The sequence below is a fragment of the Gossypium arboreum genome, chromosome 6 (genome assembly GCF_025698485.1).
Source record: "Gossypium arboreum isolate Shixiya-1 chromosome 6, ASM2569848v2, whole genome shotgun sequence".
Lineage (NCBI taxonomy): Eukaryota > Viridiplantae > Streptophyta > Magnoliopsida > Malvales > Malvaceae > Gossypium > Gossypium arboreum.
The window spans coordinates 97,235,260-97,307,348 of NC_069075.1; the positions used below are offsets into that span (position 1 = coordinate 97,235,260).

At 35.8% G+C, this 72,089-nt stretch overlaps 4 non-coding genes across 4 annotated transcripts; 2 read left to right on the forward strand and 2 right to left on the reverse strand.

Moving 5' to 3' along the window:
• Positions 1-6,303: 6,303 nt before the first annotated feature.
• LOC128294538 (small nucleolar RNA R71) lies at positions 6,304-6,410 on the forward strand. The gene has a single exon (XR_008284847.1). It is a non-coding gene; the product is annotated as a small nucleolar RNA R71 (small nucleolar RNA).
• A 15,272-nt stretch (positions 6,411-21,682) lies between these two features.
• On the forward strand, positions 21,683-21,789 carry LOC128294440 (small nucleolar RNA R71). The gene has a single exon (XR_008284751.1). It is a non-coding gene; the product is annotated as a small nucleolar RNA R71 (small nucleolar RNA).
• Positions 21,790-25,309: 3,520 nt separating this feature from the next.
• Positions 25,310-25,415, reverse strand: LOC128294300 (small nucleolar RNA R71). The gene has a single exon (XR_008284613.1). It is a non-coding gene; the product is annotated as a small nucleolar RNA R71 (small nucleolar RNA).
• A 23,246-nt stretch (positions 25,416-48,661) lies between these two features.
• LOC128294696 (small nucleolar RNA R71) lies at positions 48,662-48,768 on the reverse strand. Its single transcript, XR_008285003.1, has one exon. It is a non-coding gene; the product is annotated as a small nucleolar RNA R71 (small nucleolar RNA).
• Between the last annotated feature and the right edge of the window lie 23,321 nt (positions 48,769-72,089).

Sequence of the window (72,089 nt, forward strand, 5' to 3'; positions counted from 1 at the left end):
ATTCATGCTTGTTTTGGTTGCTAACTTGATGTGCATGTTAGCCATGGTTCAAATCCTTGTTATGCCATGAAAATGGTGTTTGGCCAAGGTTGATATTGTGTTAAAGCCATTGCATGCTAAATGTGAAGCTTGTTGATGATGCATGCAATGATGGATTGACTACTCTTGAAATCTCTTTGTAGCAATCTTGAGTAAGACATTGAGTTCTTTGTTTAACCATGATCGAAGTTCAATGGGGTATGATTGTGATGTATTCGGCCATGATGCATTCATGAGCATGATTTATGCTTGTTACTTGATTGGTAAAATTTGTGTTTTAGATGGTTATGAACACCTTGAGATTCGCCATGCACCTATATGTATATATATGTTTGCACATGATGTGTTGGTATGACATATATACTATCTCAAAGTATGTATTTTCTTGTGATTATGTTTTGGTTATGAGGTAAATGATAAATGTGTATTGAGCCACAATATGTAAAGCATTAGCTAGTAAAATGTGTGCCATTCATGTGTGGTATTAAACATGTAATTGGCCTCAACATCAACATGCATAATCGGCCCATGAATGAGTACCTAAGAGGTTGTGTTGTTCGCCATGAGTAAGCATGTTGAAGGCTTTGTGTGTTGAGTTTGATTCATGAATTCCGTGACGCATGTGACTATAATGTCTAGTGAATATATGTGGGCTAAGTGCCATGAGTTCCTCTTTTCGATATTCAAAACGATTAAATCAATTTATTTGTTAACATTAAGCTCAAGAGCAAAGGGAACCAAATCCGATAAAGGAAAAGAAAAGGTGATTGAATAGCCGTTGGAATCGCCGATAATCTCCAAGGTAAGTTTTCGAGTATCGAAACTTAGATTTTGATTCGATTGAATGAAGTAATAAGCAATCGAAATTGTGCCCTTGTATATGGCCATTGAGCGAAATGATATTTTGATTAAGTAAAATGTGCATAAAAGTTTGTTATGAAATTGAAACAAAGATGTGAATGAATGTGCGAATTGTGATATCTCGGCTAAGCCGAAGGCAATTGTGCGATTGTGATATCCGGGCTAAGCCCGAAGGCAATTGTGCGAGCTATGATATCCGGGCTAAGCCCGAAGGCAATTGTGCGAGTTGTGATATCCGAGTTAAGTCCCGAAGGCATTTGTGCGGGTTACCATAACCGGGCTATGTCCCGAAGGTGTTTTGAACGAGTAGCTATATCCGGATAAACTCCGAAGGTATGTGATTTGAAATTTATAAGCTGCTGGAAAATTTTCAGTTAATGCACTTGTGAAATTCCCAACAACAAGGTATGTTTTGTGTGTGCTTTGCACACTATGAGTAAGTGCGTATGAATATTCGCTCTAATAATAAATGAGCTATCGGCATTAACTAGGCCGATATTTGTGTATGAATATAAGAGTTGGGATTGTGAAGTAAGCATGTCTTTGAGAAATTGTGCATATGAATTATTGTTTAGCTACTTGAATGTTATGCTTTGGTTGTGTGTAAATTATTGCTCGAAACTTACTAAGCATAAATTGCTTACTCCGTTCCTTTGTTTCTCTATTTTAGATTTTGCTCGTTAACGATCGGATTCGGGATCATTGAAGTGACGTCATCCACACTATCAAACCCCCTTTTGGTACTCTTTTGGTTGAACTTTGGATATGGCATGTATAGGACTACCCTCGGTTGTTTTTAAGTACTTTGTGATGTATATGTGTGCGGCCATGCGAAAATGGTTCATAAAAGTGGAGTATGGAATTTGACCACATGTGGTTTGTAATTATATTTGGTTTCATGATGTGATTATGGTTTGGAATGAGAGAGTTGGTCACATGATCAGCCATTGGAATGGCTAAATATGATCATATGTTGGACCTAAGTATGACTAGACTATAGTTGGTCCATGGGAACTACAATATAGGTAAAGCCTACCTTAAAAACAGATGCTTCCAGCTGCAGTGACGTGGATGTGGAAAATCACCAAAATTTTTAGGAATGGTGTTAAATAGTGAATAAATTATGCGATCGAACCTTGATGAGTCTATTTTCATATGAAAGTAACGAAACTATCATATGAACAGTATACCGAGAGATATTAAAGTTCTCGTGAGACAGGGCCAGAACGGTTTTGGGTCCCCTGTTGCGACTTTGAAAATTTACCATAAATTATCCAGAATGAATTAGAAGTCATGCCTTATATGTGAAGATTCATTTTTGAGTCTAGTTTCATTAGAAACAAACGGCATCAGTATTGAAACCCTGTACAGAGAGATATTCAAGTTGTAACACGCGAAGGTCAGTGTAGTCGACCCCTGTAACTTGGGTGACTTTAACTAATAAACTGTACCAATTGGCCCAACCAAAAATTCTAGAAATAAATCCATGGATGGATATATGAGTCTAAATTCAGGTAAAATTTACGGAATCAGTTTTCGAGTTGTGAAACTCGAGATATGCTTTTTAAGGCGACAGCGATGCAGTTTTCCAGATTGTCTGGGAATGTCAAATTGGTCGGTGCCATAAGTGGTTTTGGCTTGTTAACCCCTCGTGTCCGACACCGGCAACGGTCTCGGGTTCGGGGTGTTACATCCGAAGTGTCCCTCATTCGGAGGTGAGTGACAATGGTATAAAATCTTATGTACTTTATCTTCTACCACGCATCTCCTGATCATTTGATCTGCACACTTTTTAAACAAGTATGGTTCTTCCCAAAAATAGTACTTCACATCATGAAGAAACTTTTTTTCTTGGATGATAAGTCTTATTAATCGACATCAAACCACAAGATAAATAGTTAGAAATATCAGCAAACCAAGGGGTATTATGGACATGATTTACCTTTGGTATGTGTTCATCTAGAAATGATTTACCAATCTGGACAACTGATCTGCTACTTGGTTTTGTACTCCCTTTCGATCTTGAATTTCTAAATGAAACTCTTAAAGTAGAAGTACCCATCGGATCAATCTCGGCTTAGCGTCTTTCTTGGCAGAAAAATACTTAATCATCGAGTGGTCCGTATAGACAGTCACCTTGGTACCTATAAGATAAGATCAAAACTTGTCAAAAGCAAACACAAGAGTAAGTACCTTTTTCTATATTACCGTATAATTCAGTTGAGCTCCTGTCAAAGTTCAACTTGCGTAGTAGATGGGATGAAAAACTTTGTTCCTTTGCTTGCCCATGACAGCTTCGATCATGAAGCCACTTGCATCACACATCAATTCAAATGGCAAATCCCAGTCTGGAATGACGATTATGGATGCTAAAACTAATCGATTCTTCAAATCATTGAAAGCTTTTAAGCTCTCTTTATCAAATTTAAACGCCATGTCCTTCTCCAATAATTTTCATAAGGGTTTAGCAATTTTAGAGAAGTCTTTGATAAATCTTCGATAGAAACTGACGTGGCCCAAAAAGCTCCTAACACCCTTTATAGATGTCGAAGGTGGGAGTTTTTTAATAACATCTACCTTTGCTTTATCTACCTCGATTCCATGTCTCATTATACAATGCCCTAGAACAATACCTTCTCATACCATGAAATGGCACTTTTCCTAGTTGAGTACAAGGTTTGTTTCTTTGCATTGCCTTAATACCTTGGCTAGATTGGCTAGGCAATCATCATATGCATCTCCAAATACTGAAAAATCATCCATAAAGACTTCCAAATATTTCTCAACCATGTCAGTAAAAATAGACATCATACATATTTGAAATGTAGTCGGTGCATTACATAAACCAAATGGCATGCATCTAAATGTAAATGTACTGTACGGGCAGGTGAATGTTGTCTTGTGTTGATCTTCCGATGCTACTGTAATCTGATTATACCCTGAGTATCCATAGAGAAAAAAATAATAATCTCACCTTGTGAGTCTATCTAGCATCTGGTCTAAAAAATGGCAAAGAAAAGTGATTTTTCCTAATCGCCTTGTTCAGCTTCCAGTAATCAATGCAAATTCTCCAACCCGTAACCTTTTTAGTTGGTATCAACTCATTATTCTTGTTCTTAATGACCATGATACCTCATTTCTTTGGCACGCATTGGACCGGACTTACCCATGAACTATCTGACATGGGGTAAATTATACCTGCATTTAACCACTTGATGATTTCTTTCTTAACTACGTCCTTCATAATGGAGTTCAATCTTCATTGTCCATCAATCATCCCTTTTTCGTCATCTTCAAGGATAATCTTGTGCATGCATACAGATATACTAATTCCACAAATATCGATTATGGTCCATCCGATATCCTTCTTGAATTGTTTCAAGACCAGAATGAGTTTCTCTTCTTGCTTAGTAGTTAATTCTGCTAAAACAATCACAGGAATAGTAAAAGAGTTACCTAAATAAACATATTTTAAATATGAGGGAAGTACCTTCAGTTCTAATTTAGGTGGCTCCTCGTTTGATGCTTTTGGTTGGGCATAATCCCTTTTCTCTAATTCCAAAGATTCCAAACGGGATTGCAAATTAAATCCCCTTTGATTAGCTTCTAACAAAGTTAAGTATTCACCCTCCTCTTCATCATTTGGAGGATCTGATGTCAACATTCGTTCCAATGGATCCTCAACATAGTTGAGTTCCTTTTCCATGATTAACTCCTTTATATTAGGCACTGCAGAATGATCATCAATTGTGTCAAGAAATCGCATAGACTTAAAAACGTTAAACCTTACCTGATCATCCTGAACACGCATAGTAAGCTCGCCCTTCTACACATTAATAAGAGTCCTTCCGGTTGCTAAGAATGGTCTTCCTAGGATGATTGACACCTCTTTGTCTGCTTCAAAGTCTAGAATCACAAAGTCAACAGGAAAGATAAATTTGTCTACACGTATCAATACGTCCTCAATTTTTCCTTTTGGGTGTGCTAAGGATCGATCTGCTAATTGAAGTGTAACGTAGTAGGTCTAACTTCACCTATCCCCAACTTTCTAAATATTGACATGGGCATCAAGTTGATACTTGCACCTAAGTCACATAGTGCCTTACCACAATATGTTGATCCAATGTTGCAAGGTATGTTAAAACATCTAGGATCCTTCAACTTTAGGGGTAATTTATCTTGAAGATGTGCGCTGCATTCCTTTGTTAGGGCTACCATCTCAAATTCTCCAAGCCTTCATTTTTTAGATAGGATATCCTTCATAAATTTGATGTAGTTCAGCATTTGTTCAAGTGCTTCAACCAACAGGATATTGATATGAAGTTGCTTGAGTACGTCTAGGAACTACTTGAATTGAATTTCCTACTTCTGCTTCTAAAGTCTTTGAGGGGTTTCTTTACTGGAATTGGTTGATTCATCTTCTGTGGTAATTTTGCATCTAACAAGTTGCTAGTTGATCAAATTTAGCTGGTTCCAAAGTCACCTTATCAGATTTTGTAGATTTCGATTCTTGTGAAACTGGAATTTCAACACTCGGTTGAACTTCCTTTGAGTCTTGAGCATTAGCTGGCTCCTTTTGAACTTCGACGATGTTGGGCTCTAATGTCTTTCCACTCCTTAGTGTCAATGCTTTACAATGATCCTTCCTTGGATTCCTCGGGTTCTCCATATCACTAGTTAAAGAATTTTGTGGTTGGTTTCTAAGTTCAGTAGCAAGCTAGCCCATTTGGTTTTTCAGGTTTTTCAATATAGCTACTTGGCTTTGAATTAAGGCATCATTCTTCACCATGTATGCCTTTAACAAATTTTCTAAGCCATTGGATGGTTCAGCTTAGGTTGGTTTCTAAACTTGTTGGGGAAAACTAGGTCGCTGGCTCGCTCTAGGTTGGGTGTAAGTCTTACTGGTTCCAGCCCCTTGGTTACTCCAAGAAATTTAGGCAGTTTCGCCATGATGGGTTATAGAAATTGGATTGTAGTCCTTGCCTTCCTCGATTTTGGTTCTGGTTACCCATGTAATATATGAATTCTGGGTCTGATAGACATTCATAAAAAAAAATGCCCTTCCCCACAATAGACATAGGCTATACTTTCAAATTGATTTGGTGGCTGTGCTGCAAAACTATTAGGCCCATTAGTAGTAAGGTTTTTAACATTGAGGATATTGATGATACTTGAGACGCGAGTGAAGTAAGAGAGTTTACTTCATGTATTCCAGAAACTCGTCTTCCTGACGCTGCTCGATTGGTTGGCCATTGGTAATTGTTGTTGGCAATCCTCTCAATGATTTCATAAGCCTCATTATAAGACTTAGAAAGGAGAGCACCATTAGCAGAAGTGTCCACTACCATCCTTGTGTGAGCATTGAGACCATTATAAAATGTCTCAAGTTGGATGCAATGGGGGATTCCGTGATGTGAGCACTTCCTTAATAATTCTTTGTACCTTTTTCATGCCTCGTACAAGGACTCATCATCCATTTGTTGGAAGGCAATGATCTCATTCCTCAACTTAGCATTCTTGCTAGGCTAGAAATACTTCATAAGGAATCTTTCTGCTAACTCTTGCCATGTGGAAATTGAATTTGATTGTACTGAGTTCAACCAGGCTGAAGCTCTTTCCCTTAGTGAATATGGGAACAGTTTCAATTGTAATGCATCTTTAGGAACTTCAACTAACTTGAAAGAATTGCTCACCTTCGTAAGTAGTCTTAAGTGTTGGTGAGGATCTTCGGTAGGCATTCCACTGAATTGGCCCACTATCTGAAGCATCTGGAACATGACTAGCTTCAGCTCGAACTGTTGTGCTTGGATTTGGGTCTCCTAATACCGGATTAAGATCATGAAATATTGGCACGACATACTATTATAAAGTTCTATCCCTATCATCAGCAATATGGATAGGATTTTCGTAGGGTTTGCTCTGTTTCCTTGATTCAAATTTTTGAAGTTCATTTATTCGGTCATTCTCTGACTTGCTTGTCTTCTTCGCTGTCGGAAAGTTTGTTCACTCTCAGGGTCTACAGGGAGTAAATCAATGATTCGGTTCATACTCGTAAACACCTGAAATAATCACAGAAAAATTAATTAAGTTAAAATTTGAACAGAAAAATAAACCAAAATGCAAAACTAACAAATTCACAAATAATGACTTTTTAAAACAGTCCCCAGCAACGACGCCAAAAACTTGGAACGACAGAAATGTGCAAGTGTACACAATCACAATGAGTTATCGTACCCACAAGGACTGTGAAAAGAATTATTTATGAATTCTATTTAAAACTTTTTGGTGAAGAAAAAAATATTTTGTTTGAATAGGGTGATTAAAAACTAAGATTTTAAACTAAGTAAACTAAATAAATAAATCTCAAATGCACGATTTCAAAATACGATTTTAATCAAGATGATATAATTGTGTTAGATTAATTACATTTCTTGTCTTAGAATTTTAAACTCATGTTTATGTTGTTACAAAAAATTCATGACAACTCGGTAATTTGCTAACTTATGAACATACTCACTTACCAAAGTCCATTCATCTCTTGGACATATCTCTATGTCAATTCAATCGATTAAACAAATCTTAATAGGCAAATATGTTATAGCACATACATACTTATTAAATTGAAATAATCTTAAACGTATCCCTATGTCAATTCAAACAATTCACTCGATTTAATAAGCACATAAAAGACTATGTGAGGTAACAAAGTATCCTTACCTTGAAACAGTTTAATCACAATAATCTTGCAAGTTATGCAAGGCAAATGAATCGTCAGATACCGTTTCTAATTTAAATCTCAACTACCTTAGATGATTAAATATGCACTGATTAAGTACTGTGCCTATTAATTACAATTTCAATAGTTTAAACAATTAATTCATTAGTTACGTAACAATTGTAATGCACAAATAACTTAGTCATGATTTTACTTAATCAAGCATCTTACCGAGGCCTATAACAACATAAACACAATTTTATCAATTTAAGAAGACAAAATGCAATCAACCTAACACGAATTAAATTCAAGATAAATTGATGAACTTAACCATTCCAACAACATAAATATTCATAGATATGTTCATCATAACAACAAAAATTAAAGAGATAGGGAACAAGAATCAAATCCGGTGTTTTTCTGTGGCTTGACTAGCTTGCTTCATTCTTCATTCTCTATTGTCCTCATTGATCAAAGCTGCTACAAAAACTTCAATGTTGCTCCAAAATGGCTGATGAACACCCCTTTTCCAAGGGAGGAAATCGGCAAGAGAGCAAGAGAATTTAGATTGGCAAATAAGAGAGAAAAGATGTGAATGATTTGAAGTGTGTCAAATGATCAGCCAAGGGGGTTTTTATAGCTGAAGGTGGCTGCTAAAATTAGCTAAAAATAGCAGCAAAAGAGCAATCCCTTGGCAGGCTACACATGTGGCAAGGTTGATGGTTTCAACCTTGCTAAAATTGGCTTGGGGCAAATCTACAAAGCCAACAATTGTAGAGGGGTTTGAATGCAACTTGAACAAGTCTTCAAGGACCTCTTTGCAAGCTTAAATAATTAGCTAATAAGCTGATTTGGGTTAACTCTTGGGACGGTTTTGGGCTGTCCATTTCTTGGGCTATTCGGTTCACTTGGTTTGGTTCAACTGGACCACTTTTTCATAATTAATTAATCATAATTTATTAACCCAAATTAAATTGGATATAAATTAAAATTAATTATATTATGAATTAATAAATATAATTTTAGACCGTCTTAGGCTGAAATTTAGTTCGCCTCGATACTTCAAATTACTTCTCAATTTTGTGCTTCTAGCAGTATCTGCCGAGTCATTTTTCGTCGTTTGTGCAAATCTGTCAAAAATAACCAAAATTCATCAAAATTAATTATAAAATTAACTAAAATTCAAAATGTTCATATTTTAAGTGCACTTTTATTATTTTTCCACAAGAATTTTATCGAAACTGTATGATTTTAAGTTAAAAAGGGTATTTAAAAATGCGTAAATTTCTGTGTTTCCATATGCATGTGTGAAAATTTCGTGAAATAATTTTATCATTTGAATGCTTAATTCGGTAAAAAGGACTTAATCGCATAAAATGCAAAATTAGTGTTTTATTTGTAAAAGATGTCAATTGACTTTGGTTTTTAAATATGGTAGCCTTAAGAGATAATTAAACCATTTAAAACATTAGTGGACTTATATGGATACATTTTAGGTGTATTAAATGCTTTATTATTAAAGGTTAATTATGTAATTTGATTATTAAACATGAAATAAATAAAACAAAGTTAATTAAAGGTCCCCATTATCATCTTCTAACTAAAATTAAAGAAGAACAAGAAGAAAAATAGGGTTCTTCATTCGTCTATGCAAAATTTAAGCAATTAGGTATGTATTTTGATCCCTTTTTAATGATTTTTATGTTTTTGAGATCGTTGTTTCGTATTCTAGCTAGCACATACCTTAATTTTTGAAATTGTTAAAGATTTATCATGTTGCCATTATTGAATGCTTGAGTAATTTGATGTTGGTGATAGATTATGAAAGTTTATTGATAGATTAATAGTTTTTGTAAAGTGATTTTTGACAAAAATGTCAAAAAGGGATTAATTTGAGAAAATGTAAAATTATGTGGGTAAAAGTGTGAATAAATAAAGATATGGGCTCCTAGGGACTCCATTAAAATTCAGCTAAGCATGGGTTGTACTAAATTGCATGAATTCACAATTTTATGTAATAATGACTAACTTGTAATAGTGTGAAACATTAAGGGAAAATGTGTAAATTTGCCAAAATATGAATTATAGGCTAAATTGAATAGATCAAATATTGAATGTGATCAATTTGATAATATATAGATCAAGCTAAGCCGAGATCAGGATTAGATCGGGGAAAAGGAAAAGTGGACGAATAGTCGATAATTTCCATTCGAGCAACTCGAGGTAAGTTTGTATAATTAGACTCGAACTTTTAAATACTTGTAATTATTTGAAATTAATGTATGTAATTGAGTAAATGATCTACTTGAAATTCAAATGCCTTATTGATATGGTTTGATGGTTACCGAGCTCCGTTTGAACCGTAGGAATTCGTAGGATACGAGTGACATGTCATTAAGGTTACAGTTTAGGTCGAGATCCTGCATGTGTTACGGACTCACCGTAGCTCGTATGAGCTTATTGATATATCAGCTCATAAGAGCTTACTGTTCTCAGCTCGTTAGAGCTTACTGTTTCCAGCTCGATAGTGCTTACTATTAATCAGCTCTGAAGGAGCTTACCGATCATAGCTTGAAAGAGCAAATACGATGATGAATTGACGGATTACCGATTAATACACTTAGTGTGTATCACCCATATATCTATCGATATTTTAATAGGTTCAACAGGCATAAATTTTGTTATATGAATGAAATACTATTTAAAAGGATGAGGTTGCTATTATTGAATGAATTACCGTTTATATGATTGAGAGTGAAATGTTACAAATGATGTACATGATATATGAATTTGATATGATACAATGTATTAAGTATTAAATTAAGATAATGAATGATTACATGTACTTATGTGACTAACTTGTTGATGAATGCTTGTGTATAGGCATTTGGCTAGTGAATTTGATATACTTTGTTTAATTGTTCGGTTATTTTTAAATGGTAAGTTAAATTCTGAATAATACGAGCTTACTAAGTTGTAAAGCTTACTCTATTTCTTTTCCATGTTTTATAGAGGTTCGATAGCTCGCTTGATTCGGATAAGTCAGAGTTGCGTATCACACTATCCAATTGCCGATTGGTACCTTTGAACTTATGGATATTTGTAAATATGGCATGTATAGGCTAGTTATAAAAATGATAGTTATGGTCACTTGAGATGGTGATTTCGGTTCATGTTATATTATAAGTTAAAGCCATGTGATTTGGCTTAACATGGTATAATGCTTTGGTTGCATATATGTATTCAAATATGGTATGTTTTGGCTCGTAGAAGATGGAAATGGAAATATGCAAATGTTGCCTTGATATGTGATAGGTAAATGAATGGGAAATGCTTAAATGTAATTTAGGTATTTGAATACCATGTTCAGTTGTCATATGGTTTGAATATTGAATTTATGAAGTGTATGAATTTTGCTATTGAAGTAAGTTGATAAAGCATGATTGAAATTGGTATAATATGTGTATAAGATGTTGTGGATTAGCTAACTGTCGAGTTATATAATGTTGCAAATTATATTTGTGCAGGTATGTAAAAGTAGGGTGGTAAATGGCTTTGCAAATAGCCTATTTTTGTCCACATAGGCAGAGACATAGGCATGTGTCTCGGTCCTGTGTGACACATGGTGATGTTACACACGGTCATTTTACACGACCATGTGTCCCCTAGTGTTAAAATTAAAATGAAGTCAGTATACCCTACACGATCTCACACATGGGCGTGTGACTTGGCCGTGTTGCACAATTCAGTATACCCTATAGGTTGGCATGGCCTAGCACATGGCCTTACACACGAGCGTGTGTGGCCACTTCAAAGGGCATACGGGCTAGACACATGGCGTGTGGTTGGCCGTGTGACCCAAGTTAGTATGTACCCCCTGTTTTCACATGGCTAGTGACATGGGTGTGTCTAGTGGCCGTGTGAGACACATGGCCTGCCGACACAGGCATGTGTACTCTACTTTGAGAAAACTTTTCAAAGTTTCATGAAAGTTTATAAGTTATCGATTTAGTCCCGAACCACTCCTAAAACATGTTAAGGCCTCATAGGCTATTATAAGGGACTAATTGATTGAGATTGAATGATGATTGTATGAATTGATTGAATTCATTAGAAGAGTACAGTTATATGTGTTATAAGTCTGGTAATACTCTGTAACCCTATTCCAGCATTGAATACAGGTGAAGGCTGTTACATAATGGTTACCTATTATAAGAAACAAGCTAATACCAATTTAAACATATGAATTACATTAACTAAACTAGGCTGGTACCTTATCATTCATAACTTAAACAAATAATGCATAACATTCAAAAACTTATGCATACATACCTATAATAAATCAACCTTTAACATATGAAGCACTCATACCATTTAGAACATATATACCAAAGACTTATAAATAAAATATGTCACTTAGCCAAATCTATACCTTAACATACCAACTTCAAAAGATACAAGAATTTAGAATCAAAATAAACTTAACCTAACTTAGGTTTATGCCACCATAATTACAACAATAAGTACATAAACTGTGTTGAGTTAGGGATTAATGGTTGGATGCTGAGATGTCTGCATGAATCGATCAAGAATCTACTTCACCTACGCATGGAGAAAACAAAATCATACACTAAGAAAATACAACAATGGTAAATCTATGATTCTAGTCAAGGTAAAGAAACTTATGCAACATGCTTAGATTCAATTCTTAATCTAGTTCCATACAATTCTATATAAGACACTTCCATTTTCACTTTCACAAAGGCAAGTATACAACCAATTTCAGTTACTAACTCATTTAATTTGCTTACAAGTTTAGCAATTTCTCAACAATTCTATAAACTATTTGATTCATTTTAGTCAGTATATATAGTTACAGTTATATTCATCATTTTTTGTCTTTAGCATTTATATACATTCATACTTCTCATCTCATACCATATTTTATATCGTTTCTGAACATATTGACTCATTAATACGTAATCAGACCCCAAGGCTCGTTTTCAAGTCATGTTGTTTATTGTATTTCCATTTCATATATCATTCCACATATCAATCAAGTAATTCAATCATTTATAAATTTATTAACCAACATGGACTTAAAACAGAAACACGGGTCTATCACCCCGGGTTGCCCGGTAACGATGACGCTAAGAAAGTATATACACCATTTTGAATTGCCCGAGAATGATGGTTTTCTCAATCTGAATAAACTGTCACACTAGATTGCCCAACAAAAATGGCTCAATTTACAATCTACAACCTCAGATTGCCCAGCAATTATTGTTTTCAATCAATAACCTAACCAAGGGCATGCCAATTATAATCGACTCGGTCTTAACAACTAATAAGGTATTCAATTTTTGATTTGTTATATAAAGTTCAATTTAAAATTTGATCATCACAATTCATCAAAATATCACAATTTCATAACACATATAACATATTTCAAGACATTTTCATGCCAATTCTCATATATAAAATAAATCCTACAATTTGTACTTTATTCAATTTAGTCCATATTTTGATATTCAACTTACATTATAGAAACTCACCTCAATTGGCTATTACCAATTCACCTCGTTACCATGTAATGCAGTATATCATGGATATGATATAAATAATTAAGTTCTAAATTATAGAAATACAAATCAAGATTCTAAGCTACTCGTTGATGACTTTAGATTTTCCTTTCCCTTTTGATGAATCTGGGTTCACTTTAGCTATGGATTAAGATAATACATGTAGCATTATCAATTATCAACTAATTCACAATCATTTTTCAATTCATACAAGTTTTTCAATTTATTCAATTTAGTCCCTAAAACCCAGACTAACATAACTCTTAATTTAAAGGTTTGAATTTGATTGATGTGAATCGTGATAAGTTTTATAATTTATGAATGACCATTCTTGAAAACTAACTATTATCACAACAAAGGAAAGCACACCTATCGAGCAGTAGTATAGCTTATGTCAAGACCAGAATGTCGAACCCAAAGAAACTAAAAGTACTAGTATTAACTTTCTTTTTAATATCTAGCCTAAAAATAAAGGGATTTGTTTTATCTAAAGTACTTACTAAACTAAGAATGCACAGAAAGTGAATTGGGGAAATAACTTTTGGGAAGACTGAATGATTTGGACAATACCTAAGGAAAAAATCCACCTAGACTTCACTTATTATTGACTCTAAATTAGACGATTTAGTCATTTGACTTGACCCGTAGAAATCCCTAATTTATATTATTATCTCTCTCGAGGCTAACAACGTCTAACCCTAGGTTGATTAATTTGAAATATCTTTCTAATTAAAACCCCTAGTGTTGCATTAACTCGATTTATGGATTCCCTTATTAGGTTTCACCCTAATCTAGCAAAATTATGTCACCCTTTCTTTAGGCGTGCAATCAACTCCGCTTAATTATGTTAGATCTACTCTTAGACAGGGACTTTTGCTCCTCTGAATAAGCACATCAAAACTTGGATTAATATCCTGGAATATCAAAGAAAGAATTAAGAACACATAATTAAGAACAAATCAAATATTTATCATATAATTCAGATAATAATAACAAGATTCATCTTAGGTTTCATCCCCCTTAGGTATTTAGGGGGTTTAGTTCATATTTATGAAAGAAAACATTTTAAAAGAATAATGATAACAAAACATAAAGAAAACCCAAGAACTCTTGAAGGGAATTGAAGGGAGATCTTCAGTCTTGAAGGTGAATCCAGCTTCTGAGATGGATCAATCGGCTTCCTTCGAGTAATTCCTTGCCTCCTACTCCGTGTGTCTTTTCTAGGTACCTCTTGGGGTGTTTATATAGGCTTTAGAATGCTTCAAAACCCTCAAGAGTGGCCCTTTCAAAATAGGATTAGACTTGGGCTCGATAGGGACACGCTAGTGTGACACGCCTATGTGCGAGTCTGTTGAATAGACACGGGCGTGTGGTCTACCCATGTAAGGAAGTCCAGGCCATGTTGATTTCCCACGTTGGCCTATTTTTTCCTTTTTTGGCCAGTTTCTCGCTCTTTTTACTCTCCTATGCTCACCTAAGTATAAACCATGAAATTAAAGGATTATTAGCATCAAATTCACCAAATCTAAGGATAATTCATCCAAATATTTTCTAAGTATGGGATAAAAATATGTATAAATTACGGTTTATCAAATACCCCCACACTTAAGCATTTGCTTGTCCTCAAGAAAAATCCTCACCTCACAATCAAAATAAATTCTTCTCAACTTATGATTCTCATCAATAGTAGCTCAAAATAATCCATAAGTAATCATACATTGAAAATTCAACTCGAAGGACATCAAAGTTTCAAGCATTCCAAGTTGAGCATTTTATTGCGAAAGCATAGGTTTCTCCCCTCATCCAAGTAATTAGCTTTGATTCAAAATATCACAGAATTCAACATCCTTACTAAAGATTCACTCAAATCACTCGAGGTGTTTAAGGACAACAAATTAAGCATTCATCAGTCAATATGAAAAGTTATTACCATAAGCTTGCGTGAAAATCTAATCTCCACCACTATATATTGAGATGATACATCAATCAAAAGGTCTTTAGAGGGTTGTAACTTGGCATTGGTTAGGGGGTGTGGTCACATGCTGAAAAAGAAGGTTAGAATCGAGATTGAATTGAAAAATTACCTAACTAGGATAATACTACAATTGACAATTTACATTTCTAATTGAGCTTTTCTTCATGGATAACATCGTTTTAATCTAAGCATTACATAATTTCATAAAAAAAATTTAAGAACAAATCAAATATTATAGATCTTTGCTAAAAATTAAACTTAGATAAGTGATTTATTCAAATCGAATCTCGACAAAAATAGGGATCAAATTAATTGGGGGATTTCAACAATAATAGGTTATGGGTTAATATTGAGGGTAAATCAATTAATGGCTTGTTAGGCTCAAGGTGGTTCACTAAGGGTTAATTATGAAGGTAGGCTTTTATGGAGTGAGTGGGTTAAACCTAAGTGCCTTTATCATCTTGACATATCAAATCAAAGGTGTGGTCTTGACATGCATAATCAAACAAGTTCTAGAATAACAATTTAATATTAACACATATCAATAAAAGTGAGCATGAAAGGAATAATATATGCTCTAAAGGCTCAAGATCTCACAAAAATTATGGCTTTTTGATGTTAAACCTGTGAATTTCAACTCAAGATAATACCTAAACTTGAGGGAACAATGTAAAAATTTTAATTCTAAAAAATCTACTTATCCTGCTTGATTCTCTAATTCCTTAAAGTTTAAACAATCAATGCATGAATGCCTATGTTTTAATCCAAGACATATCAATAAAAATCATAAATTAATAAAAATTCATTCTAATAATGATATGAGAAGATTATTTGAGAATAAGGCAAAATTCAGGGATTTTTCTGATAATGATATGAATAACCCCCCACACTTAATATGTACATTGTCTTCAATGTACAAATATATATATAATAGCGATATAAATATAATATCAAAAGAGAGGAAGAGAACTGAAACTGCCCTGAGATTGTGGATGAAATCCTTGGATTAGCTAGAGCGAGAGCTGAAGATAAAGCTGAAGAAAAGGCATGATTCTGAAGGATAAATTAGAAGACACTACTGTGAAGGAGAATTAAGGTAATAATTCGATGGTTACCATAAAGATAGGTAGAGTTTAAAAATATAAAACATGAGTCTTCAAAAATTAATAGAAATAAAAGTAAAGAAAATAAAAATAAAACGAGTTTAAAAGAGGCACGGTCGTGTCGCCCAATACTGGTCTCACACGGTCGTGTCACACGCTCGTGTGGCTCGCGTCCAGCCCGTGTTTATCATGAAATGAGGAATCACCACACGGCCTAAGGACACGCCTGTTTGTATAGGCCGTGTGGTCACATGGTCGTATCGCAAGATCGTACGCAATGTGGTTCACTTTTGCAACACCAGTTTATAAATGCGTACGCCCGTGTTCTTTTGACAGTCTCGACCACGGGTGATGACATGGGTGTGTCGCACGCCCGTGTTAATTTGGTAGTTTCGACCACGGTTAATAGACACGGGCGTGTCTCACGCCCATGTTGTTTTGGCAGGATTGCCCACAGCCATGTCGCATGGCCGTGGCAATGTATCGAATCCCGTGTTGGGAAAAAAATTTGCTTTGTTCTCCCACAGCCGTATCACGATTGTGTCACCTCCTGTAGTAGGCACACGGCCGAAGGCACGCATGTGTGCCTTGTCGTGTGAATTTGGAAAACCTGCGTTTAAGGACTCAGTTAATGATTTAGATGTTAAAAACAAAAATTTAAAGAAATCAACATTGTTAGTACTCGGGTTGCCTTTGGAGAAGCACTTATTTAGAGTCTAAGCTCGACTCTACCTTATGGGTATATTCAAGGAAGTTCATGGAACCGTAGCTCCTCTTTATCGTCTTTGAAATTCTCACCATTGTAGAGTTTGAGGCGATGTCCATTTTCTTGAAAGTGCCTTGTGATGGGTGACTTACCTCTACTGTGCCATATGGAAAGATAGCTTGGACCACAAAAGGACCTGACCATCATGATCTAAGCTTCCCAAGGAAAAAATTTGAGCCTCGAGTTATACAACAGGACAAGATCTCCAACTTCAAATTGCTTGCGTTCTCTTAAACAAGCGTCATGGTAGTGCTTCGTTGCTTCATTGTATAGGCGTGAATTTTCATATGCATTGGTTTGCCACTCATCTAACTCGTTTAACTGCATCAACCTATTTTTACCTGTAAGTTTGGGATGAAAGTTTAGAAATTTTATAGCCCAAAATGCCTTTTGTTCTAACTCAAATGGTAGATAACAACTTTTTCCATACACAAGTCTGTAAGGTAATGTTCCTATGGGGGTTTTAAAAGCAGTTCTATAAGCCCATAAAGCATCATCTACTTTCATCGCCCAATCCTTCCTGTTCGATTCTACTATTTTTTTTAGAATACGTTTAAGCTCTCTATTTGCCACTTCGACTTGGCCGCTAGTTTGGGGGTGGTAAGGGGTAGTTGTTCTGTGGTGAATTCCGTATTTCTTAAGGATCTTGTCAAATTAGGCGTTACAAAAATGAGTACCCCTATCACTGATGTTTGCTCTAGGTGTTCCAAATTAAGAGAAAAGTTTCTTAAAGAAACGTACTACTACTCTAGCATCATTAGTAGTTAAATCTTGGGCTTCAACCCATTTGGACATATAATCAACAGCTACTAAGATGTATTTATTCCCAAATGAACTAGGGAATGGACCCATGAAGTCGATACCCCAAACATCAAATATTTCACATGAAAGCATATATGTCTGAGGCATTTCATCACGTTTGGAGATATTACCTGTCCTTTGGCATTTGTCACAAGAAGTAACATACTTGTTGGCATCTTTGAATAGAATGGGCCAATAAAATCCTGATTTGAGTATTTTATGTGCAGTCTTATTCCCACTGTAATGTCCTCCAGTCGGTCCTCAGTGGCAATGTTCCAAGTTCTTCAATGCTTCTGTCCTTGTAATGCATCTACTAATAACTTGGTCTGTGCATATACGAAAAAGGAAAAGGTCTTCCCAAGAGTAGTTTTTCACATCAGTAAAGAATCGTTTCTTTTGCTGATGTTTCAACCCTTTTGGGATAATGTTAGTGGCTAAAAAATTTGCAATGTCTGCAAACCAGGGTACCTCAGAATCAGATATGGCAAAAAATTGTTCTTCAGGGAATGAATCATTTATTTCAACTTCATCTAGCTCTTTGGTACTTGAATTTTCAAGCCTGGAAAGATGATTAGCCGCGAGATTTTTAGTTCCTTTCTTATCCTTAATCTCCAAGTCAAATTCCTGCAATAACAAAATCCATTGAATGAGTCGGGGTTTTGCATCAATCTTAGTTAAAAGGTAGCGAAGAGCAGAATGGTCAGTATAAACGACAACTCTAGATAATATTAGACATGGCCTAAATTTATCAAATGCAAAAACCACAGCTAGCAACTCATTCTCCATGGTGGTGTAGTTTTCTTGTGCGGCTGTCAAAGTTTTGCTAGCATAGTAGATAGGTTGAAAATGTTTATCTCTTCGTTGTCCTAAAACTACACCTACTATAAAATCACTTGCATCGTACATTAGTTCAAAAGGTGAATTCCAATTAGGTGCAATTATAATTGGAGCTTTAGTTAATTTATCTTTTAAAGTATTAAATGCTTCTAAACATTCCTGATCGAAATTAAAAGACACATCGTTTTATAGTAATTTAGTCAAAGTCTGAGCTATTTTAGAAAAATCTTTAATAAATCTTCTATAAAACCCAGCATGTCCTAAAACGCTTCTAATAGCCTTAACCGATTTAGGGGGAGGTAGTTTTTCAATGGCTTCAATTTTAGATTTATCAACCCCAATCCCTTTACTAGAAATTTTATGTCTTGACACAATACCTTCTTAAACCATAAAGTGACATTTTTCCTAGTTGAGCACAACATTTGCTTCCTCGCATCTTATTAAGACCCGTTTTAAATTTTTAAGGCAAAGATGGAAAGAGTTACCAAAAACTGAGAAATCATCCATAAATACCTCTATGACGTCTTCTACGAGTTCGTCAAAAATGGCCGTCATGCAACGCTGAAAAGTAGCAGGAGCATTACATAATCCAAAAGGCATTCTACAATAAGAAAACTTATTGTATGGACATGTAAATTGTGTCTTTTCTTGATCTTCAGGAGCTATTGGGATCTGAAAATAGCCAGAGAGTCCGTCTAAGAAGCAGTAGTACATGTGCCCTGATAATCTTTCCAACATTTGGTCAATAAATGGAAGGGAGAAGTGATCTTTTCTCGTGGCATCATTCAGCTTCCTGTAGTCAATACAAACTCTCTAACCTGCGACTGTCCTTGTTGGGATTAATTCATTCTTCTTATTGGCTACAACAGTCATGCCTCCTTTCTTAGGAACGACTTGCACTGGACTTACCTAAGAACTGTCAGAAATAGGATAAATAATTCCAGCATCTAAGAGTTTAATTACCTCAGCTTTAACAACTTCATTCATGTTAGGGTTTAGTCGTCTTTTGGCTTGCACAGATGGTTTATATTCATCTTCCATTAAAATTTTATGGGTGCAAAAAGAAGGGCTGATCCCTTTAATGTCAGAAATTTTCCAAGCTATGGCCCTTTTATGCTCTCTTAATACTTGGAGTAATTCCTCTTTCTCCTTGGGTTGCAAGTTAAATACAATAATTACAAGTAATGTCGAATTATTTCCAAGGAATGCATATTCCAAGTGATTCGGTAATTGTTTAAGTTTCAGTTTGGGAGGTTCTTCAATAGAGGGTTTTTGCTTAAGTTCATTGTTTACCTTAATACCCTCATATTGTGCTAGTTTTAGGGAGGGTTCATTGGAATTTAGTTCGGTTCCTATCTCAGAATCATCATCCACCCCCTCTCTTTGGGCAAGACACAGTTCCATCGTGTCCTTATGTACGATTTCCTGAAAAGAATCTTGAGTAGCATGATCAATAGAGTCAATAAAATAACATAAGTCATCCTGTTCCATAGAAAATCTCATGGCATCATAAATTTTAAAAATAATCTCTTCGTCACCTGCTCTAAGTACCAATTTACCATTACCCACATCAATAATAGCCCTAACAATGGCTAACAATGGACGACCTAAGATTAAAGGCACTTCAACATCCTCATCCATGTCAAGCACAACGAAATCAACAGGGAATATAAATTTATCTACTTTTACAAGTACGTCATCTATAATTCCCCTTGGATATTTAACAGATCTATTAGCTAATTGAATACTTATCCTAGCGGGTTTAGGTTTCCTAAGACCAAGTTGTTTAAACATTTTATAGGGCATGACATTAATACTAGCCCCTAAATTAGCCAAAGCATTACTAACATCTAAGCTACCAATTAAACAATGAATTGTAAAACTCTCTGGATCTTTCAATTTGTTGGCCAACTTAATCTGCAAAATGGCTGAGCAAACTACATTCATCTCCACATGTGACGCCTTATCCAACTTTCGCTTATTTGCTAAAAGCTCCTTTAAAAATTTAACTACGTTAAGCATCTATGAAAGAGCTTCAATAAATGGTAAGTTAATATGCAATTTCTTTAATAGTTTAAGGAATTTACCAAATTGTTCATCTGTATGGTATTTCCTTGTCGCATGGGGTATGGCACACAAGGTTTGTAATCTCTACTTACCGATTTTTTCTCATTATGGTGCGTCTCACCTTTACCTTTACTTACCATAATTCCTTGCCTCGGTTCTAGTTTAGGTTCAACTAACCCCTCCTTATCTTGAATGGTAATCTTATTGAGTTGTTCCCTTGGATTAGATTCAGTGTTACTCAGTAGGCTACCTTGTGGTCATTCAGAAATTAGTTTAGCGAGCTGTCCTATCTGAGTTTCAAGCCCTTGGATCGATGCTTGTTGATTCTTAAGTGTTGTTTCAGTATTCTGAAAGTGAGTTTCTGACACCGAGGAAAACTTTGTTAGCATCTCCTCAAGGTTCGGCTTTTTTTCCTTTACTGGTAAGGTTGTTGTTGGAAGCCCGGATGGGGTGGTGGTCTCTGATTCCCTTGGCCTCCCCATGAAAAATTTGGCTAGCTCCTCCATCCTGCATTATAAGTTTTGCAATAAGGATTATTTTGAGGTCAAGGATTATTACGCATATAATTTAATTACTCGTTTTCCATGTTGTGCCATAAGGTGGGTATTCTGAATTGCTTGTTCCTCCTCCACTTGCATTGCATTGCATTACTGGGTGAACCTGTGAAGAACCAAGTAAACCATCAATTTTTCTATTCAAAAGTTCTACCTAATTAGAGAGCATGGTGACCGAATCAACGTTAAAAGTGTCGGCTGCTTTTGTTGGCTTTGTCCTCATGACTTGCCACTGATAATTATTCAGTGACATCTCTTTTATAAATTCATAAGCCTCCTCAGGTGTCTTATTATTGCTAGTCCTACCAGTAGCCGCATCAATCATTGTCTAGTCAAAGGATTCAGGCCATTATGAAAAGTTTGAACCTGTAGCCAAAGTGGTAATCCATGGTGAGGGCACCTTCTCAAAAGATCCTTGTATCTCTCCCGTGCATCATAGAGTGTTTCGAGATACATCTGCACAAAAGAGGAGATATCATTTCTCAATTTAGCCGTTTTAGCTGGCAGAAAATATTTAAGTAAGAATTTTTCGATCATTTATTCCCAAGTAGTGATTGACCCTCGTGGTAATGAGTTCAACCACTATTTAGCTTTGTTCCTCAACGAAAAGGGAAATAATCGAAGGCGAATGGCATCATCAGAAATGCCATTGATTTTAAAAATGTCGTAAGAATTCCAGAAAATTTTCCAAATGAGTGTTTGGGTCCTCGTCTTGCAAACCATCAAACTGAACAAACTGTTGTATCATTTGAATTGTGTTAGGTTTTAGTTCAAAATTATTTGCAGCAACAGCAGGCCTAACTATACTTGACTCAGTTCCTGTTAAAGTAGGTTTAGCATAATCATACATAGTGCGTAGAGCAAGATTCTGATTTACTCGATCAGCAACAATCATAGGAGGTAGCGGATTTTCTTGATTTTCAGCCATCTCCTCGATTGTGATGGAAATATCGTCCTCTTGCTCTTTCTCTGTGTAACTTTGGTTTTTACGAGCTGTGCGATCGATCTCACTATCAAAAAGTAATGGTCCCGACGGGTTTCTTCTAGTCATAAACGATAAAAACCTGCTAGAAGGAAAAAGAAAATTTAGTAACAAAAATCAAAATAAAATTTAAATTGCAATAAAATAAATGGTTGAAGTAATAAAAATTAAGTGTTCCTAATATCTTAGTTCCTCGGCAACGGCGCCAAAAACTTGATTGATGTGAATCGTGATAACTTTTATAATTTATGAATGACCGTTCTTGGAAACTAACTATTATCACGACAAAGGCAAGCGCACCTATCGAACAGTAGTATAGCTTATGTCAAGACCGGAATGTCGAACCCAAAGGAACTAAATGTAGTAGTATTAACTTTCTTTTTATTATCTAGCCTAAAAATAAAGGGATTTGTTTTATCTAAACTAATTACTAAACTAAGAATGCACAGAAAGTGACTTGGGGAAATAATTTTTGGGAAAACTAAATGATTCAGACAATACCTAAGGAAAAAATCCACCTAGACTTCACTTGTTATTGACTCTAAATTAGACGATTTATTCATTTGACTTGACCCGTAGAAATCCCTAATTTATATTATTATCTCTCTCGAGACTAACAAGGTCTAACCCTAGGTTGATTAATTGAAATCTCTTTCTAATTAAAACCCCTTGTGTTGCATTAACTCAATTTCTGGATTCCCTTATTAGGTTTCACCCTAATCCGGCAAAATTTTGTCACCCTATCTCTAGGCGTGCAATCAACTCTGCTTAATTATGTTAGATCAACTCTTAGACCAAGACTTTTGCTCCTCTGAATAAGCACATCAAAACTTGGATTAATATCCTGGAATATCAAAGCAAGAATTAAGAACACATAATTAAGAACAAATCAAATATTTATCATATAATTTAGATAATAATAACAAGATCCGTCTTAGGTTTCATTCCCCTTAGGTATTTAGGGGGTTTAGTTTATATTTATGAAAGAAAATTGATAAACAGTAATTTATACATATTTTTACCCCATGTTTAACGCATTTTATGGATGATTTCCTATTAGAGTTGGTGAATTCAATGCTCCTAATGCTTTAATTTCATGTTTTATACTTAGGATAGCATAGGAGAGCGAAAGGAACAAGAAACGGGGCAAAAACGGAGAAAATGGGCCAAAGTACCAATTCAACACGGCCTGGACCTCTTCACACGGGTAGACCACATGGCCATGTCAATTTTGCAGGCTCGAGCACGACCTGAAGTAATTGCACACAGGCGTGTCCCTGCTGAGCCCAAGTTGAGTCCAATTCAAAAAAGGCTAATTTTGAGGGCTCTTAGGCATTCCAAAGCCTATAAATACACCCTAGAGGAGGAAGAAAAAGGAGAGGGAGAATAGGGAGTAAAGAATTACTCCAAGGAAGCCAATTGATCCATCTCAGAAGCCGGATTCACCATCAAGACTGAAGATCTCTCCTCAATTTCCCCTTCAGGAGTTTTGGTTTTTCTTTATGTTTTGTATTCTTTACTATTCTGAGATATTTTCTTATTTAGTTATGAACTAAAACCCCTAAAACCTAAGGGGAATGAAACCTAAGACGAATCTTGTTATTATTTTCTGAATTATATGATAAATATTTAACTTGTTCTTAATTATATGTTCTTAATTCTTATTTTGATATCCCAGGATACTGATTCAAGATAAGCTTTTATTCAGAGGAGGAATAGACCCTGTCTAAGAGTACATTTATCAGAATTAAGTGGAGTTGTTTGCACACCTAGACATAAGGTGACAAGATTTTGCCGGATTAGGGTGAAACCTAATAAGGGGATCCATAGATCGAGTTAATGCAAACCTAGGGTGTTAATTAGAGCAAGGTTTCAATTATTCAATCTAGGGATTAGACGTTATTAGTCTTGAATAGGGATAATAACATAACTTAGGGATCTCTACGGAACAAGTTAAATGAATAAATCGTCCGATTCGAAGCCAGAATAACAAGTACAGTCTAGGTGGATTTTTCCTTAGGTATTATCTTAATTCAATCAATTTTCCCAAAAGTAATTCCTCAATACCAGTCTCTGTGAATTCTTAGTTTACATAATTAGTTAATTACAACAAAACCTCTTTATTCGTAAGCTAGATAATAAAAAGACAGTAATTACTAGTACTTTTAGTTCCTTTGGGTTCGACAATCCGGTCTTGCTAAAACTATACTACTGCTCGATAGGTGCACTTGCGTACATCGCGATAATAGTTAGTTTCAAGAACGATTAATTATAAATATTTAAAACCTATCACAAAATCATGCGATCAAGTTTTTGGCACCGTTACCGAGGAACTAAGATATTAGGAACGCTCAATTTTTATTACTTTAGCCATTTATTTCTCTTGTAATTTAATTTTATTATTATTATTTATAAATTTACTTTTTCTTTCTCTTAGTAGGTTTTTATAGTTTATGACTAGAAGAAGCCCGTCAGGACCACTACTTTTTGACGAAGAAATCGATCGCACAGTTCATAGACACCAAAGGGAAATAATGCGAAGCTTAAGATACACAAAGAACGAGCAAGAGGACGATACTCAACCCCCGACCAAAGAGATGGCTGAAAACCAAGATAATCAGCTACCTCCTGCAATTGTGATTAATCAAAATCCTGCTCCACACACTATGTATGATTATGCTAAACCTTCTTTAACAGGAACTGAATCGAGCATAGTTAGACCTGCTGTAGCTACAAATACTTTTGAACTAAAACCTAACACTATTCAAATGATACAGCAATTTGTTCAATTTGATGGTTTGCAGGATGAAGATCCCAACGCTCACTTAGCAAACTTTTTGGAACTATGCGATACATTTAAAATCAATGGCGTTTCTGATGATGCCATACGTCTTCGGTTGTTTCCCTTTTCATTGAGGAACAAAGCTAAACAGTGTTTGAACTCGTTACCACGAGGGTCAATCACTACTTGAGAACATATAACCGAAAAATTTCTATTAAAATATTTTTTGCCGACTAAAACGGCTAAATTACATAATGATATCTCTTCGTTTGTGCAGATGGACTTAGAAACTCTTTACGATGCGTGGGAGAGATACAAAGACTTACTGAGAAGGTGCCCTCACCATGGGTTACCGCTTTGGCTACAGGTTCAAACATTCCATAATGGCCTAAATCCTTCGACTCGACAAACGGTTGACGCAGCTGCTGGTGGAACCATCAATAATAAAACACCTGAAGATGCCTATGAGTTTATAGAGGAGATGTCACTGAATAACTATCAGGGGCAAGTCATGAGGACTAAGCTAAATAAAATAGCAGGCGTTTATAACGTCGATTCGGTTACTATGCTGTCAAACCAGGTAGAACTTCTAAATAAAAAGATTGATGGTTTACTTGGTTCTACTCAGGTACATCCAGTAATGAGGTGTGAGATGAATGGAGGAGGAGCATGCACAGAGTATCAACCCTTCAACCCTAGCATCAAGGAGGAACAAGCCCAATATATGGGTAACAATAACTCTCGATCCCAAAATAACCCATATAGTAACACTTACAATGCAGGTTGGAGGAACCACCCCAATTTCTCGTGGGGTAGTCAAGGAAATCAAAGAGCAAAACATCCTCCAGGTTTTCAACAACCACCCTATCAACAAGAAAAGAAGCCGAACCTTGAAGAGATGCTCTCAAACTTTATATTGGTGTCAGAAACCCATTTTTAGAACACTGAGGCAGCACTTAAAAGTCAATAAGCGTCGATCCAAGGGCTCAAAACTCAGATAGGCTAGCTGTCCAAATTGATTTCGAAAAGACCACTAGGAAGTTTACTTAGTAACACCAAATCAAAAGAGCATGTACAAGCAGTTACACTAAGGAGTGGGAAAGTGTTAGCAGAATCTAAAAAGAAGCTAACACAAGAAGTCGTGGTAAGTGAAAGGGGGGAAGAAAAACCCGAAAATAGTGAAAAACCAATGCCGAAGAAATATAAACCACCAGTTCCATACCCTGCAAAATTTAAAAAAGATCATATTGATGCACAATTCGGTAAGTTTCTTGAACTTTTTAAGCAATTACATATCAACTTACCTTTTGTTGAAGCCATCTCACAGATGCCTACATACACAAAATTTTTGAAAGAGCTTCTAATAAATAAAATGAAGTTCGAGGACTTATCTACAGCAGAACTCAACGAAGAGTGCTTAGCCATACTCCAAAACAAGCTGCCAACCAAACTGAAAGATCCAGGAAGTTTTACTATCCCTTGCTTAATTGGTAGTCTTAATGTTGAGAAAGCACTAGCTGATCTAGGCGCTAGCATTAATTTGATGCCATATAAAATTTTCAAAGAACTTGGTCTTGGGGAACCTAAACCTACTAGGATGAGTATTCAATTAGCCGATAGATCTATTAAATATCCTAGGGGTATTATAGAAGACGTACTTGTGAAAGTAGATAAATTCATATTTCCTGTTGACTTTGTTGTACTTGACATGGATGAAGATGTGCAAGTATCCTTAATTTTAGGGTGCCCATTTTTAGCCACTGCTAGGGCTGTAATCGATATGGGTGACGGTAAATTGGTACTTAGAGTAGGTGACGAGGAGATTATCTTTAAAATTTATGATGCTAGGAGGTTCTCTAGGGAATAGGATGATTCATGTTATGTTATTGACTCTATTGATCATACTAGTCAAGACTCTTTTTCAGGAAATTGTACAGAAGGAGACGACGGAACTGTATCTAGCTCAAGAAGAGGAGACAGATGATGAACCTAATGAGCATTCTTCAATACAAGTAGAATATGAGAGCATTAAGATAAACGATGAACTTAAGCAAAAACCCTCTATTAAGGAGCCTTCCAAACTGGAACTTAAACAATTACCAAACCACTTGGAATAAGCATTCCTTGGAAATAATTCTACATTACCAGTTATTATTACTTCTAACTTGCAACCCAAGGAGAAAGAGGAATTAATCCAAGTATTAAAAGAACATAAAAAGGCCATAGCTTGAAAAATTTCTAACATTAAAGGAATCAACCCTTCTTTTTGCACCCACAAAATTTTGATGGAAGATGAATACAAGCCGTGTGTGCAAGCTCAAAGACGATTGAACCCCAACATGAAGGAAGTTGTTAAAGGCAAGGTAATTAAACTTCTAGATGCTGGATTTATTTATCCTATTTCTGATAGTTCTTGGGTAAGTCCAGTACAGGTTGTCCCTAAGAAATGAGGCATGACGGTTGTGACCAACGAGAAGAATGAATTAATCCCAACAAGAACAGTCACAGGATAGAAAGTTTGCATTGACTACAGGAAACTAAATGATGCCACAAGAAAAGATCACTTTCCCTTGCCATTCATTGACCAAATTTTGGAAAGATTATCCGAGCATATGTACTACTGTTTTCTAGACGGACTCTTTGGTTACTTCCAGATCCCAATAGCTACTGAAGATCAAGAAAAAATGACATTCACATGCCCATATGGTACGTTTGCTTATTGTAGAATGTCTTTTGGATTATTTAATGCTCCTGCCACTTTTCAGCGTTGTATGATGGCCATCTTTGACGAACTCGTGGAAGATATCATGGAAGTATTTATGGATGATTTCTCGGTATTCGGTAACTCTTTCCATACGTGGCTTAAAAATTGAAAATGAGTTTTAATAAGATGTGAGGAAACAAACCTTGTCTTTAACTGGGAGAAATGTCACTTCATGGTTCAAGAAGGTATTGTATTAGGGCATAAAATTTCCAGTGAAGGGATTGAAGTGGACAAATCTAAAATAGAGACAATCGAAAAATTACCCCCTCCTAGTTCAGTTAAGGCTATTAGAAGCTTTTTAGGACATGCTGGTTTTTATAGAAGATTTATTAAGGATTTTTCTAAAATAGCTAAGCCTTTGACTAAATTGCTAGAAAAAGATATACCTTTTAATTTCAATCAAGAATGTTTAGAAGCGTTTAATACTTTAAAGGATAAATTAATTAATGCTCCAATCATAATTGCACTGATTGGAACTTACCATTTGAATTAATTTGTGATGCGAGTGATTTTGCAGTAGGTGTAGTATTGGGACAGCGAAGAGACAAGCATTTTCAACCTATCTATTATGCTAGCAAAACTTTTGTAACACCTTGAATTTGGGCCTAGAAGTTTTGGGCCTTGAGCATGGGAGCGGTTGAAGGCAGCTTTTAATATTTTGTTGTGCATGTAAATTTTGTTAATGAAGGCTTGTTTTAGTGGTTAAGTGTACTGAGAAGTGTTGGAGAAGTCTTGGGTTCAAACCTGGACTCTAGTAAAAATTTAAGGTAGATCAAACCCTGGGTGTAGTAGGTAGGCCTTAAAAATATTGTTGGAGAAATTGTGACACAAAAAAGGAGTGTGGTGTAGTAGCAAGGTGACGCCACTTAGGGGACAAGGAAGTGACGCCATACAGGAAGAAGGGGTCCAAGGTTCAAGTCTTGGCTCTTGCAATATATTTTGGTTTTTCTTTTCAATAAATCTAGAAGCAAGTAGGTGCGCTTTAAAGTTTAATGTGTTGGATTTATGACACAAATGAGTTGGTGGCCTAGTGGTGATGGCGTGAGTTGGCATATAGGAGGACTTTGGTTCGAATCCCTTGGCATGCAAAGGTTGATTATTTTGCTATGTTGGGATGGCAAGAGTTGGTGTTGAATTTAAACTCTGATGATGGAGGGATCCCACATCGGTAAGCTAACATAGGAGTGGATGCGAAGCTGGCTTTAAATAGAGAGAACTATGAGGAGAGCAAAGGTACCTTTCTTGTCTGATCCCTTTCGCGTTATGGCGAGCTCGTTTGGGTTGGGCATCGGCTAGAAGTGCTTGGAGTGTGGATTAACTCCAGTCTCCTATTAGGTGTGTATTTATCACTACTCTTGTTGTTGGATTGCTACTTCGGGCTGCGATGGGCCGAAAGGGGCCATGTGGGCCCAATGGGCCTACGGGCCCAATTAGATAAGTTGTTTGATTGTGTAGTAAATATTGGACTAGGCTAGGTGAATCGAATATCTGTGGCTAGGTTTGGGCTAAAAGGGCCACACGAGCGTGTGGGCCCATTTGGGCCGAGAATAGGCTTTAGGCCCATTCGTATTGTTATCCATGTTTAGAATACTTTAGTTTACCAATTACTGAAATGCCCTCGACTTTTAAAATTACCAAAGTACTCCCGATTTACAGAATTACCGTTTTACCCTCAATTTACAAAATTACCAAAATACCCTTAGTTTATAAAATCACCAAAATACCCCTGGTTTGTAAAATTACTAAAATACCCTTTGTTTATAAAATTACCAAAATACCCATGGTTTGAAAAATTACTAAAATACCCAGTAGGGTAAAATTATTGAAATACCCTTGTGGGGTAAAATTACCATTTTGCCCCTAGGGTGTTAATGACTATTTTGCCCTTGTGGGCAAGTGTTGACTTGGACTGTGTGATATAGACAACTTTGGAGGAGCAATGAGGCTTGGAGTATCGACTTGGATAAGCTTGAATCGTATTATTGGACCCCGTGAAGGTAAGCAACTTATGGTCAATAAGGGTTTTTGGTAGAATAAGGTAGGGTGGATTTTGAGTTTGTTAAGCATAACTTGTATGCTAAAATGGTGATGAATAATTGTAGGACATCGTAAGGGATCTCAAGAGCGATCGTCATGAAAGCAGTGTGTACTAGAACACCCTTCTTTAGTTCAATTCTAAGAAAGCAGAAATGCCAAATTCGGCATTTCATGGTCATGTGGGTATGCGAATGCTCTCAAGTCATAGAATAATTGTTAGATCCGCACCGCAAGGTTGTAAGCACGTTCGCGTGACGTTTTAGCGTATTTCGTAAAAAGGGGCTCGATGGGCCAAAAGCGGGCCCAATGGGCTTACGGACCAATATGGGTAAGAGATGGGCAAATTAGCTCGTTAGGTAGATGGTGGAATCAAATTGCATAAAACCGATAAAAATTACTGAATTAGCTTGTGCGAGAGCGTAGATCACGAAATTACCCCTAAAGAGCAAAATTACCGATATACCCGGTTTTAAATTGGTGAATCGCATGATTGATTACTCTTGTATTTTGCATGATATGCATTTATTAATATCTGCTGCATGGGATTGGGGTATTAATGGAGGAAGTCTTGAAAGTGGTTCAACCACGTCTTGGAGGCTTTGCCTCAATCGACCGAATTTGAGAGCGTTGCTACAACTGTGGTGTGTAGGGTGGGTGGGTTGAAATATTCCCACATGGTGTGTAGGGTTGGTACGGGGCAGTGTAGCGGTTGGTGGGTTGAGTAGTCTCCCTGATGGGCTTGCATTCATTATTCTTGTTGTTACTCATGCTATTGAACCGGGCCTATGGGCCACACTGTTATGTAAAAGGAGCTAAGGCCTTGCTATCAGATTCGAAAAGGGCTTGACCTCGTGTATTGTTATCTGAATAGGGCTCAGCCCAATGGGCTCGAGCTGAATTGGGCTTTGGATGGGTTTCAGATACATCGAGTTTTCCCAAACTCACCCCCTTCCTCTTCCATCGTTGCGGTGAGCCCTAGAATTGGTGGACTTGGAGTCAGGCGGGATTCAGAGTGGCCATGAAGATTGATTGCCGATTTTAAATAAGTTTAGCATTTATTTTGATTATTTTTATTATGCTTAAAGTTGTAATAAGGTCGCTCTTTTTAATTACTTATATTTTGGGGATTATTAAACCGCCTAGCACTAGGGTTCGTTTTATAAAATCTACTTGTTTTTAAAAGATCACGATGACGCATAAAGTTTCCCAAAGTAAATGTTTTCCCAAGAAAATAAATATTTTAAGCAAACGATTTGCAACCTTAATCATTTTCTTAAGTGGTCATAATCAAACAGTTTTCTCAAAATTATACGAGATGTTAGAGTGTGGTAATGGCGGTGTGCATGTCTAGGATTGGATCCAAGAGAGCTTGGTACTTAAGCGGTCCGACGGACTCACCTCCTCTTCTTCCCGGTTTCCTACAGTGCGCAGCTTCCATTCACTTTAACTTACTTTTAAAAGTGTCTTTACAACACCAACTCGCTTTTCCAAACTAAGTGTTTTGAACGCATCAATGTGGCGATCGATCCGGTCATAACATCCAGCCGGGTTTGGGGTGTTACATTTAGTGGTATCGAGCACGGTTACAACAACTCGGTTGTGGATCGGTCCGAAAATCTTTAAAAAAGTTTTTCCTATAGGTTTTCAAAAATGTTCAAAGTTTTTCTATTGAACGAGGTTAAATCAATAGTTTTAAAAAAAAGTGTTTTCAAATGAAATCTTTTATTTTTGATGAAACAAAAACATGGGTTTTATGGATCGATAAAGAAGTGGCACATTGAATCCCGGCACCAAGTCTGTAAGTATTTCATTCCTCATATTACATTGTATTAAGATATTATTGTAGATAGAACGAGACCATATCATGACATTATAACTAGGGCAACCCTAAAACTCTAGAATATCGAGATCGTAGCTAGGCTATGATTCGTGAAAATAGAAACTTGAAAATACTATCTCTGCATAAGACATGTGAATAAATAGTAAAATTTTGAGATCTTTGTAGTTAATTGATATGTGTACTGGTAATGTAGAGTATTGATATGGATTTTGAGGGTAAGAAAAGTCCGCCAACTTCTGTAGCGGTAACTCGTAGCTTGGTACTGAGGCAATGGCCGAGTTAGTAAGGAAAGTGGTAGAGGAAGTATTGGAGACCAAGGTTAAGGAAATTAGGAAATGTTTCAAGCGGGGTGCTTAAGTGTAAGAAGAGAAAGGATTCTAGTTCTCGAAGACCAAGCTTCGCTTCGTGAAACATGTTAAGGCACGACCAAACTTTCCAACCTGCAAAGACTGCAACGGGCATCATACTGGTGAATGCCTTAAGAAGATGGGAGGATGCTTTAGATGTGGGTCCAAGGAGCATCGAGCTCGGGATTGCCAAGTTTATCCTATTTAAGTGTGTGTTACTGAATTGAATGCGTGCTTGATAAACGTTTCTTTATTTCGTAATTAGATGTTCAAGCGTCGTATTAAAATTATTTAGATCGAGTCTTGCAATGATAGCGTAGTGGGGTAGATGTTAGATGACTACCTGTTAAATGGAAATTTCGAGGATGAAATTTCTTAAAGGGAGGTAGAGTTGTAACACCACAATTTGGGCCTAGAAGTTTTGGGCCTTGAGCATGGGAGCGGTTGAAGGCGCTTTTAATATTTTGTTGTGCATGTAAATTTTGTTAATGAAGGCTTATTTTAGTGGTTAAGTGTAATTGAGAAGTGTTGGAGAAGTCTTGGGTTCAAACACGGACTCTAGTAAAAATTTAAGGTAGATCAAACCACAGGTGTAGTAGGTAGGCCTTAAGAATATTGTTGGAGAAATTGTGACACAAAAAGGAGTGTGGTGTAGTGGAAAGGTGACGCCACTTAGGGACAAGGAAGTGACGCCATAGAGGAAGCAAGGGGTCCAAGGTTCAAGTCTTGGCTCTTGCAATATATTTTGGTTTTTCTTTTCAATAAATCTCAAGCAAGTAGGTGCGCTTTAAAGTTTAATGTGTTGGATTTATGACACAAATGAGTTGGTGGCCTAGTGGTGATGGCGTGAGTTGGCATATAGGAGGACTTTGGTTGAATCCTTGGCATGCAAAGGTTGATTATTTTGCTATGTTGGGATGGCAAGAGTTGGTGTTGAATTTAAACTCGATGATAGAGGATCCCACATCGGTAAGCTAACATAGGAGTGGATGCTGTCGGCTTTAAATAGAGAGAACTATGAGGAGAGCAAAGGTACCTTTCTTGTCCGATCCCTTCGCGTTATGGCGAGCTCTTTTGGGTTGGGCATCGGCTAGAAGTGCTTGGAGCGCGGATTAACTCCGATCTCCTATCGTGTGTATTTATCACTACTCTTGTTGTTGGATTGCTACTTGGTGCGATAATGAAAGGGCCATATGGGCCCAATGGGCCTACTGGCCCAATTGGATAAGTTGTTTGATTGTGTAGTAAATATTGGACTATGCTAGGTGAATCGAATATCTGTGGCTAGGTTTGGGCTAAAAGGGCCACACGAGCGCGTGTGGGCCCATTTGGGCCGAGAATAGGCTTTAGGCCCATTCGTATTGTTATCCATGTTTAGAATACTTTAGTTTACCAATTCTTGAAATGCCCTCGACTTTTAAAATTACCAAAGTACTCTGATTTACTGTAATTACTGCTTTTACCCTCAATTTACAAAATTACCAAAATACCCTTGGTTTATAAAATCACCAAAATACCCCGGTTTGTAAAATTACTAAAATACCCTTTGTTTATAAAATTACCAAAATACCCATGGTTTGAAAAATTACTAAAATACCCTCGTAGGGTAAAATTACTAAAATACCCTTGTGGGGTAAAATTACCATTTTGCCCCTAGGGTGTTAATGACTATTTTGCCCTTGTGGGCAAGTGACCGACTTGGACCGTGTGATATAGACAACTTTGGAGGAGCAATGAGGCTTGGAGTATCGACTTGGATAAGCTTGAATCGTATTATTGGACCCCGTGAAGGTAAGCAACTTATGGTCAATAAGGGTTCTTTGGTAGAATAAGGTAGGGTGGATTTTGAGTTTGTTAAGCATAACTTGTATGCTAAAATGGTGATGAATAATTGTAGGACATCGTAAGGGATCTCGAGAGCGATCGTCATGAAACAGTGTGTACCGAACACCCTTCTTTAGTTCAATTAAGAAAAGCCGAAATGCCAAATTCGCATTTCATGGTCATGTGGGTATGCGAATGCTCTCAAGTCATAGAATAATTGTTAGATCTGGCACCGCAAGGTGGTAAGCACGCTTCGCGTGACATTTTAGCGTATTTGGAAAAAAGGGCTCGATGGGCCAAAATCGGGCCCAATGGGCTTACTGGACCAATATGGGTAAGAGATGGGCAAATTAGCTCGTTAGGTAGATGGTGGAATCAAATTGCATAAAACCGATAAAATTATGAATTAGCTTGTGCAAGAGCGAGATCACTAAATTACCCCTAAAGAGCAAAATTACCAAATTACCCATAAAGAGCAAAATTACCGATATACCCCTAGGGTTTTAAATTGGTGAATCGCATGATTGATTACTATTGTATTTTGCATGATATGCATTTATTAATATCATTGCATGGGATTGGGGTATTAATGGAGGAAGTATCGAAAGTGGTTCAACCACGATCGGAGGCTTTGCCTCAACCGATTGAAATTTGAGCGTTGCTGTCAGAATCGTGGTGTGTAGGGTGGGTGGGTTGAGATATTCCCACATGGTGTGTAGGGTTGGTGCAGGCGATTGTAGCGATTGGTGGGTTGAGTAGTCTCCCGGATGGGCTTGCATTCATTATTCTTGTTGTTACTCATGCTATTGAACCGGGCCTATGGGCCACACTGTTATGTAAAAGGAGCTAAGGCCTTGCATCAGATTCTAAAAGGGCTTGACCCTCGTGTATTGTTATTTGAATAGGGCTCAGCCCAATGGGCTCGAGCTGAATTAGGCTTTGGATGGGTTTTCAGATACACCGAGTTTTCCCAAACTCACCCCTTCCTCTTCCATCCTTGCGGTGAGCCCTAGAATTGGTGGACTTGGAGTCAAGGGATTCAGAGTGGCCATGAAGATTGATTGCCGATTTTAAATAAGTTTAGCATTTATTTTGATTATTTTTATTATGCTTAAAGTTGTAATAAGGTCGCTCTTTTTAATTACTTATATTTTGGGGATTATTAAACCTGCTAGCACTAGGGTTCGTTTTATAAAATCTACTTGTTTTTAAAAGATCACGATGACACGCAAAGTTTCCACAAAGTAAATGTTTTCCCAAGAAAATAAATATTTTAAGCAAACGATTTGCAACCTTAATCATTTTCTTAAGTGGTCATAATCAAATGGTTTTCTCAAAATTATACGAGATGTTAGAGTGTGGCAATGGCGGTGTGCATGTCTAGGATTGGATCCAAGAGAGCTTGGTACTTAGCAAATCCGACGGACTCACCTCCTCTTCTTCCCGGTTTCCTACCAGTGCGCAGCTTCCATTCACTTTAACTTACTTTTAAAAGTGTCTTTACAACACCAACTCAACTTTTCCAAACTAAGTGTTTTGAACGCATCAATGTGGCGCATCAGATCTGGTCATAACATCCAGGCTGGGTTTGGGGTGTTACAACTTTGACAGCTGCACAGGAGAATTAAACTACTACAGAAAAAGAATTGCTAGTTGTGGTTTTTGTATTTGATAAATTCGATCATATCTCATATTGTCTAAAGTTGTTGTTTACACTGACCATTCCGCCCTTCGCTCTATTTTAACTAAAAATGATGCAAAACCTCGACTCATTCGATGGATTCTCCTATTGCAGGAATTTGACTTGGAAATTCAAGATAAGAAAGGAGCTGAAAATCTCACTGCTGATCATCTGTCCAGGCTTGAGAACTCCAATACCAAAGAACTAGATGAAGTTGAAATAAATGATTCATTTCCTGAAGAACAATTTTTCACTATATCTGACTCCGAGGTACCTTGGTTTGCAGACATTGTGAATTTTTTAGTAGCTAACATTATCCCAAAAGGGTTAACACCACAGTAAAAGAAGTGATTCTTTAATGATGTGAAAAGCTACTTTTGGGACGACCCCTTTCTTTTTCGCAGATGTGCAGATCAAGTCATTAGAAGATGCGTTACAAGAAACATAAAAAATACTGGAACATTGCCACTCAGAGCCAACTGGAGGACACTATAGTGGAACTAAGACCGCACATAAAATACTTGAATCAGGTTTTTACTGGCCCTCATTATTTAAAGATGCTAACAGGTACGTTACTTCATGTGAAAAATGCCAATGGATAGGTAACATATCTAAACGTGATGAAATGCCTCAAAACTATATGCTTTCATGGAAAATATTTGACTTTGAGGTATCGATTTCATGGGCCCATTCCCCAGTTCATTTGGGAATAAATACATCTTAGTAGCAGTTGATTATATGTCCAAATGGGTGGAAGCCCAAGCTCTACCTACTAATGATGCTAGAGTGGTAGTACGCTTCCATAAGAAACTCTTCTTGAGATTCGGAACACCTAGAGCAATTATCAGTTTCAGGGGCACTCATTTTTGTAATACCCAATTTGAAAAAACTATTAAGAAATATGGAGTTCATCATAGAACAACCACCCCATACCATCCTTAAACTAATAGACAAGTTGAAGTGGCAAACCGAGAAATCAAATGGATCCTTGAAAAAACAGTAGAATCAAACAGAAAAGATTGGGCAATGACAGTAGATGATGCCTTATGGGCTTACAGAACTGCTTTTAAGACCCCCATAGGGACATCACCGTACAGACTAGTTTATGGAAAAAGTTGGCATCTACCATTCGAACTAGAGCATAAAGCTTTTTGGGCTATTAAATTTCTAAATCTTGATCCCGAACTTGCAGGAAAAAATAGGTTGATGCAGCTGAACGAACTTGATGAGTGGCAAGCCAATGCATAGGAAAACTCACGCCTATACAAGGAAGCAAAAAAGCGGCGCCATGACACTCGTTTAAAGCAACGAAAACAATTTGAAGTTGGAGATCTTGTCCTCCTATACAACTCAAGACTCAAATTATTTCTTGGGAAACTTAAATCATGATGGTCAGGACCTTTCATAATTCAATCTGTTCTGCCATATGGCACAATAGAGGTAAGTCACCCATCACACGGTACTTTCAAAGTAAATGGACATCATCTCAAACTTTATAATGGTGAGAATTTTAAAGACGATGGAGAGGAGCTACGACTCCACAAACTACCCTAAATAAACCAACAAGGTAACAGTCGAGCTTAGACTATAAACAAGCGCTTCTCGGGAGGCAACCCGAGTACTAACGGTTTTAAATTATTTAAATTTCACTTTTCAAACATCTAGGTCACTAATAGAGTCTTTGAAGCACAGGTTCCGAACTCCACACGGCTGATCACACGGCCGTGTGAAAACAAGGTAAAAATTATCTTTCCCAACATGAGATGCGATAAGTGACCACGGGCGTGTGACCTGACCGTGGTCAAATCTGCCAAATGAACACGGGCGTGCGACACGCCCGTGTCTAGCACCCATGGACAACATTATCAAAATAACACGGGTGTGTGCAGAGCTACACGACCGTGGAAGAAGTGAATCACATGACACATGGTCGTGTAACATGATTATATAGCCAAATGACCTAGACACACGGGTGTGCCCGAAGGCCGTGTGACGATATTTCACTTCGCGACAATCACGGGCTGGACACGATCCACACAGGCGTGTGAACTGGCTGTGCCACTTGAAAAATTAGATTATCTATCTGCTTTTATTTTTCTTTCATTAATTTTTGAAGATTTTTTGTTTTTAAACACGGCTTATCTTTATGATTACTACCAAATTATTCCCCCAATTCTCTTTTTGTTCTTCAAAATCATGTTTGTCATCCAGCTTTATTTCCAACAACTCGCTCTCGCTAATCCAGGAATTTCATCCATTTTTAACTCAGGAAGTTTCACTTCTCTCCCTATCTTATTTTTATATTCTTATATCTATCTTTGTACATTGAGGGCAATGTACATCTTAAGTGTGGGGGGTAATTATTTCATTATCATAAAAATCCTTGAATGATTGCCTTGTTCTCTTGAAAAGCTCTCATATCATATTTAAGATAAATTTTGATTGATTTATGATTTTGATTGATATATCTTGAATTCAAACATAGGCATTTATGCATTGATTGTTTAAACTTTAAGACATTAGAGAATCAAGCATGATAAGTTGATTTTTAAGAATTTAAAATCTTAGGTTGCTTCCCCAAAGTTTAGGTATTACTTTGAGATAGAATTCACAAGTTTTAAACATCAAAAAGCCATAATTTTTGTGAGATTCTTGAGCCTTTTGAGCATCCATTAATTCTTTCATGCTCACTTTTATTATTGCTTTGAGTGCATCAGTATTGAACTGTTATTCTAGAACTTTCTTGATTATGCATGTCGAGACCACACCATTTGATTTGATATGTCAAAATGATTAAAGCACTTAGGATTAACCCACTCATGCCATAAAAAGCCTACCACCACGATTAACCCCTAGTAAGCCCTCTTAAGCCTAACAAGACATTTCTTGTATTACCCTTAATATTAACCCTTAACCCATTATTGTTGAAATCCCCTAAATTAATCCCTATTTTTGTCGAGATTTAAGTTGAATAATATTTTTAGCTATGTCTTGTTCTTAATAGTTAGTCTATGTTATTTAACTTGTTCTTAAAAAAAACATGTATACATATTAGTAGTGATCTTCTGTTTGTAAGCTTCAGTATTTAAATTTCATAGTCTGAGAAAAGCTCTGTTGTACGCAATTGATGACTAGCTATTTTTCTAGTTAAGTAATTTTTCAACTCAATCTCGATTCTAACCCTTTCTTTCAGCTTGTGACCACACCCCCTAGCTAAGCCTCAATACAACCCTCTAAAGTCCTTTTGATTGATGTATCATCTTAAATTATAGTCGTGGAGATTTGATTTTCATGCAAGTCTATGGTAATGACTTTTCATTATTGACTATTGAGTGCTTCATTTATTGTTCTTAAACACCTCAAGTGATTTGAGTGAATCTTTAGTGAGGATGTGAAACTCTGTGATATTCTGAATCAAAGGTAATTACTTAGATGAGGGGAGACACCTATGTTTGCATGATTAAATACTCAACTTGGAATGTTTGAAACTTTTATGTTCTTTTAGTTGAATTCTCAATGTATGATTAGATTATTTTGAGATATTATCGATAGAAATTATAAGTTGAGAAGAATTTATTTTGATTATGAATTGAGAATTTTGCTTGAGGACAAGCAAATGCTTAAGTGTGGGGGTATTTGATAAACCATAATTTACACATATTTTTACCCCATGTTTAACGCATGTTATGGATTATTTCCTATTAGAATTGGTGAATTCGATGCTCCTAATGCTTTAATTTCATGTTTTATACTTAGGAGAGCATAGAAGAGTGAAAGGAATGAGAAATGGGCCAAAAACAGAGAAAATGGGCCAAAGTACAAAATCAACACGGGCTGGACCTCCTCACACGGGCAGACCACATGGCTATGTCAATTTGGCAGGCTCAAGCACGGCCTGAAGTAATCGCACACAGGTGTGTCCCTGCCAAACCCAAGTTGAGTCGAATTCAGAAAAGGCTAATTTTGAGGGCTCTTAGCATTCCAAAGCCTTTAGATCCAACCTAGAGGAGGAAGAAAAAGTAGAGGGAGAATAGGGAGTAAAGAATTACTCCAAGGAAGCCGATTGATCCATCTCAGAAGCCAAATTTACCATCAAGACTGAAGATCTCTCCTAAATTTCCCCTTCAAGAGTTTTGGGTTTTCTTTATGTTTTGTATTATTTACTATTCTAAGATGTTTTCTTATTTAGTTATGAACTAAAACCCCTAAACACCTAAGGGGAATGAAACCTAAGACGAATCTTGTTATTATTTTTTGAATTATATGATAAATATTTAATTTGTTCTTAATTATGTGTTCTTAATTCTTGTTTTGATATCCCAGGATACTGATTCAAGATAAGCTCTTATTCAGAGGAGGAATAGACCCTGTCTAAGAGTACATTTGTCATAATTAAGCAGAGTTGTTTGCGCGCCTAGACATAGGGTGACAAGATTTTGCCGGATTAGGGTGAAACATAATAAGGGGATCCATAGATCGAGTTAATGCAACCCTAGGGTGTTAATTAGAGAAAGGTCTCAATTATTCAATCTAGGGATTAGACATTATTAGTCTCGAATAGGGATAATAACATAACTTAGGGATCTCTACGGAACATGTTAAATGAATAAATCGTCCGATTCAGAGCCAGAATAACAAGTACAGTCTAGGTGGATTTTTCCTTAGGTATTGTCTTAATTCAATCAATTTTCCCAAAAGCAATTCCCCAATACCATTCTCTATGAATTCTTAGTTTAGATAATTAGTTAGTTAAAACAAAACCTCTTTATTCTTTATTCTTAGTTCCTTTGGGTTCAAAAATCTGGTCTTGCTAAAACTATACTACTGCTCGATAGGTACACTTGCCTACATCGCGATAATAGTTAGTTTCAAGAATGATTAATTATAAATATTTAAAATCTATCACGAAATCACGTGATCAAAAACATCTCAAAAGAATAATGATAACAAAACATAAAGAAAACCCAAGAACTCTTGAATGGAATTGAAGGGAGATCTTCAGTCTTGAAGATGAATCCGGCTTCTGAGATGGATCAATCGGCTTCCTTCGAGTAATTTCTTGCCTCCTACTCCGTATGTCTTTTCCAGATACCTCTTGGGGTGTTTATATAGGCTTTAGAATGCTTCAAAACCCTCAAGAGTGGCCTTTTTCGAATAGGACTAGACTTGGGCTCGACAGGGACATGCCCGTGTGACATGTCCGTGTGCAAGTCTATTGAATAGACAGGAGCGTGTGGTCTACCCATGTAAGGAAGTCTAGGTCGTGTTGATTTCCCATGTTGGCCCATTTTCTCCGTTTTTGGCTCGTTTCTCGCTCTTTTTACTCTCCTATGCTTACCTAAGTATAAAATATGAAATTAAAGGATTAGGAGCATCGAATTCACCAAATCTAAAGATAATTCATCAAAATATATGCTAAGTATGGGATAAAAATATGTATAAATTACGGTTTATCATAATTGAATTTCAATTTCACTATTACTCATTAGGAACCTCCTATTTCTTATTTCTATTGTCAATTTTACATTTTATTTAGTTTGGTCCCTAATGTACGAAACTATCAACTAGCTTTATAATTTAGAATCTAAAACTTTCAATTTCCAACAATAACATCTTTCAAAACTGTAACAATTCTACAAATTGGTAATGGGCTAGCTAATTCAATCTCCCATGACCTTAAAAACATAAAAATTACAAGAAAAAAACTTAATTGCATCAACCAATTTGTTGATTAAAAGCTTGGAGGTGTGGTAATGAAGGTTTCTTCTTTTTTTTTTCTTTCTTTGGTTAGATAGAGAAGATGTATTTCTCTCTCCATTCGCATAAAATTTTTTTTATACTTAGTTTTAAGATTAATTAGGTTAATTAATCATGGTTTATGTTGTAACACCCCACACCCGTATTCGACACTGGAATAGGGTACGAGGCATTACCGGACTTATACACGAGTAATCATACAAAATTGAGACGTAAATTTTCCATCCAAAATTAAAAACTTTTCACATCCATTCATGTTCATCCCTAAAATGAACCTACGAGGCCTAAAAATGCATTGGAAGCGGTTCGGGACTAAACTGAGAACTTTAGAAAATTTAACAACACTTAGAAATTTTTTCACTAAACAGGGGTCACACGCCCGTTTGGCTTGGCACACTCCTGTGTGGCTCGGGACATGCCCGTGTGGGCAGGTCATGTGGTCACACACGTCCATGTCCCTAACCTGTGTAACTCTCTATTTTTTACCCAAGAACAAATTAAAGACACACAGCCAAGTCACATGGCCAGTGTGCTAGGCCGTGTGGTCGATTTAATAATTTTGATTTTTCATAAAATAGGTGCAAACTTTACACACCCAAGACACACGCCCGTGCTTGAGGCCGTGTCATCCACAAGTCTGAGACACACGCCCGTGTCTCTGCCCGTGTGCTCAATTTTAAGCATCCTATTTTGCAACAATTAAGGTGCAGGGGACACAAGGCCGGAACACACACTCATGGGGCAAGCCATGTGTCATACACGACCTAGACACACGCCCGTGTGTCTATCCGTGTGGACAGAAATAAGGCTATTTACCAAGCCATTTTGTCACCCTTTGTTGCACACACCTGTACAACAAATATAACACCAATCCAAGCTTATACATACAACTAAATCAGCCAAAACCAAGACATCAACACATCCATCACATACTAACATTTATCAATTCAAATTATGCAAATTCCCACATCCATGAAAAGCATCATTATAAACATATATACTTATACCAATATTTTCCAATTTCAAATGGCCATTTACAAGATGAATTACCAACCAATATAGGCCAATACATTAGGACAATTCAATTATGACACATACAAAATGACCAAGTCTCTATACATGCCATAACTCATAATGTTGAATTCATTGGTACCAAAAATAATAAGTTGATAGTATGAGTGGATCTCCGATAGTCTCTGATCCCTGAGCTAGCTTGGTGACACTATAAGGCAAGGGAAAAGAAAGGAGAGTAAGCCATATAGCTTAGTAAGTTCCTATGCAAATAATAAGCATCATGTTCGAACATTTAACATACAATTAACTTGATGATAATTGTCATAAACATTATTAAGATCTTATTATCATAACTTACTCAATCGTAACCTTACCGAGGGTTACATATATGTTTTACGTACATACCTACGTCATCTCGAATTGGATTTACACACAATTCATCTTTTACATACTCATTAAATTACACGTTGAATTTCTCGTTGAACCATTTAGAATACTAAAGGATACTCGGGAATCTCATTCACACAGTACCATATCAATGTCATATCCTAGATATGGTCTTACATGTAATCTCGTATTGATGCCAATAGCCCAGCTATGGTCTTACACGAAGTCTCATATCGATGTCATATCCCAGATATGGCCTTGCACGTAATCTTAGTAACCCTAATGTCATGACATTTGTATCCTATCTATTCCTAAAGTTCAACCGAAATTTCACACTTGTCGAAACCTTGTCGAATACGTCCAAGGGTCAATCACAATTCATACAATAATAAAGCATTTAAAACATAATTAAAAAAATGCATTAATTACATATGAACTTACCTCGGTACAAAAATAGTAGAAATGGGATCTAATCGTCAAACACTTTGTTTTTCCCTCGATATAGGTCCGAACCTCGTCTCTCTTGATCTATAATAACAAATTTAATTCATTTAATATTCACATTGCTCAATTCAACCCAAAAATAACATAATGGAAAAAATTACGTTTTTTCCCCTAAACTTTGGCATTTTTACAATTTAGTCCCTAGGCTTGCAAAATGATTTTTATCAAATTTCTTCATTACTCAAGCCTAGCCGAACCTTTATTGTACTCATAACAGCCCACATTTTTCATTCAATCACACTTTTACTACTTATTTTATAACTTTTACAAATAAGTCCTTTCAGACATTTTCATCGAAAATCACTTGGCAAAAGTCGTTTATCAAACATCAAACTTGCATAATCTATCATTAAACGTCAAAATACAGACATTTCTAACATGGTTCAAACCCTAGACCTTAATCATTTCTCAAACTAGTGGTAGAAATAGGTAGATCGGGTGATAACAACTTCAAAAATGTAAAGAGCATTAAAAATGGGACAAGAATAAACTTACAATCAAGCTTGAAAAGTGGCAAAGCCCTAGCTATGTATTCCCCCTTCATGTTTCAGCCAAGCAAGAAGAAGATGGACTAAATTTTGCTTTTATTTTACTTATTTTGTCTTTAATTGATAAATTACCAAAATGCCCTTTTTATAAAATATGAAATTTCTCTTACCTCATGTCCATTTTTGTCCACTAATTTAACAAATGGTCTAATTACCATCTAAGGACCTTCAATTTAAAATTTCATAACAATTAGACACCTTTAGCACGTAGAACTCAACTTTTGCACTTTTTACAATTTAGTCCTTTTTGCTAAATTGAGTGCTCAAACGTCAAAATTTTCGAACAAAATTTTCAAAAAATCATTTCATAAAATTGTAGACCATAAAAATGTAATTAAAATAAGTTTTTCTATGTCGAATTTGTGGCCCCGAAACCACTTTTTGCTTAGGCCCAAAATCAGGTTGTTACATATGTTTAATAAATTAACATTAGTTTAATTAATTACTTTTCAACACTATAGTCAACTATTGTTTGATTTCACACGGTCTAATTGTTAGTTTGGACCTTTGGTTAATTACAATTTTAGTCCTCAAGCCATCTACTAAATTAACTCTCCAAATTTCAAATCACCTATATAATAACTTCATAAATATTTTTATTTAATATTTATAGTCTCGGTTTGTGAAATTGGGGTCCCACAACTATAATTTCTGATACCACTGGAAATCCAGTCGTTACAACATTAGGAGAATGAATTTATTCCAAAGAGATTAAGGATATCCTATGAGGGTAACACACTTATGAAAATGCCATTGGACGAGCACTGTAACACTCCCAACCCCACCGAGTAGGATTGACCCAAATCTAGTGAGCTGTATTAGCCATTGAAGTGACTCTCCGTTAACTCCCAACCTAACTCCAACACACCACTTGCTTGTGAAAATCATGCATTAAATAAAAACCCTACAGCAGAACTATTTGCAAACACAGAATGAAAACATGTAAGCTCACAAAACATTAAAGGAAAGGTTCGCATGTCAAACAATAGAAAGACTAAAGAGTTTGCATACTTCGAATAATATAAGCTCACTTAGCAGCATTCAACATGATACATCGAGGATCTTGATTAGAAGTTATCGAAATTGGTATGCCATGCAATCATACTGTCTCAGCTACATAAAGTTCTGCTAGCCTTTGTAAAGAGTAGCTCATGCGAATAGCTAAAAAGTGTGCACTCTTAGTGAAGGGATCTACAATCACCCAAATAATATATTTATTGGTCGTAATCAATGAAAATTCTAACACAAAATCCATGGTGATCCTTACCCACTTTTATTCTGGGATTTTGAGTGGCTAAAGCAGTCTTGAAGGATACTAGTGCTCTGCTATCACTTTCTGACAACTTAAGCACTTCACCACAAACTCTGTAATAGCTCATTTCAATCCAAGCCACCAAAACCATTTGTGGAGGTCACAATACATCTTGTTATTGCCTGAATGCATTGCATAAGGATTATTATGGGCTTTACAAAGGATCATCTACCAAAACTCTTCATCATTAGGTACATAAAGTCTTCCATGAAAACAGAGTACTCCATCATTTAGTGTGAACTCACCTTGCACTCTTAGTTCAATTTGGTGAACTTTACCAACACTTTATCTGAAGCTTGCTTTGCATTAATTTGTTGTGACAAAGTTGGCCTTACTTGAAGTTCCGCAAGCAATCCCCCATCACTTGTCACATTCAGCTGCGCGAATAGATCTCGCAACTCGTTCATAGACTTCCTACTTAGAGCATCAGCTACCACATTTACTTTTCCAAGGTGATACTCTATCACACATTTGTAATTCTTTAGTAACTTTATCCACCTTCTTTGAAGCAAATTTAGCTTCTTCTATGTGAGCAGATACTTAAGACCTTGTGGTCTATGTAGATGGTACACCTTTCTCCATACAAGTAGTGTCGCCAAATCTTAAGTGCAAACACCACTGCTGCTCGCTCCAAGTTGTAGGTTAGGTAGTTACGTTCATGAACCTTCAATTTTCTGGAAGCATAAGCTACCACCTTCCCTTCCCACATCAGCACACATCCAAGCCCTATATGAGAGGTATCGCTATAAACCACGAACTACTTCCCTAGTTCTGGCTGGATCAACACAAGTATTTTTGTGAGGATTTCTTTAAGCTTGTCAAAGCTTCACTACCTTTCCTCAGTCCAGGTGAACTCCTCTTTCTTCTGAAGCAACTTTGTTAAAGGTGCTGCAATAGTGGCACCTCAACACACCTACGATAGTAACTTGTGAGCCCTAAAAAGCATCACACTTCAGTTATGCTCCTAGGAAATATTTACTTTACAATGGCTTCAATCTTCTTTGGGTCCATGCAAACTCCTTCAACTGAAACGATGTGTGGAAACACAAAAATTTACACACTTTTTCATACCCTTTTTAACTTAAATTCATGCGAATTCGGATAAATTATTGTCAAAAGTAAATAATTTTTAGAAAATAATTAAAGTGCGCTTAAAATAAGAACATGTTGAAATTTAATTAATTTTATAATTATTTTTGATGAATTTTGGTTATTTTCGACAGATTTTCACAAAGGGCGAAAAATGGCTCGGTAGACACTACTAGAAGCACAAAATCGAGAAGCAATTTGAAGTATCCAGCGAATTCATTTCCAGCCTAAGATGGTCCAATTATGTTTATTCATTCATAATATAATTAATTTTAATTTATACCCAATTTAATTTGGGTTAAATAAATTATTATTAATTAATTATCGAAAAAGTGGTCTAGTTGAACCGAACTGATTGAACTGAACCGGCCAAGGATTGGGCAGTCGAAAACCGTCCATATGTTGACCCAAATCAGCTTATTATCTAATTAATTAAACTTTCAAAGAAACCCTTAAAGACTTGTCAAAGTTTCATTCAAACCCCTCCACAATTGGTGGCTTTATGGATTTGCCCCAAGCCATATTTAGCAAAGTTGAAGCCATCAACTTTGCCACATAGATGGTCAGTCAAGGGGTGGATCTTTGGCTGCTATTTTTAGTAAACTTTATTTGCCACATTCAGCTATAAAAACCCCCTTGGCTGATCATTCAAGGCATCCCTCATTCATTCACATTTCTTCTCTCCTCTCTCACTTTCTCCTCTTATTTTCCCATTCCAAGTCCCTTGCTCTTGTGCCGATTTCTCCCCTTGAGAAAGGGTTCTTCTTCAGACATTTTGGAGCAGCGATTTAGTGTTCATAGAAACCTTGACTGGTGAGGACAACAAAGAAGGAAGAACAGAGCAATCTAGTCAAGCCACGGAAAAACATAGGATTTGATTCTTGTTCGCTATCTCTTTAATTTTTGTTGTTGTTATGATAAACTTATCTATGAATATTTATGTTGTTGGAATGGCTAATTTAATCAGCTTAGCTTGAATTTAATTCGTGTTGGTTTGATTGCATTCATCTGCTTAAATTATTAAAATTGAGTTTATGCTGTTATAGGCCTCGGTAAAATGCTTGATTAAGGAAAATCATGCCTAAGTTATTCTTGCATTACAATTGTGAGGTAGCTAATGAATTAATTATTTAAACGGATTGAAATTGTAATTAATTGACACAGTACTTAATCAGTGCATATTTATTCTTCTAAGATAGCTGAAGGTTAAATTAGCAATATATTTGGCGATACACTTGCCTTACATAACTTGCAAGATTATTGTGATTAAACTATTTCAAGGTAAGGATTCCTTGTTATCTCACATAGTCTTTTATGTGCTTATTAGATTTAATTAATCATTTGAATTGACATAGGGATATTCAAGAGATTAGTTCAATTTAATAAGTATGTATGTGCCATAACATGTTTGCTTATTAAAATCTATTGAATCGTTTAAATTAACATAGGGATATGTTAAGAGATGAATGGATTTGTGTATGTGAATATGTTGCCGTTTAATTTATTCGTAACAACATAAGCATGAGTTTAATAATTCTAAGTTAAAGAAATGTAATTAAATCAACACAATTATGTCATCTTGATTAACTCATATTTTGAAATCGTGCATTTGAGATTTATTTCTTTCGTTCACTTAGTTTAAAATCTTAGTTTTTAATTACCCTCTTCAAACAAAATATTTTTCTTCACCAAAGTGTTTTAAATAACATTCATAAATAATTCTTTTCGTAGTCCCTGTGGGTACGATAGCTCGATATTTACTTGTCACTTTATTACTTGTTGCGATTGTGTACACTAGCACATTTTCGTCGTTCCAAGTTTTTGGCGCTGTTGCCGGGGACTGTTTTAAAAAGTCATTATTTGTGAATTTGTTAGTTTTACATTTTGGTTTATTTTTATGTTTAATTTTTTACGTAATTAATTTTTCTGTGATTATTTTAGGTGTTTTTGAGTATTGACCAAATTATTGACCTACTCCCTGTAGACCCTGAGATTGAACAAACTTTTCGAGAGCGAAGAAAACAAGCGAATCGGAGAAGGACCGAAGAAATGAACCTTGAAAATTTGAATCAAGGAAATAGAGCAAACCCTGCTCAAAATCCTATCCTTATTACTGATGATAGGGATAGAGCTTTAAGATAGTATGCCGTGATAGTATTTAATGATCTTAATCCGGGTATTAGGAGACCCAAAATTGAGGCACAACAATTCGAGCTGAAGCCAGTCATGTTCCAGATGCTTCAGACAGTGGGCCAATTCACTGGAATGCCTACCGAAGATCCTCACCTACATTTAAGACTGTTTATAGAGGTAAGCGATTCTTTCAAATTAGCTGGAGTACCTGAAGATGCATTACAAATAAAGCTATTCCCATATTCATTAAGGGACAGAACTCGAGACTGGTTGAACTCTTTGCCACCAAACTCAATTTCCACATGGCAAGAGTTAGCAGAAAGATTCGTTATGAAGTATCTCCCGTCTAGCAAGAATGCTAAGTTGAGGAACGAGATCACTGCTTTCCAAAAAATGGATGATGATTCCTTGTATGAGGCATGGAAAAGGTACAAAGAATTATTACAAAAGTGCCCTCATCATGGAATCCCACATTGCATCCAACTTGAGACATTTTATAATGGTCTTAATGCTCACACGATGATGGTAATGGACGCTTCTGCTAACAGTGCTCTCCTTTCTAAGTCTTATAATGAGGCCTATGAAATCATTGAGAGGATTGCCAAGAACAATTACTAATTGCCAACCAATCGAGCAGCTTCAGGAAGAAGAGTTGCTGGAATACATGAAGTAGAGGCTCTTACTTCACTCGCATCACAGGTATCATCAATATCCTCAATGTTAAAAAATCTTACTACTAATAGGTCTAACAGTTTTGCAGCACAGCCACCTAACTAATTTGAAAATATAGCCTATGTCTATTGTGGGGAAGGACATTTGTTTGAAGAATGTCTATCAAAACCAGAATCCATATACTACATAGGTAACCAAAACCAAAATCGAGGAAGGCAAGGACTGCAATCCAATTTCTATAACCCATCGTGAGCAAAACCACCCAAACTTTTCCTAGAGTAACCAAGGGGCTGGAACCAGTAACACTTAGCCCAACCTAGACCAACCCAGCCACCTAGTTTTCTCTAACAAGTTCATGAACCAACCCAAGTTGAACCATCCAATGGCTTAGAAAATTTATTGAAGGCATACATGGTTAAGAATGATGCTTTAATCCAAAGCCAAGTAGCTACATTGAAGAACCTGGAAAACCAAATGGGCCAGCTTGCAACTGAACTCAGGAACCGACCACAAGGTACCTTACCTAGTGATACGGACAATCCGAGGAATTCAGGGAAGGAACATTGCAAAGTGTTGACATTGAGGAGTGGAAAGACAGTAGAGCCCAATACTATTGAAGCTGAAAAGGAGCAAGTTGACGCTCAAGATTCAGAGGAAGTTCAATCGAGTGTTGAAATTCCAGTTTCACAAGAACCAGAATCTGCAAAACCTGATAAGGTAATTTCAGTACCAGCTAATTCTGATCAACCAATAACTCTGTTAGATGCAGAATTACCACAGAGGATGAATCAACCAGTTTCAGTAAAGAAACCACCACCACCCTACCCTCAAAGACTTCAAAAGCAGAAGTAGGAAATTTAATTCAAGAAGTTCCTAGACATACTCAAGCAACTTCATATCAACATCCCGTTGGTTGAAGCACTTGATCAAATGCCAAACTACGAAAAATTCATGAAGGACATCTTGTCCAAAAAATGAAGACTTGGAGAATTTGAGATGGTAGCTCTGACGAAGGAATCCAGTGCATATCTTCAAGACAAATTACCCCCAAAGTTGAAGGATCCTGGATGTTTTACCATACCTTGCAATATTGGAGCAACATAATGTAGTAAGGCATTATGTGACTTAGGTGCAAATATTAACTTGATGTTTATGTCAATATTTAGGAAGTTGGGGATAGGTGAAGTTAGACCTACTATGGTTACACTCCAATTAGCAGATTGATCCTTAACACATCCAGAAGGAAAAATCAATGATGTATTGGTACATGTAGATAAATTTATCTTCCCTACTGATTTTGTTATTCTAGACTTTGAAGCAGACAAAGAAGTACCAATTATCTTAGAAGGACCATTCTTAGCAATTGGAAGGACCCTTATTGATATGCAGAAGGGCAAGCTTACTATGCGTGTTCAAGATGATCAGGTAACATTTAATGTTTTTAAGTCTATGCGATTTCCTAACACAATTGATGATTGTTCTACAGTTTCCAATTTAGAGGATTTAATAGTAGAGAAGGAGCTCAACTATGTTGAGGATCCATTGTAACAAATTTTGACATCAAATCCTCCGAATGATAAAGAGAAGGATGAATACCTAGCGTTGTTAGAAGCTAATCAAAAGGGATTTAATCCGCAATCTCGTTTTGAATCTTTGGAATTAGAGAAAAGGGATTATGCCCAACCAAAAGCGTCAATCGAGGAGCCACCTAAATTAGAACTTAAGGTATTGTTTTCACATCTGAAATATGTTTATTTAGGTAACTCTTCTACTTTACCTGTTATTGTTTCAACAGAATTAACTAGTGAGCAAGAAGAGAAACTCATCTTGGTGTTGAAACAATTAAAGAAGGCTATCGGATGGACCATAGTTGATATTTGTGGTATTAGTCTATATGTATGCATGCACAAGATTATCATGAAAGATGGCAAAAAAGGGACCATTGATGGACAACAGAGACTGAATCCCATCATGAAGGATGTAGTAAAGAAAAAAATCATCAAGTGGTTAGATGCGGGTATAATCTACCCCATCTCAGACAGTTCATGGGTAAGTCCGATCCAATGCGTGCCAAAGAAAGGATGTATCACGGTCATTGAAAATAAGAATAACGAGTTGATACCTACTAGAATGATTATGGGATAGAGAATTTCCATCGATTACCGGAAGTTGAACAATGCGACTAGGAAAGATCACTTTCCTTTGCCGTTTTTGGACTAGATGCTGGATAGACTCGCAGGGCAAGACTATTACTATTTTCTCGACAGATGCTCGGGGTATAATCAGATTACAGTAGCACTGAAATATCAACACAAGATAACATTCACCTACCTGTACGGTACATTTGCATTTAGACGCATGCCATTTGGTTTACGTAATGCACCTGCTACATTTCAAAGATGTATGATGCCTATTTTTACTGACATGGTTGAGAAGTATTTGGAAGTTTTTATGGATTATTTTTCAGTATTTGGAGATACTTATGATGATTGCTTAGCCAATCTAGCGAAGGTATTAAGGCGATGCGAAGAAACAAACTTGGTACTCAACTGGGAAAAGTGCCATTTCATGGTACGAGAAGACATTGCGCTAGGGCATTGGGTAACAAGACATGGAATAGAGTTTGATAAAGCAAAGGTAGATGTTATTGAGAAACTCTCACCTCCAACATCTATAAAGGGTGTTAGGAGCTTTTTGGGCATGACGGTTTCTATCGAAGATTCATCAAGGACACGACGTTCAAATTTGATGAAGAGTGCTTAAGAGCTTTCAATGATTTGAAGAGTCGACTAGTTTCGGCACCCATAATCATCACACCAAACTAAGATTTTCCATTTTAACTGATGTGTGACGCAAGTGACTTCGTGATAGGAGCTGTCATGGTGAAGGAACAAAGTTTTTCATCCCATCTACTATGCAAGTCGAACTCTAATAGGAGCTCAACTAAATTATACGATAATAGAAAAAGGGATACTTGCTATTGTGTTTGCTTTTTACAAGTTTCAATCTTATCTTGTAGGTACCAAAGTGACTGTCTATACGGATCACTCAGCAATTAAGTACTTACTTTCCAAGAAAGACGCTAAGCCGAGGTTGATCTGATGGGTACTTCTACTTCAAGAGTTCGATCTAGAAATTCAAGATCGAAAGGGAGTAGAAAATCAAGTAGCAAATCACTTGTCCAAATTGGAGCCACAAGAAGGGAATTCTCCTCTTATACCAATTCAGGAAACATTTCCAGATGAACACATACTGAAGGTAAATCATGTCCATAATACCCCTTGGTTTGATGATATTGCTAACTATTTAGCTTGTGGTTTGATGCCAATTGATAAGACATATCATCAAAGGAAAAAGTTTCTTTACAATGTGAAGTACTATTTCTGGGAAGAGTCATATTTGTTTAAAAAGTGCTCAGATCAAATGATCAAGAGATGCATGGCAGAATATGAAGTACAAAAGATTCTATTCCATTGTCACTCAGCTCCAAGTGGGCGACACTTTGGAGGTACTCATAGTGCGGCCAAAGTATTGCAAGCCAGATTTTTTTGGCCAACTCTATTTAAGGACACATATGCTTACGTAAAGAGTTGTGATCAATGTCAAAGGGTCAGAATTGTCACCAACAAAAATGAGATGCCTCGAACGAACATCATTGAGGTAGAATAATTTGATGTATGGGGTATTGACTTTCTTGGTCCTTTCCCTCTATCCTTTGGTCACAAGTATATATTGGTAGCAATAGACTATGTGTCTAAGTGGGTCAAGGCTGAAGATTATCCGACAAATGATGCTAGGGTTGTGATGAAGTTTTTGTAGAAACACGTGTTCACAAGGTTTGGAACCCCAAGAGCTATTACCAACGATGAAGGATCCCATTTTGTGAACAAGTGGTTGAAATGTTTATTAGATAAACATGGAGTGAAACATAAGGTCGCTACAGCTTACCATCTGTAGACGATTGGGCAAGCTGAACTGGCAAACAAGGAGATCAAAGGCATACTTGAGAAGGTAGTTTTCCCAAACCGACGAGATTGGTCCAAAAGACTGGATGATGCTTTATGGGCTTACATAACAGCATACAAGACACCTTTAGGGATGTCACCCTACAGGTTGGTCTTTGGAAAAGCTTGTCATCTACCCCTAGAGTTAGAGCACAAAGCTTACTGGGCCCTACGACAACTCAACTTGGATCTTAAGCTTGCTAAAGAGAAACAGCTGCTCCAACTCAATGAGCTAGAGGAATTCCGGATGTTCTCGTGCGAAAATGCCAAATTACTCAAGGAGATACTTAAGAAATAGCATGACAAGCACATTCGAGTTCGAGAATTTGAAGCAAGTCAGCAAGTCTTGTTATTTAATTCCAGATTAAGGTTCTTTCCAGGTAAACTAAAATCACATTGGTCCAGTCCATTTATGATTTATCGCGTCTATCCAAACGGAGTTGTTGAAGACCAAGGTAAGGGAAGTAATTTTCAAGTTAATGTACGTCGTCTGAAACATTACTGGGGAGATAAGACTGAACGGAATCAAATTTCCTTCATTTTATCAAATGTTTAAATTTTCTTATTTTCTTTTTTAATAAATGATTTAGGGTATATTTTCAGGATTAGTATGTTTAAATAAATTCTGTCTAAGAGATTGGAACTGAAGCGGGACCGCTTGTAAGCCCTCTAATCTTTCTTGAGAATGGATTTTAATATAATTTTTCGAGAAATTATTCCCTAAATAGAAAATTAAATTTTTGTTTTTTTCAAATTAGAGGGTCAATTTTGATCCAAGTTTTAAATTGCAACTCAATTTCAAATTTTCATTAAGTTTGGGGACTTAATTGAATTATTTTTAAAAATTGGTTGCTCTTTTATAAATAATAAAATTAGATGCCTCTTTTGTAAATATTTCCAAAAGGCTTCTAGAATAAATGTTTTTAGTTTAATAAAAATATGATAATTATTAATATATAATTATATCCATTATAATATAGAATTAGGATTCTGTTAATTTAATCATATTTTATTTGATAAGTTTTTTCAAATAATAATAATAAGATGATAATGTTTAATATATAGTTATATCTATTATAATTTATATATTAATTTTTATCAATTTAGCATAGAATTAGAATTAGATTTATTCATATTTCATTTTGTTTAAATAAATTAATAGCATTAATAATTTAATATGCATATATTTAATTATTAACTCGTTGTTAACTTTGTATAGGATTAGAACCTAGAATTCTTTATTGATTAAATTGTTCTAAGAATTCTACTCTAATTCCTATTCCTTCCTCTATAAATTCCACCTATCTTCCCATTCATCCATCACTCAAACCCCCAAAACATCAAGTATCGCAAGCTCCTAGTCGTACATTGCTCGGCCAGCAGCCCCAGCTCCATTGCACGCCGCACGTCCAAGCCCCAACAGCTGCTCCTAGGTGCCTCACCTGCGTACCTCCAGCTTCAGCGCATGCCAGGCCTGCTTGCCGAAGGTCTTGTACGCTACTCACGCACTAATGCTAGCTCCCAACTTAGCTTGCGTGCACTGCCTGCTCCTGTGCCCATCCGCCCGCACATTCCTGCAGCCCTCCAGCACTTTTGCGGCACACACCTACACGAAGCCCCTTAGCCAAAATATTCCAACCTACCCTAAATTGACCTCTTTTTTTCATTAATTATTTTTAGGAGTTTTAATTTTTATAGAAAGGGTGGTAAGACAAATTTTTTCTCCTAAATTTTAATTTTATTTATTTATTTAATTTTTCAATTTATTGAATCATTAATAATTTTTATTTAATTAAATTTTTGAGAAACTAATTTTCCCATCTTTTTTTCAGGTTAATCATATCTTGCAAGAGAACTCGTGCTTGCGCCCAAATTGATGAAACACAAAATAGGTTCCATTGTGAAAAAGCCAAAGAAAGATATGAGAGTATCTTCAAAAATCAATAGATGCATCTAGAGAAAGGCTTTACATTGAAAGAGAGCAACTACAAAGACTTTATGGCATGTATTTGTCAAGTTGCTGAAACCCTCAATTGGGAATTGTTTGTGAGAAGACACCTAGTGTGGATGAGGAACTAGTTCACGAATTCTATGAGAATTTAACCTCAAGCGAGTTGACAGAAGTTCCAGTTCACGGAATCAAGGTACCGATAACTTCAAACGCTATTAATGAGTTCTTTGAATTGCCTGATTTTGAAAAAGATGATTATTCTTCCTTGATGAGCAATATAAAGCCTAAAAATTTGCAAGAAATTCTCGAGGAACTTAGTTCTAGGTTCTAAGAGATTGTGGCAAAGAAAGGAATCCACACTTGTCGAAGAGAATATTTGACACCACTCGCAAAGGTATGGTTCTATTTCATCCGATTCAGCCTTATGTCTAGTTCACATGGAACTACAATTTCATTAGGGCGAATGGTCTTATTTTACTCAATTTTAACTGGAAAGACCATTGATGTGGGAAAAATCATCTTGTGAGAGATGCAAAATTGTGCCGTTAGACGTTCTGGCCCAACCTACTTTCCCTTTACGATAACAATTTTGTGCTTCAAAGATAAAATTCTTGCAATCATAAAGAAGACAGGCTATAGACAGGGCACAATCACAGATTGGGACCTTTACCGAATAGTTGGAGATTTTGTTCTACAGCAGCAAATTGAAGAAGGTGAGGATCCCAAAGAAGAGGAAGAAGATCCCATAGAGATCGAACCAATGCAATTGGCTAAAGTCCCTGATAAGGTGGAACCACTAGAACCAGAAGTTGAACCTGATGACGAAACTTCAAAGTTTAGAGCTCAACCGCCTAGCCCAGATCTTTGAGATGAGCTGTCAAAGTTGATAGACATAATGCAGTATATGCAATGGCATCAACAAGCTTACTGGAGATACTCAAAAATAAGGGATGACTCGATGAGAAATGCTATTAAGAAAATTTACAATGACCCATTTATTTTTGTGCCTGAATTTCCAGATTTTATATTTGAACCATGGAGTCCATTATCGAAGAAGGAGCGAAGCGATTCATGCAAAGTCAATAATGATAGAACAAAAGATAAGTCAAATTTGGAAGGGTCTGCAAATAAATAAAAGGGGGATCTTGACCTTATTTTATTTCTGTTCTTAGGTCATTTTAGGATTAAGGTTAATTAGGAATTTCTATTTTTTGCATAATAAAGAAAGAGATGGAAATAATGAAAATGACCAGGTCGCAAAGTATAAAGTGTGGCAACAGGTATATACATGTCTAGGATTGGATCTAGAGAGAGCCTGGTACTTAAGCAGACAAACTGGCTCACCTCCTCTTTTCTAGAATCTTACGTGGTGTATAGTATATATTCACTTTAAACAATGAGGACATTGTTCATCTTAAGAAAGAGGGACCAAAAAATTGAATTTGAATTATTTCCACTCGAATAAATTTTTCTTTTAATTATGATTAAGATATATTTTGTTTAGTAATTTGAAATTTTGTTAAGTATACTAAACTTCAGTATAAATAAAGTTCTATTATTTTAATAAATTGTTATGTTAGCTTAATAATGATATAAATGCATTTCTAATAAAGTATGCAAATCGTACCATAAATTTTTAGTTCCTTATGAAAGTTAGGAATGCATGAAAGTTTAAGCCTTTAGAATTGACTTAGTAGTTTTTTGAGGCGAAATCCTAGGAAGCATGGAATATTGGAAATGATTTAGGCAACTTTTTTTTGGATCGTTTGAACCTTTCAAGCCAACCATGATGAAATTTTTATCCTTTGAAACCCAACTTTGAGACTATATGGCCTAATTTTATTTGAACCCTTGCAAATTTAGCCATCACTTCTCTCTTAACTATCTTAAAATTATCTCAAACACTAGACTCAGTACTATTCAAAGTATCCTTTAAAAATTAAATTTGGGGGAGTTGAAAAGAAGTATCGAATGCTTTAAATTGTAGTATATCTAGTAAAATGCTCGAATTTAAAAAAAAAGAGCATGAGTTCCTAAAATAAGATGTGCAAAAGAGCATATGAAAGCAAAGTAAGTTGGTGTATTAAAGGTAATTATTTTGAAGGTCTGATGCAAGCTGAGTCTAGGGTTTAAAAGCCTAAATTTATCTATCTTTTACCTACCCTTAAGCCCAGACACGTTACAACCTTGTTAAAGACCTATTGATTCAAAAGTTCCAATGCTACCTACAATAGTTGAGAGAAATTGCTACGTACCATATGAAGACATAAGTTAAACTTAATGATTGCAGCTTAATCTTAAATAAAGGGAATAAAATTATATTGGTAAGATTTAACATGACTTTATTAGGAAGCATTTAGTCTAATTTTTGCTATCATAATAGTTATTGAGATTAATTTGAACGATATGTATACTTAAGTAGCATAACCATCAAATTTCTTGTCTTTGAGCATAAATATATTAAATTCATAATTTTGAGAAAAATTTTGTTCTGAAGGAATTTTTCAAAGGTGTTTCCAAAAAATTCTTTTCAAAATTTGTGCATTACTCAGGACAATGAATGAATTAAGTTTGGGGGTGTGGAAACACAAAAATTTACACACTTTTCATACCCTTTTTAACTTAAATTCATGCAAATTCGGTTAAATTCTTGTCAAAAAATAATTAATTTTATAAAATAATTAAAGTACACTTAAAATATGAACAAGTTGAAATTTAATTAATTTTATAATTCTTTTTGATGAATTTTGGTTATTTTCGACAGATTTTCACAAAGGGCGAAAAATGGCTCGACAGACACTGCTGGAAGCACAAAATCGAAAAGCAATTTGAAGTATCGAGGTGAATTCATTTCCAGCCTAAGACGGTCCAATTATGTTTATTAATTCATAATTTAATTAATTTTAATTTATACCCAATTTAATTTGGGTTAAATAAATTATTATTAATTAATTATAGAAAAAGTGGTCTAGTTGAACCGAACCGGTTGAACTGAATCGGCCAAGGATTGGGCAGCCCAAAACCGTCCATATGCTGACCCAAATCAGCCTATTAGCTGATTAATTAAGCTTGCAAATAAGCCCTTGAAGACTTGCCAAACTTGTATTCAAACCCCTCCACAATTGGTGGCTTTATGGATTTGCCCCAAGCCAAATTTAGCAAAGTTGAAGCCATCAACTTTGCCACATAGATGGCTGGCCAAAGGGTGTCTCTTTGGCTGCTATTTTTAAAAAATTTTAGCTGCCACATTCAGCTATGAAAACCCCCCTTGGCTGATTATTCAAGGCATCCCTCATTCATTCACATTTCTTCTCTCCTCTCTCACTTTCTCTTCTGATTTTCTCATTCCAAGTCCCTTGCTCTTGTGCCAATTTCTCCCCTTGAGAAAGGGTTCTTCTTCAGCCATTTTGGAGCAACAATTTATTGTTCATAGAAACCTTGATTGGCGAGGACAACAAAGAAGGAAGAATGGAGCAACCTAGTCAAGCCACGAGAAAATACCAAATTTGATTCTTGTTCCCTATCTCTTTAATTTTTGTTGTTGTTATGATGAACATATCTATGAATATTTATGTTGTTGGAATGGTTAGTTTAATTAGCTTAGCTTGAATTTAATTCGTATTGGTTTGATTGCATTTCATCTGCTTAAATTATTAAAATTGTGTTGATGCTGTTATAAGCCTTAGTAAAATGTTTGATTAAGTAAAATCATGCCTAAGTTATTCTTGCATTACAATTGTGAAGTAGCTAATGGATTAATTATTTAAATGGATTGAAATTGTAATTAATTGATGCAGTACTTAATCAGTGCATGTTTATTCTTCTAAGGTAACTGAAGGTTAAATTAGCAATGTATCTGGCAATACACTTGCCTTGCATAACTTACAAGATTATTGTGATTAAAGTGTTTCAAGGTAAAGATACCTGTTACCTCACATAGTCTTTTATGTGCTTGTTAGATTTAATTAATCATTTGAATTGACATAGGAATGTACAAGAGATTAGTTCAATTTAATGAGTATGTATGTGCCATAACATGTTTACTTATTAAAATATGTTTAATCATTTGAATTAACATAGGGATATGTTAAGAGATGAATGGATTTGTGTAGAAGAATATGTTCATAAGTTAGCAAATTACTGAGTTTCCGTAAATTTATTCGTAGTAATATAAGCATGAGTTTAATAATTCTAAGTTAAAGAAATGCAATTAGATCAACACAATTATGTCATCTTGATTAAATCATATTTTGAAATCGGGCATTTGAGATTTATTTCTTTAGTTTACTTAGTTTAGTTTTTAATTACCCTCTTCAAACAAAATATTTTTCTTCACCAAAATGTTTTAAAGAGCATTCATAAATAATTCTTTTCGCAGTCCCTGTGGGTACGATAACTCGATATTTACTTGTCACTTTATTACTCGTTGCGATTGTGTACACCTGCACATTTCCGTCGTTCCAATGTGCCCCAAAAATGCCACTTATTTTAGCCAAAACTCACACTTGTTATACTTCACGAACAACTTCTTCTCTTTTCGAATCTACAACACAGTTCGTAGATGGGTGTCGTGCTTTTCTTTAGTTCACGAATACACCAAGATGTCATTAATAAACACTATCACACAACGATCTAGGTAATCATGAAACACTTGATTCATCAGGTCCATAAAAGCAGCAGGTGCAGTTGCCAACCCATATGGCATCACCAAAATGTAATGCCTCGATTTTGACCCTAGAAGTTTTAAGTCTTGAGTGGGTGTAGTTAGGAAACTGTACATAAATATTTAGTTGTGCAAGAAAGTGACATAAATATATGTCTGTCTTAGTGGTTGTGCGCTCTGGAAGTGCCTGGGAAGTCATGGGTTCAAGCCTTGGCTTCCACAAAAATTTTATTTTTTTAAGGATAAAACTCCTATATTTGGCCAGTAGGGTTATAAGTTTATTTTGGTAAAAACATGACAGAATTGGCCTACTGGTCTAGTGGATAGTGGCGTGTGGAGTGTGCTTGTGGTCTAAGGTTTGAATCTCTGCTTGTGCAAATGGAGATTATTTTTCCTAGTGGCCATGGGAGGAAGTTGTGTTTGACCAAAACATTGCTAAGGGGAGTAGAGTTTGAATTTGTCATGTAGGGATTGTAGGAGGGAGTTGGGGAGAGATATGAAGAGAGATTTTAGGATAAATCAAGGGGATTTGAAGTACAGGAGGTGTTGGTGCCGAATTAGGATTGTAGGCACCTAGTGATTTTGGTTTTGGAAGAATTAAACTTTGGCTTAGTATCTTTTCTCTCCATATCGTTTTTTGTAGATTCTTTTGGTTTCTTTTCACTTCTTTGTTTGGGCTAATTCTCTTTTTCTTGCTCTTCCCCTTTCAACCGATTTCTTTGATCTAGCGCTTCTCTTTCTCTGGTGGTGGCTTGCCCAAATATCACTCTTTTATCTACCCTCTCTGTGCCGAATTATGCTTCTTTTCTGTTGATCTCTGTGGTAATTGCTACTATTTGATTTTCACACTCTTTTCCTCTCTGTCGTATTTATAGTCCTCATCTAACACTTTTTACTATCGACTGTTAGAGGCGTGGTTGTGCTAGCCCTTGCCTCTGTCGCATAGGGTGATTGACGTGGAGATAGACTGATTGCTTCCCTTCAGTATATAAGCGGTTTTATGTTTCCGTTAAGTTATTTATGCTTGGTTCAATTCATGTATGCGAGTAATATGATTAAGGCTGATAGGTTTGGGTGAAATGCAGGTGATCTTTAAGGGCCTATAGTTAGTTTCCTACAATGATTGAAGGATGCAAGCCTAAATCGGTGATTAAGGCAAGTGATAATCCACCCTATTTGGATAAGTATTGAAAAGAGCCATTAACTCTATTATCGGTTGATTAATGGAGTAGTTTGTTTGAATGTAGGTTTTGGTGTTCGTGGGTTGCGCGCACTTTCGCAAACAGGTGTGTAACCACACTGCTATAAACGTAGATCAGCAAAAGCCGAAAAAGTATGACTATTGACTCTACATGAGCTTACGATCGCTCGTGTGGTAAATTCAACGCATAAACGTGAGCATTGGACCCTAGAGGCCACCACGATCGATTTCGTGGGCTTAGGCCACGTTGGGCCGAAACAGACAGTGCGGGCCCTACGGGCTTGTGTGCCCCACATGGGCAAACCACACGGACGTGTGGTGATTATTGGGCCAAGATGTGTAGTTTACACGGCCAAGGCCATTTTTGGGCTTTGTGGGCCACAAGGGTGTGTGGGTCGCACAATGGGCCTTGGGCCCATTTTTTATGTTTGACTATTAAGGTTGCACAGGTTGCCGAGATGACTATGACCTTTTGTTGGGTGGGTAAGCATACCGGAACCCTTATGTGACAAAATGACGATTTTTCCCTCATGTGATAAAATGACGATTTTGCCCTTATGTGATAAAATGATGATTTTGCCCTTATGTGATAAAATGACGATTTTGGTTTATGTGATAAAATGACGATTTTGCCCTTATGTGATAAAATGAAGAATTTTCCCTTATGTGATAAAATGACGATTTTGCCCTTATGTGATAAAATGATGATTTTGCCCATATGTGATAAAATGACAATTTTCCCATATGTGATAAAATGACAATTTTTCCCTTATGTGATAAAATGCCCAAAATACCCTCATAAGGTAAAATGACTGTAATACCCTTGTAAGGTAAGATAACTTATTTGCTCTGCGATGTGTATGACTGTATTTGAGCTTGACACTATTTATGTATGTTACATCCATGTAAGATATTATGATATGATGCATGGCATGTTGCATAGGGTTGCGATTGTTATTTTGAAGGAAGTGTACTGCACTGATATGGTCGCACAGGTCACACAAGATGACCATGGACCTAAGGTTGCATGGGTCGCACAAGACGACTGAGGACCTACTGATGGCTTTAAGCCTATTACTAGTAGCTCTGCTGCAATTACTGATTAGTCCTGCAACCAGTGCTATATTTGGAGTGTAGGGATGGGTGGGAAATTTTATCCCTACATGGAGTGTAAGGATGGACAGAGTGGAGTGTACACGATGGATGGGTAGGATTTTCTGTTTGCATTCTGCATTGATTACTACCACTCGCTATCACATCGTAATGGGCCAAGGCCTTAAGCGATATTGAATCATTATCGATAAGGGCTTAGGCCTGATCGTGATGTTCACTATTTATTTATTATTGGGATTACACACTGAGTTTTCGTAAACTCACCCTCCTGCATTTCTGCGCAGGTAATCCTTAGGTGGATCAGCATTGCGAGGGACTCGAAGGTGGCCAGACAATAGCTGACGCTCCCATATTTGTCTTTTAATTTATAAGTAGTTTAATTTTGGTATTTTTATATAATAATGCATCTTCAAATTTTAACGTTTTAATTTCAGGTTTTATTTATATTGATTTATAACTGCGAGTAGTAGGATACGAGTTTTCAAAAGATAAATGTTTTTCAAAAATACCACGAATACAGAAACAATTTTAAGAGCTACTGCAAGAAAACAACATTTTACAAGTCAACGCTAGTACGCAACTGTTTTAAAAAGCTTCCGCTACAAACGAGATTTTTAAGTTAATAACGTTTTAAAGTAAATACTTTTGATAGCAATGCAAGTTTTAAAATCATTTTTTAGATCACACAAAGAGGCTTGATAGAAATTGGGCTTTGCAAACAATCTCATGCTTTACGAAAAACACTTCAATGTGACATCGCCAGATTCAGCCATAACGTCCAAGCCGAGTTTGGGGTGTTACACTAAAACTCATAATGGCCTTACCTCATTCTAAATATTGTCTTCAAAACATTTGACTCCTTCACCTTGAGTTGGTAATAACCAGATCAAAAATTGATCATTGAAAAAACTATGCCACCTCGTAGCTGATCAAATAAATCATCATTTATTGGCAATGGGTACTTGTTTTTAATAGGTAACTTATTTAACTGTCTGTAGTCGATGCACATCCTTCTGCTACCATCTTTCTTCTTCTTCTTCACAAACAATACTGGTGAAGCCTAAAGTGATATGCTTGGTCAAATGAAACATTTAACAAGTAGCTCCTGAAGTTGTATCTTTAGCTCATTAAACTCCTTGGGTGCCATGCGGTATGACATAATCAAAATAGGTGTACTATCGGGATACAACTCAATGGAAAACTCCACTTTGTAGTTTGGAGGTAACCCAGACAACTCATCAGGAAACATATCAGAATAATCTTGCACAATTCGCATTTTACGAACCCATTTCGGCCATATCCTGCGAGCCCATCACAAAAGTGAGATAGGCTTCACAGCCTTTACCCAACATCTTCTCTTCCTTCAACGTTGAGACTAAATTAGACATAATCTGAGCTTGTTCACCAACCACAATAACTTCCTTTCCTTCATTGCTTCACAAAGTAATTCTTTTTATTTCAAAATCAATCCTGGCCTTGTGCTTAGTTATCCAGTCCATTCACAAAACCACATCGGACCCATAGAATGACAATTCCATCAAATTCCCATAGAAAATGTAACCTTGAATAATAGCCCGATTTTGGGCCTAGTCGGAACAGTGGTTTCGAGACCACAAATCTGACATAGTAAAAATTCATTTTTATTATATTTTTATGGTCTAAAATTCTATGGAATTTTTTTTGTGAAAATTTCGTCTGAGAATTTTCATGTTCGGGCACTCAATTTAGTCAAAAGGACTAAATTGTAAAAAGTTCAAAACTTGAGTTCTAGAAGCTAGAGGTGCCTAATTACTATAAAATTTTAAATTGGAGGTCCTTAAATGTTAATTAGACCATTGGTTAATTTGTTGGACAAAAATGGACATGAAATAGGTGAAGTAGAATATTTTAAAGTTAGGGGCATTTTGGTTATTTAGTAATAAAAATGAATTAAAAACAAAATTGAATGCCAATTTTTGTCCATCTTCAACCCCTTGGCCGAAATTTTGAAATATGAATAAGTGTGATATTTTGCTTGGAGTGAACTATGTGATTACGATGATATGACATTAATGATGGATGCTAAGTCACGTGTGTGTATTTATGAAAGTCGAGTTAGAGGCTTTACGACCTCACCCCCTTACCAGAGTTGCTTTATGATGAGAGTTCGCTAGAATTATGTTGAATATGTTCATAAGTTGGAGATAAAGAGTTTGGTGATGAAATAATTATTAAAGCTTACAGAAATGAAAATAGTTTGGAAAGTGAAAACAGTTTTGAAAGAGATATCTCCCGAAATCTCTCCCGAAATGATTTTCATTAGTGAGTGGAATAATACGGGGTTCATGATGACAGAATTGTCAAAGAAATGATATTTGAGTAGTAAAGATGTCTGTGTGTGTGACAGTTACAGTTGAAATGAATATGATGATCTTTTCTAAGTATTCTATATATTCTTTTATCCTCAAAGATATGTGTGTGATTGTTCAGTTTTTGGTGGAGTTCTTATGTTATGAAAATGCTAGCTAACTATGATGTTAGACGAAAGCCCTGTTGGTCTGGTCGGTTTATGATCAATATTTCTTTATCTCTTCAGAATTCTACTCTATTATGTTAGAATAAAGTCGATGGTAAAAAAAAATTATGTGAGACTATTCTTATGTTTCTACTGATTATGGTTTTGTTTTATGTATATACGGAAAATATGTTATCTCTGTTATGATGGACGTCTAGAGCCGATAAGCATTATTTTTCTACTGGTTTTTTTTGAAGAATCATCAAGATCTCTGTTATTTTCTTATGAGTTATGTTCTCAAACATCCGGTTTCTTTATCTCGGTTTTCCTATCATTCTTATTTCATGAATTATCAACCATGGCTCATCTTGAAACAGTGTTCTTTGACTTGTGATAACTGTGTCTATTATGGTTGTATTTCTAGTTTAATCATAGGAACGTGGTGACTCGGGTATCTGGATTTCTCTAATTTTCATGTAAGGAATTGACTTTGGCAATGGTATAAATGATGGAAGCACAAACTCAAATCGTATGATGGATTTCTTTCTCAGGTAAGTTGATTAAAGTCAATGCATTCAATCAAAATATCTTTGTTTCTTTGAGCTAATGCAATTGTAAAGGTCTTGATTAGCATGATAATAGAATTTTGAAAGATTGTGTGTTTGAGTTGTTTTAATAGCATAAAGAAAGGAGCATTTTGATATGTTATTATCTGATAGTTAAAATCGACTCAGTTGTTTTGCCAGAACAAACTGGTCATTTGAAATGTGATTTGAGTTATATGTATTCAAGTATATCCTTAGATAAGAAAATGAATTCTATGTGTGGACAGATAGTTTGAATGAAGATTTGATATTCTTGATAGTATAATACAGAGATATATCAATTAGATTTGTTCTAATCGGATGATGTTATTACAAATTAAAATTGTTCTGATTGGTAAAGTTATCACAGTTATGAAAGTTTGAATAATCTGTGCATGATAAAAAATTTAAGAACAGTTGAAAGTATTATTAACCGAAGCTCTAGTTTTGAGTTCAGTTTGAATTGAGTAAGAAATTTATGATTTTTCAGTGATGCACTATTGAATGGATTGGAATGTGTTTTATTGTTAGAATATAAAGCGATAGTTCATGTTTTGACGATAAATGTCACATTAAAAAGAACTGTTCGACTAGTGATTTGGAAATGGCCACTTTTATGACTGTGTTGTGAAATTGATGAAATCATTTGTTCGATGAAAAGTGTCACATGTCCCCTGATTTCAAGAATTAAAGCATTGAATGTCATAGAAAGATCTGAAGTTAATATAGTATTAAAGACTTGAGCTATCAAAAGATTGTGAGTAATTATCGATTTACCTTTGGGAAAACAAGTATATGTACGGATGCTTGAATGGAAAATCTTTATTATTTTGTGAATGTTGGTCACATGATTGATTTTATTTGATAATGGTTCGATTTCAGATAAATTAAAAGCTAAAGTGATGTTTTCTTTGCAAGTTGAGAAACTAAAAAATGTGTTAGTGAGTGGTGAACTAAATGAGTACAGTGTGAAACGACTTTCTATTCTGGATTTTAGGTTGGACCTGATTTATGTTATTATTATTCCGATATGGAAATTGTGTACAGAAGAATCCAGGGCTTATGTAGAAATTTTTGTACGAAGCTTAGTGGTAGCTTGTCTATTCATCCAAGAGTAGTAAAATGTGCAGTTATATGTGGTAGACATTCTAATGAATGAGTATGTACCACTATACCTTTGAATTTATGTTTAGATGTCTATTTGTTAGCAAGTAAACCAAAAATCAAGTGTATTCAGGACTTATATGGTCAGTGATGGTATATGAGTGATAATGAGATAGAGTTACCATAAATTTCGTATCGGGGTCGTCATAATCTCTGAAAAGAAAGATGTTATTTGGATTGTGGTTGATTGTTTGGCGAAGATCCTTATGATCATTTCAATATGTACAGAGTTCTTATATGACAGATCAACTAAGCTATGTGTTCCTAAGAGAGTAATTTACATTTTTGACAATATGTTCCGGCACTGTGTTCTAAAGTTCAAAGGTTATTGGAAAGAGATATACAAGGTGAATTCGGTTTTTGATTTTGAGAAATTTGTGAAAGTGTTTTAGGAGAGTTGAAAGCAACTTCTTATGGTAAGAATTTTGGGGACGAAAATCTCTAAAGAGGGGAGAGTTGTAACAGCCCAATTTTGGGCCTACTCGGAACAATGGTTTCGGGACCACAAATCTGACATAGTAAAAATTCATTTTTTTTATATTTTTATGGTCTAAAATTCTATGGATTTGTTTTGTGAAAATTTCGTCTGGGAATTTTGACGTCCGGGCACTCAATTTAGTCAAAAAGACTAAATTGTAAAAAATGCAAAACTTGAGTTCGAGAAGCTAGAGATGTCTAATTGCTATGAAATTTTAAATTGGAGGTCCTTAAATGGTAATTAGACCATTGGTTAATTTGTTGGACAAAAATGGACATGAAATAGATGAAATAGAATATTTTTAAGTTAGGGGCATTTTGGTTATTTAGTTATTAAAATAAATTGAAAATAAAATTAAAAGCCAATTTTTGTCCATCTTCAACCCTTTGACCGAAATTTTGAAGACCACCATGGCTAGGGTTTTTTTCAAGCTTTCCAAGCTCCATAGTAAGTCCATTCTTGCCCTGTTTTTAATGATTTTTACATTTTTGAAATCCTCGTAACAAGATCTACCTATCTCTACCATTTATTTAAGCTAGGGTATAACACCCCTAACCCATATCCATTGTCGGAATAAGGTTACGAGGCATTATCGATCAATACACATCATTCACATACATAACATATTCATTTATGCAGTCATATATAAAACTCATTCAAATTATTCACATTGTCCCTTATAAGGCTTTACGAGACCTTAAAACATGCTTAGAAGAGGTTTGGGACTAAACCAATAACATTTGCAAACTTTGGGAAATATAAAAATTTTTAAACATTTAAGGGTCACATACCCATGTGAGTAGGTCGTACACCTCAAACGGTTACCAGACATGCCCATATCTCAGGCCGTGTGAAAACAGGGCATACATATTGACTTGTACCACATAGCCGAGGACACATCCGTGTGCCATGGTTGTGGGAAAATTAGGGAGGTTACTGACTTGGCCACACGACCGGCCACATGCCCATGTTCTAGCCCATGTGACACACACGGCCAGTAGACACATCTATGTTTCTAGGCCGTGCCAAACCTGTACGGTATACTGACTTTAATTTGAAGGGTACCCCAGGGGACATACGGTTGTGTAGCATGACCATGTATCGCACACAGCTGAGACACACACCCATGCCTCTGCCCATGTAGACAAAAATAGGCTATTTGCAAAGCCAACTTGCCACCCTTTTCTCATGCACACCTAGCCATCAAATGGTATCATTTCAATACATTAATAGGCAATCAAAACAAGCTATTTCATACACATTTCATGCCACTTATAAATCATCCTTTTCACTACTCAATTCCATAACCAAAAACATGCCAAATCAAATTGATACTTTAACTAATATCCACATTTAGGCACAACCCAAATCATCTAGCATTTACTAAACAAAAATGGCATCTAGACATCATCTTAAATTATACCAAAGTTTACCATTTTTTGAATATAACACATCATTAACAATTTACTAAATACTTATTCATCAACTCATCAAAATAACCATATCATATCTACCAAAACATAAGCATCTTAAATACATCCCATATCACATATTAACTCATAACATAAGTCAAATTCAACTTTATCAACAGCACCATTTCCAATCCAACTCAATTGGCTAAATTCAAAGTTCAAAACATAACAAAATGACGCTAGCCTATACATCCTATATACCAAATATAGAAAGCTTCAAAAGTACCAACGAGATGATCGATAGTGTGATGATGTTTCCCGATGATCCCTGAGTCCGAGTTAGCTTCGATAATCTATAAAATAGTGGAAAATAAACACAGTAAGCTTTAAAAGCTTACTAAGCCATACACAAATAAATCATCTTATGAGTCAATATCATTTCCATCAATTAAGTAAGATATGAATAAGCATATCTAAATATACATTCAAGTTTACAAACCTTTCTCATTTTACACATATTTAATATCATAATTGAATTCATCAAATGCTTTCATTTTCAACACTCGTATGAATCTCGTACATACTTGAGTCATTTAACTCACTTACACATTCTTTCTCGACTTAACTTTGCTCGCTAAACCATTCAGAATCGTTAAGGATAATCAGCAATCACATATCGCTCGTACAATGGCATATCCTAGATATGGTCTTACATGTTATCACATATCGATGCCACTGTCCCAAGCAGGGTCTTACACGTAATCGATTAACGATTCCAATGTCCCAGACACGGTCTTACACGTAATCACATATCTGTAACCTAATGTCATGACATCTGTATCCTATACTATTCCTAAGGTTTGTACGGGACTTTCGAATATCGTAACTTCGTCGATTCTTGCTCGTAAGTGCTCGTTCAACATTTATAACATTTCCATGAAAAGTAAACACATGTAATTCAATTTAAAGACATTTATTTGCATATGAACTTACCTTGTAGTTGAAATAGAGGAACTGGATCGACTATTCGTCAACTTTCGATTTTCCCCGATGTAAATCTGCTTTCTTTCGTTCTTGATCTATATACATTAAAAATTAACTTTTTTTATTCATCAACACATTCAATTTAGTCCACAAACACATATTTAGGCATTTTTTTCACTTTATCCCTAAACTTTCACATTTCTTACAGTTTAGTCCCTATTTCACAAATACATAAAATTCATAAAATTTCTTTAAACCCAAGCCTAGCCAAGTTCTCTATAGGTCCCTATCAGCCCATATATTTCATTTATTTCACAATTTAACCCCTCAATTTACACTTTTCTCAATTTAATCCCTACTTAACATTTTTTGTCAAAAATCACTTTACAAAACATGTATATCAAACACCATGCTTGCATAATTCATCATCAAACATCATAAAACTCATGGATTCATCAATGACATTTTTCAAAATCACTAACAAACTCAAAAATTAAGGTACGGGCTAGCTAGTACTTAAAGCAACGATCACAAAAAAAAACTGATAAAAAATCATACCTTAATCAAGGATCTATATTGCCGAACCCTAGAATGCATAAAACTTCCTTTTTTTTCTTTGTACTTTCGGCTAGGTATCAAAAAGATGATACAAAATTTGGTTTTGTTTTAATTCTATTAACATAATTATAAATTTCTAATTTTAACCTTTAATAATAAACATATAAATTACTTAATAGTTGGCCATTTATGTCAAATTCTACTAATCATGGTCTAATTACATTATAAGGGCCTCACATTTAATAAGTCATAGTAATTAAGCACTTTTAACATATGGAATGCAACTTTTGTATTTTATGCGATTAGGTCCTTTTTCTCAAATTAACCACTTAAACGATAAAATTAGCACACAAATTTTTCACACATAAATATTCACATGTCGTAAACATCAAAACTAATATTAAAATTATTTTACGACCTTGAATTTATGGTTTTGAAATCACTATTCCTATTTAACTAAAATCAAACTGTTATAACTCTACCCTTTTAGGGATTTTCATCCCCGAAAATCTTACCAGTGAATTGGTTTGGATATTACTTTCTCATAGAATCCTCAGGTTCCCACATAGCTTCTTCAACCCCGTGTCAATGCCACAATTTTTTTACTAGCGCTATTCTTTTATTTCTCAGCTATTTGATCTCACGAGCTAGAATTCGGATCGGTTCTTTACTATACAATAAATCAGACTGAATCTCAACTTCAGTCGAGGAAATGACATGTAAGGGATTAGATCAGTATCGTCAAAGCATTGATACATGAAATAAATTATGAATCTTTTCTAACTCAAACGGCAATGCTAACTGATAAGCCACTGGTCCAACTCGCTCGATAATCTCATACGGTCTGATGAATCGCGGACTCAATTTGCCTTTACGACCAAATCAAAGTATTTTCTTCCACGGAGATACTTTCAAAAACACTTTATCCCTAATCTGAAACTCAATATCTTTTCTTTTCAAGTCTGCATATGATTTCTGACGATCTGGCACTGCTATCAAACTATCACGGATCACTTTCACTTTTTCTTTTGTTTCTCTAATCAGGTCGACCCCGTGAATCTTATTTTCGCTAAGCTCAGTCTAGTACAACGGTATTCACCACTTTCGATCGTATAAAGCTTCGTACGGTGTCATTTTAATACTCGATTGAAATCTGTTGTTATACGCAAATTCAATCAATGACAGATATTTTCCCATGTACATTCGAACTCAAGAATGCAACATCTCAACGTATCTTTGAGTATCTGTATAACTTCTCGGATTGACCATCTATTTGCGGGTGAAATGCGGTACTAAAATATAGTTTTGTACCCAGTGCATCTTGCAATTTCTTCCAATATCTCTATGTGAATCTCAGATCTCTATCTGAAATAATAGAAACAGGTACTCCGTGTAATCTCACAACCTTAGAGATATACAACTCAGCAAACTTGTCAAGCAAATAATCTGTACGCACAGGAATGAAATGAGCTGATTTTGTCAACCGGTCAATAATAACCCAGATTGCATCTTTCTTACTCGGAGATAGGGGCAAACTCGAAACAAAATCCATAGTCACTCTATCCCATTTCTATTCGGGAATCATAATCGGCTACAATAAACTAGACGACACTTGATGTTCTGCTTTGACTTGCTGACAAATCAAACATTTAGAAACGAACTCTAAAATGTCCCGTTTCATGCCATACCACCAATAGAGTTGTTTCAAATTGTTATACATTTTTGTGCTTCCCGGATGAACAGATAAACGACTACTATATGCTTTACTCGAAATTATCTGAATCAACTCTAAATTTCTCAGAACATATATTCGGCCTCTGAATCTTAAACAATCATCTGAATCAACTTAAAACTCTGAATCAAGGTTCAAATCACATTGAGTTCGTTTCGCTAACATTTCATTATCAACTTTCTGAGCTTTACAAATCTGTTGTAAAAACAACGGTCTTGCTTTCAACTCAGCTACAATTGAGCCTTCATCAGATAGAGCCAACTGAGTATTCATTGCATGCAAAACAAACAAATATTTTCGGCTTAAAGCATCAGTAACAACATTTGCTTTTCCCGGATGATAGTCTATCACTAGCTCGTAATCTTTTAACAATTCTAGCCATCTCCGCTGTCGTAAATTCAAATCTGAGTTATTAGATATTTTAAACTCTTGTGATTTGAATAAACATGACATTTTTCACCAAAAAAATAATGGCGTCAAATCTTTAATGCAAACACAATGACTGCTAACTCTAAATCATGCATCGGGTAATTCTTTTCATGCGGTTTCAACTGTCTCGAGGCATAAGCTATGACTTTGCCTTCCTGCATCAAAATGCAACCCAGACCATTCAACGATGCATCACTATAGATCACAAATTCTTTACTCGATTCTGGCTATACTAACAATAGAGCTTCAGTCAAAAGAGTTTTCAGCTGATCAAAACTTTTTTGACATTTCTCGTATCATTCAAACTTTACATCTTTCTGAAGTAATATTGTTAATGGAGTCGTAATAA